The sequence below is a fragment of the Bubalus kerabau genome, unplaced genomic scaffold (assembly GCF_029407905.1).
Source record: "Bubalus kerabau isolate K-KA32 ecotype Philippines breed swamp buffalo unplaced genomic scaffold, PCC_UOA_SB_1v2 scaffold_25, whole genome shotgun sequence".
Lineage (NCBI taxonomy): Eukaryota > Metazoa > Chordata > Mammalia > Artiodactyla > Bovidae > Bubalus > Bubalus kerabau.
In genome coordinates, this window is record NW_026577879.1 from 1156333 (window position 1) to 1228421 (window position 72089).

Sequence of the window (72089 nt, forward strand, 5' to 3'; positions counted from 1 at the left end):
ACACCTTATTAGCTTCACTCTCAGTATTTCCTGAGCCATGCGATCATGGCCTCAGCTGCATGATCTGTGCCTACTCAGCCCCGCGATCAGTGCCTACTCAGCCGTGCGATATGTGCCTGACAGCCGATTGAGAAGTACTGTCACTCGCTTGATCAGTGATAATCAGCCGCTAGATCAGCGATCATCAACCGCTAGATCAGCATCTGTCAACTAATTTATCAGCACCTTTCAGACGCTTGATCAGCGCCTATCAGCTGCTTAATTAACACTTCTCAGCCAGTTGATCAGCACCTGAGAGCCGCTTGATCAGCGCCTATCAGCTGCTTGATTAGCACCTGTCAGCCAGTTGATTAGCACCTGTCAGCCGCTTAATCAGCACCTGTCAGCAGCTTGATCAGCATCTGTCAGCAGCTTTATCAGCACCTATCAGCTGCTTGATTAGCACCTGTCAGCATGTTGATCAACACCTGTCAGCCGCTTCATTAGCAACTCTCAGCCAGTTGATCAGCACCTGTCAGCTGCTTGATCAGCACCTGTAAGCCGCTTAAACAGTGCTGCCAGCCGCTTCATCAGTGCCTTCTCAGCTGCGCCATCAATTCCTACTTAGCCGAGAAACAGCCCCTACACTGCCGGGTGATCATAGTCTGTCGGCCGCTTGATCAGAGACTGTCAGACGCTTGATCAGCGCCTAATCACCCCCTCGATCAGCGCCTATTCAGCAGCGTGATCAGCACCTGTCAGCCGCTTGACAAGCTCCTATACACCACTTGATCAACACCTAATTAGCTTCGCTATCAGTATTTACTGAGCCATGCGATGCTCGCCTCAGCCGCATGATCTGTGCCTACTCAACCCCGCGATCACTGCCTACTCAGCCGTGCGATATGTGCCTGACAGCCGATTGAGAATTACTGTCAGCCGCTTGATCAGCGATTATCAGCCGCCAGATCAGCATCTGTCAAAGATTTAACAGCACCTGTCAGCCCCTTGATCAGCGATTATTAGCCGCTAGATCAACATCTGTCAACGACTTTATCAGCACCTGTCAGCCACTTCATCAGCGCCTGTCAGCCGCTTTATCATCGCCTAATCAGCTGCGCGATCAGCGCCTACTCAACGGCTTGATCAGTACCTGTCAGCCACTTTATCAGCACCTGTCAGCCACTCTATCAGCACCTGTCAACTGCTTGAACAGCGACCACTTTGCTGCGTGATCAGGTCCTACTCAGCCACGTGATCCGTGACCCTCAGCCGGTTGATCAGCGCCTGTCAGCCGCTTGATCATTTCCTGCTCTGCTGGTCATTCAGCGCCTGGTCAACCACTTCATCAGTGCCTGTCAGCCACTTGACCAGTGCCCAATCAGCTGATTGAAAAGCACCTACACAGCCGTGCGATAAGTGCCTCTCAGCCGCTTGACCAGCACCTGTCAGAAGTTTGATCAGGGCCTATCAGCCACTTGATCAGCACCTGCCAGCTGCTTGATGAGTGCCTATCAGCCGCTTGATTAGCAACTGTCAGCCAGTTGATCAGCACCTGTCAGCCCCTTGATCAGCGCCTATCAGCCGCTTGATCAGCACCTGTCAGCCGCTTGATGAGTGCCTATCAGCCGCTTGATTAGCACCTGTCAGCCAGTTGACCAGCACCTGTCAGCCGCTTGATAAGCGCCTACCAGTGGCTTGATTAGCCCCTGTCAGCCAGTTGATCAGCAATTGTTAGATGCTTGTTAAACACCTGTCAGCAGCTTGATCAGCACCTGTCAGCAGCTTTATCAGCACCTGTCAGCCGCTTAATCAGCACCTGTCAGCATGTTGATCAAAACCTTTCAGCCGCTTCATTAGCAACTGTCAGCCAGTTGATCAGCGGATGTCAGCCGCTTCATTAGCCACTGTCAGCCAGTTGATCAGCACCTGTCAGCTGCTTGATCAGCCCCTGAAAGCCGCTTAAACAGCACCTGACAGCCTCTTGATCATTGCCTTCTCAGCTGCGGGATCAATGCCTACTCATCTGCGAATCAGCCCCTAAACAGCCGCGTGATCATAGTCTGTAAACCGCTTGATCAGAGACTGTCAGACACTTGATCACCGCCTAATCACCCCCTCGATCAGCGCATATTCAGCGGCGTGATCAGCACCTGTCAGCCGCTTGACAAGCTCCTATACACCACTTGATCAACACCTAATTAGCTTCGCTGTCAGTATTTACTGAGCCATGCGATCATCGCCTCAGCCGCATGATCTGTGCCTACTCAGCCCCGCGATCAATGTCTACTCAGCCATGCGATATGTGCCTGAAAGCCGATTGAGAAGTACTGTCAGTCGCTTGATCAGCGATTATCAGCCGCTAGATCAGCATCTATTAACGACTTTATCAGCACCTTTCAGCCGCTTGATCAGCGCCTGTCAGCTGCTTGATCAGCGATTATCAGCCGCTAGATCAAGATCTGTCAACGACTTGATCAGCACCTGTCAGCCACTTGATCAGCGCCTGTCAGCCACTTTATCATTGCCTAATCAGCTGCGTGATCAGCGCCTACTCAGCCGCTTGATCAGAATCTGTCAGCCAGTTGATCAGCACCTGTCAGCCACTTGATCAGCACCTGTCAGCAGCTTTATCAGCACCTATCAGCTGCTTGATTAGCACCTGTCAGCATGTTGATCAACACCTGTCAGCCGCTTCATTAGCACCTCTCAGCCAGTTGATCAGCACCTGTCAGCTGCTTGATCAGCACATATAACCGGCTTCATCAGTGCCCGTCAGCTGCTTGATCATTGCCTTCTCAGCTGGGCTATCAGCGCCTACTCAGCCGCGAATCAGCCCCTACACAGACGCGTGATCATAGTCTGCCAGCCGCTTGAGCAGAGACTGTCAGGCGCTTGATCAGCGCCTAATCACCCCCTCCATCAGCGCCTATTGAGCAGGGCGATCAGCACCTGTCAGGCGCTTGACAAGAACTTATACACCACTTGATCAACACCTTATTAGCTTCACTCTCAGTATTTCCTGAGCCATGCGATCATGGCCTCAGCTGCATGATCTGTGCCTACTCAGCCCCGCGATCAGTGCCTACTCAGCCGTGCGATATGTGCCTGACATCCGATTGAGAAGTACTGTCACTCGCTTGATCAGTGATAATCAGCCGCTAGATCAGCGATCATCAACCGCTAGATCAGCATCTGTCAACTACTTTATCAGCACCTTTCAGACGCTTGATCAGCGCCTATCAGCTGCTTAATTAACACTTCTCAGCCAGTTGATCAGCACCTGAGAGCCGCTTGATCAGCGCCTATCAGCTGCTTGATTAGCACCTGTCAGCCAGTTGATTAGCACCTGTCAGCCGCTTAATCAGCACCTGTCAGCAGCTTGATCAGCATCTGTCAGCAGCTTTATCAGCACCTATCAGCTGCTTGATTAGCACCTGTCAGCATGTTGATCAACACCTGTCAGCCGCTTCATTAGCAACTGTCAGCCAGTTGATCAGCACCTGTCAGCTGCTTGATCAGCACCTGTAAGCCGCTTAAACAGTGCTGCCAGCCGCTTGATCAGTGCCTTCTCAGCTGCGCCATCAATGCCTACTTAGCCGAGAAACAGCCCCTACACTGCCGGGTGATCATAGTCTGTCGGCCGCTTGATCAGAGACTGTCAGACGCTTGATCAGCGCCTAATCACCCCCTCGATCAGCGCCTATTCAGCAGCGTGATCAGCACCTGTCAGCCGCTTGACAAGCTCCTATACACCACTTGATCAACACCTAATTAGCTTCGCTATCAGTATTTACTGAGCCATGCGATGCTCGCCTCAGCCGCATGATCTGTGCCTACTCAACCCCGCGATCACTGCCTACTCAGCCGTGCGATATGTGCCTGACAGCCGATTGAGAATTACTGTCAGCCGCTTGATCAGCGATTATCAGCCGCCAGATCAGCATCTGTCAAAGATTTAACAGCACCTGTCAGCCCCTTGATCAGCGATTATTAGCCGCTAGATCAACATCTGTCAACGACTTTATCAGCACCTGTCAGCCACTTCATCAGCGCCTGTCAGCCGCTTTATCATCGCCTAATCAGCTGCGCGATCAGCGCCTACTCAACGGCTTGATCAGTACCTGTCAGCCACTTTATCAGCACCTGTCAGCCACTCTATCAGCACCTGTCAACTGCTTGATCAGCGACCACTTTGCTGCGTGATCAGTTCCTACTCAGCCACGTGATCCGTGACCCTCAGCCGGTTGATCAGCGCCTGTCAGCCGCTTGATCATTTCCTGCTCTGCTGGTCATTCAGCGCCTGGTCAACCACTTCATCAGTGCCTGTCAGCCACTTGACCAGTGCCCAATCAGCTGATTGAAAAGCGCCTACACAGCCGCGCGATAAGTGCCTCTCAGCCGCTTGACCAGCACCTGTCAGAAGTTTGATCAGGGCCTATCAGCCACTTGATCAGCACCTGCCAGCTGCTTGATGAGTGCCTATCAGCCGCTTGATTAGCACCTGTCAGCCAGGTGATCAGCACCTGTCAGCCCCTTGATCAGCGCCTATCAGCCGCTTGATCAGCACCTGTCAGCCGCTTGATGAGTGCCTATCAGCTGCTTGATTAGCACCTGTCAGCCAGTTGACCAGCACCTGTCAGCCGCTTGATAAGCGCCTACCAGTGGCTTGATTAGCCCCTGTCAGCCAGTTGATCAGCAATTGTTAGATGCTTGTTAAACACCTGTCAGCAGCTTGATCAGCACCTGTCAGCAGCTTTATCAGCACCTGTCAGCCGCTTAATCAGCACCTGTCAGCATGTTGATCAAAACCTTTCAGCCGCTTCATTAGCCACTCTCAGCCAGTTGATCAGCGGCTGTCAGCTGCTTGATCAGCACCTGAAAGCCGCTTAAACAGCACCTGACAGCCTCTTGATCATTGCCTTCTCAGCTGCGTGATCAATGCCTACTCATCTGCGAATCAGCCCCTAAACAGCCGCGTGATCATAGTCTGTAAGCCGCTTGATCAGAGACTGTCAGACACTTGATCAGCGCCTAATCACCCCCTCGATCAGCGCATATTCAGCGGCGTGATCAGCACCTGTCAGCCGCTTGACAAGCTCCTATACACCACTTGATCAACACCTAATTAGCTTTGCTATCAGTATTTACTGAGCCATGCGATGCTCGCCTCAGCCGCATGATCTGTGCCTACTCAGCCCCGCGATCAATGTCTACTCAGCCATGCGATATGTGCCTGAAAGCCGATTGAGAAGTACTGTCAGCCGCTTGATCAGCGATTATCAGCCGCTAGATCAGCATCTATTAACGACTTTATCAGCACCTTTCAGCCGCTTGATCAGCGCCTGTCAGCTGCTTGATCAGTGATTATCAGCCGCTAGATCAAGATCTGTCAACGACTTGATCAGCACCTGTCAGCCACTTGATCAGCGCCTGTCAGCCACTTTATCATTGCCTAATCAGCTGCGCGATCAGCGCCTACTCAGCCGCTTGATCAGAATCTGTCAGCCAGTTGATCAGCACCTGTCAGCCGCTTGATCAGCACCTGTCAGCAGCTTTATCAGCACCTATCAGTTGCTTGATTAGCACCTGTCAGCATGTTGATCAACACCTGTCAGCCGCTTCATTAGCACCTCTCAGCCAGTTGATCAGCACCTGTCAGCTGCTTGATCAGCACATATAACCGGCTTCATCAGTGCCCGTCAGCTGCTTGATCATTGCCTTCTCAGCTGGGCTATCAGCGCCTACTCAGCCGCGAATCAGCCCCTAAACAGCCGCGTGATCATAGTCTGTAAGCCGCTTGATCAGAGACTGTCAGACACTTGATCAGCGCCTAATCACCCCCTCGATCAGCGCATATTCAGCGGCGTGATCAGCACCTGTCAGCCGCTTGACAAGCTCCTATACACCACTTGATCAACACCTAATTAGCTTCGCTATCAGTATTTACTGAGCCATGCGATCATCGCCTCAGCCGCATGATCTGTGCCTACTCAGCCCCGCGATCAATGTCTACTCAGCCATGCGATATGTGCCTGAAAGCCGATTGAGAAGTACTGTCAGTCGCTTGATCAGCGATTATCAGCCGCTAGATCAGCATCTATTAACGACTTTATCAGCACCTTTCAGCCGCTTGATCAGCACCTGTCAGCTGCTTGATCAGAGATTATCAGCCGCTAGATCAAGATCTGTCAACGACTTGATCAGCACCTGTCAGCCACTTGTTCAGCGCCTGTCAGCCACTTTATCATTGCCTAATCAGCTGCGCGATCAGCGCCTACTCAGCCGCTTGATCAGAATCTGTCAGCCAGTTGATCAGCACCTGTCAGCCAGTTGATCAGCACCTGTCAGCCACTTGATCAGCACCTGTCAGCAGCTTTATCAGCACCTATCAGCTGCTTGATTAGCACCTGTCAGCATGTTGATCAACACCTGTCAGCCGCTTCATTAGCACCTCTCAGCCAGTTGATCAGCACCTGTCAGCTGCTTGATCAGCACATATAACCGGCTTCATCAGTGCCCGTCAGCTGCTTGATCATTGCCTTCTCAGCTGGGCTATCAGCGCCTACTCAGCCGCGAATCAGCCCCTACACAGACGCGTGATCATAGTCTGCCAGCCGCTTGAGCAGAGACTGTCAGGCGCTTGATCAGCGCCTAATCACCCCCTCCATCAGCGCCTATTGAGCAGGGCGATCAGCACCTGTCAGGCGCTTGACAAGAACTTATACACCACTTGATCAACACCTTATTAGCTTCACTCTCAGTATTTCCTGAGCCATGCGATCATGGCCTCAGCTGCATGATCTGTGCCTACTCAGCCCCGCGATCAGTGCCTACTCAGCCGTGCGATATGTGCCTGACATCCGATTGAGAAGTACTGTCACTCGCTTGATCAGTGATAATCAGCCGCTAGATCAGCGATCATCAACCGCTAGATCAGCATCTGTCAACTACTTTATCAGCACCTTTCAGACGCTTGATCAGCGCCTATCAGCTGCTTAATTAACACTTCTCAGCCAGTTGATCAGCACCTGTCAGCCGCTTAATCAGCACCTGTCAGCAGCTTGATCAGCATCTGTCAGCAGCTTTATCAGCACCTATCATCTGCTTGATTAGCACCTGTCAGCATGTTGATCAACACCTGTCAGCCGCTTCATTAGCAACTGTCAGCCAGTTGATCAGCACCTGTAAGCCGCTTAAACAGTGCTGCCAGCCGCTTGATCAGTGCCTTCTCAGCTGCACCATCAATGCCTACTTAGCCGAGAAACAGCCCCTACACTGCCGGGTGATCATAGTCTGTCGGCCGCTTGATCAGAGACTGTCAGACGCTTGATCAGCGCCTAATCACCCCCTCGATCAGCGCCTATTCAGCAGCGTGATCAGCACCTGTCAGCCGCTTGACAAGCTCCTATACACCACTTGATCAACACCTAATTAGCTTCGCTATCAGTATTTACTGAGCCATGCGATGCTCGCCTCAGCCGCATGATCTGTGCCTACTCAACCCCGCGATCACTGCCTACTCAGCCGTGCGATATGTGCCTGACAGCCGATTGAGAATTACTGTCAGCCGCTTGATCAGCGATTATCAGCCGCCAGATCAGCATCTGTCAAAGATTTAACAGCACCTGTCAGCCCCTTGATCAGCGATTATTAGCCGCTAGATCAACATCTGTCAACGACTTTATCAGCACCTGTCAGCCATTTCATCAGCGCCTGTCAGCCGCTTTATCATCGCCTAATCAGCTGCGCGATCAGTGCCTACTCAACGGCTTGATCAGTACCTGTCAGCCACTTTATCAGCACCTGTCAGCCACTCTATCAGCACCTGTCAACTGCTTGATCAGCGACCACTTTGCTGCGTGATCAGGTCCTACTCAGTCACGTGATCCGTGACCCTCAGCCGGTTGATCAGCGCCTGTCAGCCGCTTGATCATTTCCTGCTCTGCTGGTCATTCAGCGCCTGGTCAACCACTTCATCAGTGCCTGTCAGCCACTTGACCAGTGCCCAATCAGCTGATTGAAAAGCGCCTACACAGCCGCGCGATAAGTGCCTCTCAGCCGCTTGACCAGCACCTGTCAGAAGTTTGATCAGGGCCTATCAGCCACTTGATCAGCACCTGCCAGCTGCTTGATGAGTGCCTATCAGCCGCTTGATTAGCACCTGTCAGCCAGTTGATCAGCACCTGTCAGCCCCTTGATCAGCGCCTATCAGCCGCTTGATCAGCACCTGTCAGCCGCTTGATGAGTGCCTATCAGCCGCTTGATTAGCACCTGTCAGCCAGTTGACCAGCACCTGTCAGCCACTTGATAAGCGCCTATCAGTGGCTTGATTAGCCCCTGTCAGCCAGTTGATCAGCAATTTTTAGATGCTTGTTAAACACCTGTCAGCAGCTTGATCAGCACCTGTCAGCAGCTTTATCAGCACCTGTCAGCCGCTTAATCAGCACCTGTCAGCATGTTGATCAAAACCTTTCAGCCGCTTCATTAGCAACTGTCAGCCAGTTGATCAGCGGCTGTCAGCCGCTTCATTATCCACTGTCAGCCAGTTGATCAGCACCTGTCAGCTGCTTGATCAGCACCTGAAAGCCGCTTAAACAGCACCTGACAGCCTCTTGATCATTGCCTTCTCAGCTGCGTGATCAATGCCTACTCATCTGCGAATCAGCCCCTAAACAGCCGCGTGATCATAGTCTGCAAGCCGCTTGATCAGAGACTGTCAGACACTTGATCAGCGCCTAATCACCCCCTCGATCAGCGCATATTCAGCGGCGTGATCAGCACCTGTCAGCCGCTTGACAAGCTCCTATACACCACTTGATCAACACCTAATTAGCTTCGCTATCAGTATTTACTGAGCCATGCGATCATCGCCTCAGCCGCATGATCTGTGCCTACTCAGCCCCGCGATCAATGTCTACTCAGCCATGCGATATGTGCCTGAAAGCCGATTGAGAAGTACTGTCAGCTGCTTGATCAGCGATTATCAGCTGCTAGATCAAGATCTGTCAACGACTTGATCAGCACCTGTCAGCCACTTGATCAGCGCCTGTCAGCCACTTTATCATTGCCTAATCAGCTGCGCGATCAGCGCCTACTCAGCCGCTTGATCAGAATCTGTCAGCCAGTTGATCAGCACCTGTCAGCCGCTTGATCAGCACCTGTCAGCAGCTTTATCAGCACCTATCAGCTGCTTGATTAGCACCTGTCAGCATGTTGATCAACACCTGTCAGCCGCTTCATTAGCACCTCTCAGCCAGTTGATCAGCACCTGTCAGCTGCTTGATCAGCACATATAACCGGCTTCATCAGTGCCCATCAGCTGCTTGATCATTGCCTTCTCAGCTGGGCTATCAGCGCCTACTCAGCCGCGAATCAGCCCCTACACAGACGCGTGATCATAGTCTGCCAGCCGCTTGAGCAGAGACTGTCAGGCGCTTGATCAGCGCCTAATCACCCCCTCCATCAGCGCCTATTGAGCAGGGCGATCAGCACCTGTCAGGCGCTCGACAAGAACTCATACACCACTTGATCAACACCTTATTAGCTTCACTCTCAGTATTTCCTGAGCCATGCGATCATGGCCTCAGCTGCATGATCTGTGCCTACTCAGCCCCGCGATCAGTGCCTACTCAGCCGTGCGATATGTGCCTGACATCCGATTGAGAAGTACTGTCACTCGCTTGATCAGTGATAATCAGCCGCTAGATCAGCGATCATCAACCGCTAGATCAGCATCTGTCAACTACTTTATCAGCACCTTTCAGACGCTTGATCAGCGCCTATCAGCTGCTTAATTAACACTTCTCAGCCAGTTGATCAGCACCTGAGAGCCGCTTGATCAGCGCCTATCAGCTGCTTGATTAGCACCTGTCAGCCAGTTGATTAGCACCTGTCAGCCGCTTAATCAGCACCTGTCAGCAGCTTGATCAGCATCTGTCAGCAGCTTTATCAGCACCTATCAGCTGCTTGATTAGCACCTGTCAGCATGTTGATCAACACCTGTCAGCCGCTTCATTAGCAACTGTCAGCCAGTTGATCAGCACCTGTCAGCTGCTTGATCAGCACCTGTAAGCCGCTTAAACAGTGCTGCCAGCCGCTTGATCAGTGCCTTCTCAGCTGCGCCATCAATGCCTACTTAGCCGAGAAACAGCCCCTACACTGCCGGGTGATCATAGTCTGTCGGCCGCTTGATCAGAGACTGTCAGACGCTTGATCAGCGCCTAATCACCCCCTCGATCAGCGCCTATTCAGCAGCGTGATCAGCACCTGTCAGCCGCTTGACAAGCTCCTATACACCACTTGATCAACACCTAATTAGCTTCGCTATCAGTATTTACTGAGCCATGCGATGCTCGCCTCAGCCGCATGATCTGTGCCTACTCAACCCCGCGATCACTGCCTACTCAGCCGTGCGATATGTGCCTGACAGCCGATTGAGAATTACTGTCAGCCGCTTGATCAGCGATTATCAGCCGCCAGATCAGCATCTGTCAAAGATTTAACAGCACCTGTCAGCCCCTTGATCAGCGATTATTAGCCGCTAGATCAACATCTGTCAACGACTTTATCAGCACCTGTCAGCCATTTCATCAGCGCCTGTCAGCCGCTTTATCATCGCCTAATCAGCTGCGCGATCAGTGCCTACTCAACGGCTTGATCAGTACCTGTCAGCCACTTTATCAGCACCTGTCAGCCACTCTATCAGCACCTGTCAACTGCTTGATCAGCGACCACTTTGCTGCGTGATCAGGTCCTACTCAGTCACGTGATCCGTGACCCTCAGCCGGTTGATCAGCGCCTGTCAGCCGCTTGATCATTTCCTGCTCTGCTGGTCATTCAGCGCCTGGTCAACCACTTCATCAGTGCCTGTCAGCCACTTGACCAGTGCCCAATCAGCTGATTGAAAAGCGCCTACACAGCCGTGCGATAAGTGCCTCACAGCCGCTTGACAAGCACCTGTCAGAAGTTTGATCAGGGCCTATCAGCCACTTGATCAGCACCTGCCAGCTGCTTGATGAGTGCCTATCAGCCGCTTGATTAGCACCTGTCAGCCAGTTGATCAGCACCTGTCAGCCCCTTGATCAGCGCCTATCAGCCGCTTGATCAGCACCTGTCAGCCGCTTGATGAGTGCCTATCAGCCGCTTGATTAGCACCTGTCAGCCAGTTGACCAGCACCTGTCAGCCACTTGATAAGCGCCTATCAGTGGCTTGATTAGCCCCTGTCAGCCAGTTGATCAGCAATTGTTAGATGCTTGTTAAACACCTGTCAGCAGCTTGATCAGCACCTGTCAGCAGCTTTATCAGCACCTGTCAGCCGCTTAATCAGCACCTGTCAGCATGTTGATCAAAACCTTTCAGCCGCTTCATTAGCAACTGTCAGCCAGTTGATCAGCGGCTGTCAGCCGCTTCATTATCCACTGTCAGCCAGTTGATCAGCACCTGTCAGCTGCTTGATCAGCACCTGAAAGCCGCTTAAACAGCACCTGACAGCCTCTTGATCATTGCCTTCTCAGCTGCGGGATCAATGCCTACTCATCTGCGAATCAGCCCCTAAACAGCCGCATGATCATAGTCTGCAAGCCGCTTGATCAGAGACTGTCAGACACTTGATCAGCGCCTAATCACCCCCTCGATCAGCGCATATTCAGCGGCGTGATCAGCACCTGTCAGCCGCTTGACAAGCTCCTATACACCACTTGATCAACACCTAATTAGCTTCGCTATCAGTATTTACTGAGCCATGCGATCATCGCCTCAGCCGCATGATCTGTGCCTACTCAGCCCCGCGATCAATGTCTACTCAGCCATGCGATATGTGCCTGAAAGCCGATTGAGAAGTACTGTCAGCTGCTTGATCAGCGATTATCAGCTGCTAGATCAAGATCTGTCAACGACTTGATCAGCACCTGTCAGCCACTTGATCAGCGCCTGTCAGCCACTTTATCATTGCCTAATCAGCTGCGCGATCAGCGCCTACTCAGCCGCTTGATCAGAATCTGTCAGCCAGTTGATCAGCACCTGTCAGCCGCTTGATCAGCACCTGTCAGCAGCTTTATCAGCACCTATCAGCTGCTTGATTAGCACCTGTCAGCATGTTGATCAACACCTGTCAGCCGCTTCATTAGCACCTCTCAGCCAGTTGATCAGCACCTGTCAGCTGCTTGATCAGCACATATAACCGGCTTCATCAGTGCCCATCAGCTGCTTGATCATTGCCTTCTCAGCTGGGCTATCAGCGCCTACTCAGCCGCGAATCAGCCCCTACACAGACGCGTGATCATAGTCTGCCAGCCGCTTGAGCAGAGACTGTCAGGCGCTTGATCAGCGCCTAATCACCCCCTCCATCAGCGCCTATTGAGCAGGGCGATCAGCACCTGTCAGGCGCTCGACAAGAACTCATACACCACTTGATCAACACCTTATTAGCTTCACTCTCAGTATTTCCTGAGCCATGCGATCATGGCCTCAGCTGCATGATCTGTGCCTACTCAGCCCCGCGATCAGTGCCTACTCAGCCGTGCGATATGTGCCTGACATCCGATTGAGAAGTACTGTCACTCGCTTGATCAGTGATAATCAGCCGCTAGATCAGCGATCATCAACCGCTAGATCAGCATCTGTCAACTACTTTATCAGCACCTTTCAGACGCTTGATCAGCGCCTATCAGCTGCTTAATTAACACTTCTCAGCCAGTTGATCAGCACCTGAGAGCCGCTTGATCAGCGCCTATCAGCTGCTTGATTAGCACCTGTCAGCCAGTTGATTAGCACCTGTCAGCCGCTTAATCAGCACCTGTCAGCAGCTTGATCAGCATCTGTCAGCAGCTTTATCAGCACCTATCAGCTGCTTGATTAGCACCTGTCAGCATGTTGATCAACACCTGTCAGCCGCTTCATTAGCAACTGTCAGCCAGTTGATCAGCACCTGTCAGCTGCTTGATCAGCACCTGTAAGCCGCTTAAACAGTGCTGCCAGCCGCTTGATCAGTGCCTTCTCAGCTGCGCCATCAATGCCTACTTAGCCGAGAAACAGCCCCTACACTGCCGGGTGATCATAGTCTGTCGGCCGCTTGATCAGAGACTGTCAGACGCTTGATCAGTGCCTAATCACCCCCTCGATCAGCGCCTATTCAGCAGCGTGATCAGCACCTGTCAGCCGCTTGACAAGCTCCTATACACCACTTGATCAACACCTAATTAGCTTCGCTATCAGTATTTACTGAGCCATGCGATGCTCGCCTCAGCCGCATGATCTGTGCCTACTCAACCCCGCGATCACTGCCTACTCAGCCGTGCGATATGTGCCTGACAGCCGATTGAGAATTACTGTCAGCCGCTTGATCAGCGATTATCAGCCGCCAGATCAGCATCTGTCAAAGATTTAACAGCACCTGTCAGCCCCTTGATCAGCGATTATTAGCCGCTAGATCAACATCTGTCAACGACTTTATCAGCACCTGTCAGCCACTTCATCAGCGCCTGTCAGCCGCTTTATCATCGCCTAATCAGCTGCGCGATCAGCGCCTACTCAACGGCTTGATCAGTACCTGTCAGCCACTTTATCAGCACCTGTCAGCCACTCTATCAGCACCTGTCAACTGCTTGATCAGCGACCACTTTGCTGCGTGATCAGTTCCTACTCAGCCACGTGATCCGTGACCCTCAGCCGGTTGATCAGCGCCTGTCAGCCGCTTGATCATTTCCTGCTCTGCTGGTCATTCAGCGCCTGGTCAACCACTTCATCAGTGCCTGTCAGCCACTTGACCAGTGCCCAATCAGCTGATTGAAAAGCGCCTACACAGCCGCGCGATAAGTGCCTCTCAGCCGCTTGACCAGCACCTGTCAGAAGTTTGATCAGGGCCTATCAGCCACTTGATCAGCACCTGCCAGCTGCTTGATGAGTGCCTATCAGCCGCTTGATTAGCACCTGTCATCCAGGTGATCAGCACCTGTCAGCCCCTTGATCAGCGCCTATCAGCCGCTTGATCAGCACCTGTCAGCCGCTTGATGAGTGCCTATCAGCCGCTTGATTAGCACCTGTCAGCCAGTTGACCAGCACCTGTCAGCCGCTTGATAAGCGCCTATCAGTGGCTTGATTAGCCCCTGTCAGCCAGTTGATCAGCAATTGTTAGATGCTTGTTAAACACCTGTCAGCAGCTTGATCAGCACCTGTCAGCAGCTTTATCAGCACCTGTCAGCCGCTTAATCAGCACCTGTCAGCATGTTGATCAAAACCTTTCAGCCGCTTCATTAGCAACTGTCAGCCAGTTGATCAGCGGCTGTCAGCCGCTTCATTAGCCACTGTCAGCCAGTTGATCAGCACCTGTCAGCTGCTTGATCAGCACCTGAAAGCCGCTTAAACAGCACCTGACAGCCTCTTGATCATTGCTTTCTCAGCTGCGGGATCAATGCCTACTCATCTTTGAATCAGCCCCTAAACAGCCGCGTGATCATAGTCTGTAAGCCGCTTGATCAGAGACTGTCAGACACTTGATCAGCGCCTAATCACCCCCTCGATCAGCGCATATTCAGCGGCGTGATCAGCACCTGTCAGCCGCTTGACAAGCTCCTATACACCACTAGATCAACACCTAATTAGCTTCGCTATCAGTATTTACTGAGCCATGCGATCATCGCCTCAGCCGCATGATCTGTGCCTACTCAGCCCCGCGATCAATGTCTACTCAGCCATGTGATATGTGCCTGAAAGCCGATTGAGAAGTACTGTCAGTCGCTTGATCAGCAATTATCAGCCGCTAGATCAGCATCTATTAACGACTTTATCAGCACCTTTCAGCCGCTTGATCAGCGCCTGTCAGCTGCTTGATCAACGATTATCAACCGCTAGATCAAGATCTGTCAACGACTTGATCAGCACCTGTCAGCTACTTGATCAGCGCCTGTCAGCCACTTTATCATTGCCTAATCAGCTGCGCGATCAGCGCCTACTCAGCCGCTTGATCAGAATCTGTCAGCCAGTTGATCAGCACCTGTCAGCTGCTTGATCAGCACCTGTAAGCCGCTTAAACAGTGTTGCCAGCCGCTTGATCAGTGCCTTCTCAGCTGCGCCATCAATGCCTACTTAGCCGAGAAACAGCCCCTACACTGCCGGGTGATCATAGTCTGTCGGCCGCTTGATCAGAGACTGTCAGACGCTTGATCAGCGCCTAATCACCCCCTCGATCAGCGCCTATTCAGCAGCGTGATCAGCACCTGTCAGCCGCTTGACAAGCTCCTATACACCACTTGATCAACACCTAATTAGCTTCGCTATCAGTATTTACTGAGCCATGCGATGCTCGCCTCAGCCGCATGATCTGTGCCTACTCAACCCCGCGATCACTGCCTACTCAGCCGTGCGATATGTGCCTGACAGCCGACTGAGAATTACTGTCAGCCGCTTGATCAGCGATTATCAGCCGCCAGATCAGCATCTGTCAAAGATTTAACAGCACCTGTCAGCCCCTTGATCAGCGATTATTAGCCGCTAGATCAACATCTGTCAACGACTTTATCAGCACCTGTCAGCCACTTCATCAGCGCCTGTCAGCCGCTTTATCATCGCCTAATCAGCTGCGCGATCAGCGCCTACTCAACGGCTTGATCAGTACCTGTCAGCCACTTTATCAGCACCTGTCAGCCACTCTATCAGCACCTGTCAACTGCTTGATCAGTGACCACTTTGCTGCGTGATCAGTTCCTACTCAGCCACGTGATCCGTGACCCTCAGCCGGTTGATCAGCGCCTGTCAGCCGCTTGATCATTTCTTGCTCTGCTGGTCATTCAGCGCCTGGTCAACCACTTCATCAGTGCCTGTCAGCCACTTGACCAGTGCCCAATCAGCTGATTGAAAAGCGCCTACACAGCCGCGCGATAAGTGCCTCTCAGCCGCTTGACCAGCACCTGTCAGAAGTTTGATCAGGGCCTATCAGCCACTTGATCAGCACCTGCCAGCTGCTTGATGAGTGCCTATCAGCCGCTTGATTAGCACCTGTCAGCCAGTTGATCAGCACCTGTCAGCCCCTTGATCAGCGCCTATCAGCCGCTTGATTAGCCCCTGTCAGCCAGTTGATCAGCAATTGTTAGATGCTTGTTAAACACCTGTCAGCAGCTTGATCAGCACCTGTCAGCAGCTTTATCAGCACCTGTCAGCCGCTTAATCAGCACCTGTCAGCATGTTGATCAAAACCTTTCAGCCGCTTCATTAGCAACTGTCAGCCAGTTGATCAGCGGCTGTCAGCCGCTTCATTAGCCACTGTCAGCCAGTTGATCAGCACCTGTCAGCTGCTTGATCAGCACCTGAAAGCCGCTTAAACAGCACCTGACAGCCTCTTGATCATTGCCTTCTCAGCTGCGGGATCAATGCCTACTCATCTGCGAATCAGCCCCTAAACAGCCGCGTGATCATAGTCTGTAAGCCGCTTGATCAGACACTGTCAGACACTTGATCAGCCCCTAATCACCCCCTCGATCAGCGCATATTCAGCGGCGTGATCAGCACCTGTCAGCCGCTTGACAAGCTCCTATACACCACTTGATCAACACCTAATTAGCTTCGCTATCAGTATTTACTGAGCCATGCGATCATCGCCTCAGCCGCATGATCTGTGCCTACTCAGCCCCGCGATCAATGTCTACTCAGCCATGCGATATGTGCCTGAAAGCCGATTGAGAAGTACTGTCAGTCGCTTGATCAGCGATTATCAGCCGCTAGATCAGCATCTATTAACGACTTTATCAGCACCTTTCAGCCGCTTGATCAGCGCCTGTCAGCTGCTTGATCAGCGATTATCAGCCGCTAGATCAAGATCTGTCAACGACTTGATCAGCACCTGTCAGCCACTTGATCAGCGACTGTCAGCCACTTTATCAGCGCCTGTCAGCCATTTTATCATTGCCTAATCAGCTGCGCGATCAGCGCCTACTCAGCCGCTTGATCAGAATCTGTCAGCCAGTTGATCAGCACCTGTCAGCCGCTTGATCAGCACCTGTCAGCAGCTTTATCAGCACCTATCTGTTGCTTGATTAGCACCTGTCAGCATGTTGATCAACACCTGTCAGCCGCTTCATTAGCACCTCTCAGCCAGTTGATCAGCACCTGTCAGCTGCTTGATCAGCACATATAACCGGCTTCATCAGTGCCCATCAGCTGCTTGATCATTGCCTTCTCAGCTGGGCTATCAGCGCCTACTCAGCCGCGAATCAGCCCCTACACAGACGCGTGATCATAGTCTGCCAGCCGCTTGAGCAGAGACTGTCAGGCGCTTGATCAGCGCCTAATCACCCCCTCCATCAGCGCCTATTGAGCAGGGCGATCAGCACCTGTCAGGCGCTTGACAAGAACTTATACACCACTTGATCAACACCTTATTAGCTTCACTCTCAGTATTTCCTGAGCCATGCGATCATGGCCTCAGCTGCATGATCTGTGCCTACTCAGCCCCGCGATCAGTGCCTACTCAGCCGTGCGATATGTGCCTGACATCCGATTGAGAAGTACTGTCACTCGCTTGATCAGTGATAATCAGCCGCTAGATCAGCGATCATCAACCGCTAGATCAGCATCTGTCAACTACTTTATCAGCACCTTTCAGACGCTTGATCAGCGCCTATCAGCTGCTTAATTAACACTTCTCAGCCAGTTGATCAGCACCTGAGAGCCGCTTGATCAGCGCCTATCAGCTGCTTGATTAGCACCTGTCAGCCAGTTGATTAGCACCTGTCAGCCGCTTAATCAGCACCTGTCAGCAGCTTGATCAGCATCTGTCAGCAGCTTTATCAGCACCTATCAGCTGCTTGATTAGCACCTGTAAGCATGTTGATCAACACCTGTCAGCCGCTTCATTAGCAACTGTCAGCCAGTTGATCAGCACCTGTCAGCTGCTTGATCAGCACCTGTAAGCCGCTTAAACAGTGCTGCCAGCCGCTTGATCAGTGCCTTCTCAGCTGCGCCATCAATGCCTACTTAGCCGAGAAACAGCCCCTACACTGCCGGGTGATCATAGTCTGTCGGCCGCTTGATCAGAGACTGTCAGACGCTTGATCAGCGCCTAATCACCCCCTCGATCAGCGCCTATTCAGCAGCGTGATCAGCACCTGTCAGCCGCTTGACAAGCTCCTATACACCACTTGATCAACACCTAATTAGCTTCGCTATCAGTATTTACTGAGCCATGCGATGCTCGCCTCAGCCGCATGATCTGTGCCTACTCAACCCCGCGATCACTGCCTACTCAGCCGTGCGATATGTGCCTGACAGCCGATTGAGAATTACTGTCAGCCGCTTGATCAGCGATTATCAGCCGCCAGATCAGCATCTGTCAAAGATTTAACAGCACCTGTCAGCCCCTTGATCAGCGATTATTAGCCGCTAGATCAACATCTGTCAACGACTTTATCAGCACCTGTCAGCCACTTCATCAGCGCCTGTCAGCCGCTTTATCATCGCCTAATCAGCTGCGCGATCAGCGCCTACTCAACGGCTTGATCAGTACCTGTCAGCCACTTTATCAGCACCTGTCAGCCACTCTATCAGCACCTGTCAACTGCTTGATCAGCGACCACTTTGCTGCGTGATCAGTTCCTACTCAGCCACGTGATCCGTGACACTCAGCCGGTTGATCAGCGCCTGTCAGCCGCTTGATCATTTCCTGCTCTGCTGGTCATTCAGCGCCTGGTCAACCACTTCATCAGTGCCTGTCAGCCACTTGACCAGTGCCCAATCAGCTGATTGAAAAGCGCCTACACAGCCGCGCGATAAGTGCCTCTCAGCCGCTTGACCAGCACCTGTCAGAAGTTTGATCAGGGCCTATCAGCCACTTGATCAGCACCTGCCAGCTGCTTGATGAGTGCCTATCAGCCGCTTGATTAGCACCTGTCAGCCAGTTGATCAGCACCTGTCAGCCCCTTGATCAGCGCCTATCAGCCGCTTGATCAGCACCTGTCAGCCGCTTGATGAGTGCCTATCAGCCGCTTGATTAGCACCTGTCAGCCACTTGACCAGCACCTGTCAGCCGCTTGATAAGCGCCTACCAGTGGCTTGATTAGCCCCTGTCAGCCAGTTGATCAGCAATTGTTAGATGCTTGTTAAACACCTGTCAGCAGCTTGATCAGCACCTGTCAGCAGCTTTATCAGCACCTGTCAGCCGCTTAATCAGCACCTGTCAGCATGTTGATCAAAACCTTTCAGCCGCTTCATTAGCAACTGTCAGCCAGTTGATCAGCGGCTGTCAGCCGCTTCATTAGCCACTGTCAGCCAGTTGATCAGCACCTGTCAGCTGCTTGATCAGCACCTGAAAGCCGCTTAAACAGCACCTGACAGCCTCTTGATCATTGCCTTCTCAGCTGCGGGATCAATGCCTACTCATCTGCGAATCAGCCCCTAAACAGCCGCGTGATCATAGTCTGTAAGCCGCTTGATCAGAGACTGTCAGACACTTGATCAGCGCCTAATCACCCCCTCGATCAGCGCATATTCAGCGGCGTGATCAGCACCTGTCAGCCGCTTGACAAGCTCCTATACACCACTTGATCAACACCTAATTAGCTTCGCTATCAGTATTTACTGAGCCATGCGATGCTCGCCTCAGCCGCATGATCTGTGCCTACTCAACCCCGCGATCACTGCCTACTCAGCCGTGCGATATGTGCCTGACAGCCGACTGAGAATTACTGTCAGCCGCTTGATCAGCGATTATCAGCCGCCAGATGAGCATCTGTCAAAGATTTAACAGCACCTGTCAGCCCCTTGATCAGCGATTATTAGCCGCTAGATCAACATCTGTCAACGACTTTATCAGCACCTGTCAGCCACTTCATCAGCGCCTGTCAGCCGCTTTATCATCGCCTAATCAGCTGCGCGATCAGCGCCTACTCAACGGCTTGATCAGTACCTGTCAGCCACTTTATCAGCACCTGTCAGCCACTCTATCAGCACCTGTCAACTGCTTGATCAGTGACCACTTTGCTGCGTGATCAGTTCCTACTCAGCCACGTGATCCGTGACCCTCAGCCGGTTGATCAGCGCCTGTCAGCCGCTTGATCATTTCTTGCTCTGCTGGTCATTCAGCGCCTGGTCAACCACTTCATCAGTGCCTGTCAGCCACTTGACCAGTGCCCAATCAGCTGATTGAAAAGCGCCTACACAGCCGCGCGATAAGTGCCTCTCAGCCGCTTGACCAGCACCTGTCAGAAGTTTGATCAGGGCCTATCAGCCACTTGATCAGCACCTGCCAGCTGCTTGATGAGTGCCTATCAGCCGCTTGATTAGCACCTGTCAGCCAGTTGATCAGCACCTGTCAGCCCCTTGATCAGCGCCTATCAGCCGCTTGATTAGCCCCTGTCAGCCAGTTGATCAGCAATTGTTAGATGCTTGTTAAACACCTGTCAGCAGCTTGATCAGCACCTGTCAGCAGCTTTATCAGCACCTGTCAGCCGCTTAATCAGCACCTGTCAGCATGTTGATCAAAACCTTTCAGCCGCTTCATTAGCAACTGTCAGCCAGTTGATCAGCGGCTGTCAGCCGCTTCATTAGCCACTGTCAGCCAGTTGATCAGCACCTGTCAGCTGCTTGATCAGCACCTGAAAGCCGCTTAAACAGCACCTGACAGCCTCTTGATCATTGCCTTCTCAGCTGCGGGATCAATGCCTACTCATCTGCGAATCAGCCCCTAAACAGCCGCGTGATCATAGTCTGTAAGCCGCTTGATCAGAGACTGTCAGACACTTGATCAGCGCCTAATCACCCCCTCGATCAGCGCATATTCAGCGGCGTGATCAGCACCTGTCAGCCTCTTGACAAGCTCCTATACACCACTTGATCAACACCTAATTAGCTTCGCTATCAGTATTTACTGAGCCATGCGATCATCGCCTCAGCCGCATGATCTGTGCCTACTCAGCCCCGCGATCAATGTCTACTCAGCCATGCGATATGTGCCTGAAAGCCGATTGAGAAGTACTGTCAGTCGCTTGATCAGCGATTATCAGCCGCTAGATCAGCATCTATTAACGACTTTATCAGCACCTTTCAGCCGCTTGATCAGCGCCTGTCAGCTGCTTGATCAGCGATTATCAGCCGCTAGATCAAGATCTGTCAACGACTTGATCAGCACCTGTCAGCCACTTGATCAGCGACTGTCAGCCACTTTATCAGCGCCTGTCAGCCATTTTATCATTGCCTAATCAGCTGCGCGATCAGCGCCTACTCAGCCGCTTGATCAGAATCTGTCAGCCAGTTGATCAGCACCTGTCAGCCGCTTGATCAGCACCTGTCAGCAGCTTTATCAGCACCTATCAGTTGCTTGATTAGCACCTGTCAGCATGTTGATCAACACCTGTCAGCCGCTTCATTAGCACCTCTCAGCCAGTTGATCAGCACCTGTCAGCTGCTTGATCAGCACATATAACCGGCTTCATCAGTGCCCATCAGCTGCTTGATCATTGCCTTCTCAGCTGGGCTATCAGCGCCTACTCAGCCGCGAATCAGCCCCTACACAGACGCGTGATCATAGTCTGCCAGCCGCTTGAGCAGAGACTGTCAGGCGCTTGATCAGCGCCTAATCACCCGCTCCATCAGCGCCTATTGAGCAGGGCGATCAGCACCTGTCAGGCGCTTGACAAGAACTTATACACCACTTGATCAACACCTTATTAGCTTCACTCTCAGTATTTCCTGAGCCATGCGATCATGGCCTCAGCTGCATGATCTGTGCCTACTCAGCCCCGCGATCAGTGCCTACTCAGCCGTGCGATATGTGCCTGACATCCGATTGAGAAGTACTGTCACTCGCTTGATCAGTGATAATCAGCCGCTAGATCAGCGATCATCAACCGCTAGATCAGCATCTGTCAACTACTTTATCAGCACCTTTCAGACGCTTGATCAGCGCCTATCAGCTGCTTAATTAACACTTCTCAGCCAGTTGATCAGCACCTGAGAGCCGCTTGATCAGCGCCTATCAGCTGCTTGATTAGCACCTGTCAGCCAGTTGATTAGCACCTGTCAGCCGCTTAATCAGCACCTGTCAGCAGCTTGATCAGCATCTGTCAGCAGCTTTATCAGCACCTATCAGCTGCTTGATTAGCACCTGTCAGCATGTTGATCAACACCTGTCAGCCGCTTCATTAGCAACTGTCAGCCAGTTGATCAGCACCTGTCAGCTGCTTGATCAGCACCTGTAAGCCGCTTAAACAGTGCTGCCAGCCGCTTGATCAGTGCCTTCTCAGCTGCGCCATCAATGCCTACTTAGCCGAGAAACAGCCCCTACACTGCCGGGTGATCATAGTCTGTCGGCCGCTTGATCAGAGACTGTCAGACGCTTGATCAGCGCCTAATCACCCCCTCGATCAGCGCCTATTCAGCAGCGTGATCAGCACCTGTCAGCCGCTTGACAAGCTCCTATACACCACTTGATCAACACCTAATTAGCTTCGCTATCAGTATTTACTGAGCCATGCGATGCTCGCCTCAGCCGCATGATCTGTGCCTACTCAACCCCGCGATCACTGCCTACTCAGCCGTGCGATATGTGCCTGACAGCCGATTGAGAATTACTGTCAGCCGCTTGATCAGCGATTATCAGCCGCCAGATCAGCATCTGTCAAAGATTTAACAGCACCTGTCAGCCCCTTGATCAGCGATTATTAGCCGCTAGATCAACATCTGTCAACGACTTTATCAGCACCTGTCAGCCACTTCATCAGCGCCTGTCAGCCGCTTTATCATCGCCTAATCAGCTGCGCGATCAGCGCCTACTCAACGGCTTGATCAGTACCTGTCAGCCACTTTATCAGCACCTGTCAGCCACTCTATCAGCACCTGTCAACTGCTTGATCAGCGACCACTTTGCTGCGTGATCAGTTCCTACTCAGCCACGTGATCCGTGACCCTCAGCCGGTTGATCAGCGCCTGTCAGCCGCTTGATCATTTCCTGCTCTGCTGGTCATTCAGCGCCTGGTCAACCACTTCATCAGTGCCTGTCAGCCACTTGACCAGTGCCCAATCAGCTGATTGAAAAGCGCCTACACAGCCGCGCGATAAGTGCCTCTCAGCCGCTTGACCAGCACCTGTCAGAAGTTTGATCAGGGCCTATCAGCCACTTGATCAGCACCTGCCAGCTGCTTGATGAGTGCCTATCAGCCGCTTGATTAGCACCTGTCAGCCAGTTGATCAGCACCTGTCAGCCCCTTGATCAGCGCCTATCAGCCGCTTGATCAGCACCTGTCAGCCGCTTGATGAGTGCCTATCAGCCGCTTGATTAGCACCTGTCAGCCAGTTGACCAGCACCTGTCAGCCGCTTGATAAGCGCCTATCAGTGGCTTGATTAGCCCCTGTCAGCCAGTTGATCAGCAATTGTTAGATGCTTGTTAAACACCTGTCAGCAGCTTGATCAGCACCTGTCAGCAGCTTTATCAGCACCTGTCAGCCGCTTAATCAGCACCTGTCAGCATGTTGATCAAAACCTTTCAGCCGCTTCATTAGCAACTGTCAGCCAGTTGATCAGCGGCTGTCAGCCGCTTCATTAGCCACTGTCAGCCAGTTGATCAGCACCTGTCAGCTGCTTGATCAGCACCTGAAAGCCGCTTAAACAGCACCTGACAGCCTCTTGATCATTGCCTTCTCAGCTGCGGGATCAATGCCTACTCATCTGCGAATCAGCCCCTAAACAGCCGCGTGATCATAGTCTGTAAGCCGCTTGATCAGAGACTGTCAGACACTTGATCAGCGCCTAATCACCCCCTCGATCAGCGCATATTCAGCGGCGTGATCAGCACCTGTCAGCCGCTTGACAAGCTCCTATACACCACTTGATCAACACCTAATTAGCTTCGCTATCAGTATTTACTGAGCCATGCGATCATCGCCTCAGCCGCATGATCTGTGCCTACTCAGCCCCGCGATCAATGTCTACTCAGCCATGCGATATGTGCCTGAAAGCCGATTGAGAAGTACTGTCAGTCGCTTGATCAGCGATTATCAGCCGCTAGATCAAGATCTGTCGACGACTTGATCAGCACCTGTCAGCCACTTGACCAGCGCCTGTCAGCCACTTTATCATTGCCTAATCAGCTGCGTGATCAGCGCCTACTCAGCCGCTTGATCAGAATCTGTCAGCCAGTTGATCAGCACCTGTCAGCCGCTTGATCAGCACCTGTCAGCAGCTTTATCAGCACCTATCAGCTGCTTGATTAGCACCTGTCAGCATGTTGATCAACACCTGTCAGCCGCTTCATTAGCACCTCTCAGCCAGTTGATCAGCACCTGTCAGCTGCTTGATCAGCACATATAACCGGCTTCATCAGTGCCCGTCAGCTGCTTGATCATTGCCTTCTCATCTGGGCTATCAGCGCCTACTCAGCCGCGAATCAGCCCCTACACAGACGCGTGATCATAGTCTGCCAGCCGCTTGAGCAGAGACTGTCAGGCGCTTGATCAGCGCCTAATCACCCCCTCCATCAGCGCCTATTGAGCAGGGCGATCAGCACCTGTCAGGCGCTTGACAAGAACTTATACACCACTTGATCAACACCTTATTAGCTTCACTCTCAGTATTTCCTGAGCCATGCGATCATGGCCTCAGCTGCATGATCTGTGCCTACTCAGCCCCGCGATCAGTGCCTACTCAGCCGTGCGATATGTGCCTGACATCCGATTGAGAAGTACTGTCACTCGCTTGATCAGTGATAATCAGCCGCTAGATCAGCGATCATCAACCGCTAGATCAGCATCTGTCAACTACTTTATCAGCACCTTTCAGACGCTTGATCAGCGCCTATCAGCTGCTTAATTAACACTTCTCAGCCAGTTGATCAGCACCTGAGAGCCGCTTGATCAGCGCCTATCAGCTGCTTGATTAGCACCTGTCAGCCAGTTGATTAGCACCTGTCAGCCGCTTAATCAGCACCTGTCAGCCGCTTGATCAGCACCTGTCAGCAGCTTTATCAGCACCTATCAGCTGCTTGATTAGCACCTGTCAGCATGTTGATCAACACCTGTCAGCCGCTTCATTAGCAACTGTCAGCCAGTTGATCAGCACCTGTCAGCTGCTTGATCAGCACCTGTAAGCCGCTTAAACAGTGCTGCCAGCCGCTTGATCAGTGCCTTCTCAGCTGCGCCATCAATGCCTACTTAGCCGAGAAACAGCCCCTACACTGCCGGGTGATCATAGTCTGTCGGCCGCTTGATCAGAGACTGTCAGACGCTTGATCAGCGCCTAATCACCCCCTCGATCAGCGCCTATTCAGCAGCGTGATCAGCACCTGTCAGCCGCTTGACAAGCTCCTATACACCACTTGATCAACACCTAATTAGCTTCGCTATCAGTATTTACTGAGCCATGCGATGCTCGCCTCAGCCGCATGATCTGTGCCTACTCAACCCCGCGATCACTGCCTACTCAGCCGTGCGATATGTGCCTGACAGCCGATTGAGAATTACTGTCAGCCGCTTGATCAGCGATTATCAGCCGCCAGATCAGCATCTGTCAAAGATTTAACAGCACCTGTCAGCCCCTTGATCAGCGATTATTAGCCGCTAGATCAACATCTGTCAACGACTTTATCAGCACCTGTCAGCCACTTCATCAGCGCCTGTCAGCCACTTTATCATCGCCTAATCAGCTGCGCGATCAGCGCCTACTCAACGGCTTGATCAGTACCTGTCAGCCACTTTATCAGCACCTGTCAGCCACTCTATCAGCACCTGTCAACTGCTTGATCAGCGACCACTTTGCTGCGTGATCAGTTCCTACTCAGCCACGTGATCCGTGACCCTCAGCCGGTTGATCAGCGCCTGTCAGCCGCTTGATCATTTCCTGCTCTGCTCGTCATTCAGCGCCTGGTCAACCACTTCATCAGTGCCTGTCAGCCACTTGACCAGTGCCCAATCAGCTGATTGAAAAGCGCCTACACAGCCGCGCGATAAGTGCCTCTCAGCCGCTTGACCAGCACCTGTCAGAAGTTTGATCAGGGCCTATCAGCCACTTGATCAGCACCTGCCAGCTGCTTGATGAGTGCCTATCAGCCGCTTGATTAGCACCTGTCAGCCAGTTGATCAGCACCTGTCAGCCCCTTGATCAGCGCCTATCAGCCGCTTGATCAGCACCTGTCAGCCGCTTGATGAGTGCCTATCAGCCGCTTGATTAGCACCTGTCAGCCAGTTGACCAGCACCTGTCAGCCGCTTGATAAGCGCCTATCAGTGGCTTGATTAGCCCCTGTCAGCCAGTTGATCAGCAATTGTTAGATGCTTGTTAAACACCTGTCAGCAGCTTGATCAGCACCTGTCAGCAGCTTTATCAGCACCTGTCAGCCGCTTAATCAGCACCTGTCAGCATGTTGATCAAAACCTTTCAGCCGCTTCATTAGCAACTGTCAGCCGGTTGATCAGCGGCTGTCAGCCGCTTCATTAGCCACTGTCAGCCAGTTGATCAGCACCTGTCAGCTGCTTGATCAGCACCTGAAAGCCGCTTAAACAGCACCTGACAGCCTCTTGATCATTGCCTTCTCAGCTGCGGGATCAATGCCTACTCATCTGCGAATCAGCCCCTAAACAGCCGCGTGATCATAGTCTGTAAGCCGCTTGATCAGAGACTGTCAGACACTTGATCAGCGCCTAATCACCCCCTCGATCAGCGCCTATTCAGCGGCGTGATCAGCACCTGTCAGCCGCTTGACAAGCTCCTATACACCACTTGATCAACACCTAATTAGCTTCGCTATCAGTATTTACTGAGCCATGCGATCATCGCCTCAGCCGCATGATCTGTGCCTACTCAGCCCCGCGATCAATGTCTACTCAGCCATGCGATATGTGCCTGAAATCCGATTGAGAAGTACTGTCAGTCGCTTGATCAGCGATTATCAGCCGCTAGATCAGCATCTATTAACGACTTTATAGCACCTTTCAGCCGCTTGATCAGCGCCTGTCAGCTGCTTGATCAGCGATTATCAGCCGCTAGATCAAGACCTGTCACGACTTGATCAGCACCTGTCAGCCACTTGATCAGCGCCTGTCAGCCACTTTATCATTGCCTAATCAGCTGCGCGATCAGCGCCTACTCAGCCGCTTGATCAGAATCTGTCAGCCAGTTGATCAGCACCTGTCAGCCGCTTGATCAGCACCTGTCAGCAGCTTTATCAGCACCTATCAGCTGCTTGATTAGCACCTGTCAGCATGTTGATCAACACCTGTCAGCCGCTTCATTAGCACCTCTCAGCCAGTTGATCAGCACCTGTCAGCTGCTTGATCAGCACATATAACCGGCTTCATCAGTGCCCGTCAGCTGCTTGATCATTGCCTTCTCAGCTGGGCTATCAGCGCCTACTCAGCCGCGAATCAGCCCCTACACAGACGCGTGATCATAGTCTGCCAGCCGCTTGAGCAGAGACTGTCAGGCGCTTGATCAGCGCCTAATCACCCCCTCCATCAGCGCCTATTGAGCAGGGCGATCAGCACCTGTCAGGCGCTTGACAAGAACTTATACACCACTTGATCAACACCTTATTAGCTTCACTCTCAGTATTTCCTGAGCCATGCGATCATGGCCTCAGCTGCATGATCTGTGCCTACTCAGCCCCGCGATCAGTGCCTACTCAGCCGTGCGATATGTGCCTGACATCCGATTGAGAAGTACTGTCACTCGCTTGATCAGCGATAATCAGCCGCTAGATCAGCGATCATCAACCGCTAGATCAGCATCTGTCAACTTCTTTATCAGCACCTTTCAGACGCTTGATCAGCGCCTATCAGCTGCTTAATTAACACTTCTCAGCCAGTTGATCAGCACCTGAGAGCCACTTGATCAGCGCCTATCAGCTGCTTGATTAGCACCTGTCAGCCAGTTGATTAGCACCTGTCAGCCGCTTAATCAGCACCTGTCAGCAGCTTGATCAGCACCTGTCAGCAGCTTTATCAGCACCTATCAGCTGCTTGATTAGCACCTGTCAGCATGTTGATCAACACCTGTCAGCCGCTTCATTAGCAACTGTCAGCCAATTGATCAGCACCTGTCAGCTGCTTGATCAGCACCTGTAAGCCGCTTAAACAGTGCTGCCAGCCGCTTGATCAGTGCCTTCTCAGCTGCGCCATCAATGCCTACTTAGCCGAGAAACAGCCCCTACACTGCCGGGTGATCATAGTCTGTCGGCCGCTTGATCAGAGACTGTCAGACGCTTGATCAGCGCCTAATCACCCCCTCGATCAGCGCCTATTCAGCAGCGTGATCAGCACCTGTCAGCCGCTTGACAAGCTCCTATACACCACTTGATCAACACCTAATTAGCTTCGCTATCAGTATTTACTGAGCCATGCGATGCTCGCCTCAGCCGCATGATCTGTGCCTACTCAACCCCGCGATCACTGCCTACTCAGCCGTGCGATATGTGCCTGACAGCCGATTGAGAATTACTGTCAGCCGCTTGATCAGCGATTATCAGCCGCCAGATCAGCATCTGTCAAAGATTTAACAGCACCTGTCAGCCCCTTGATCAGCGATTATTAGCCGCTAGATCAACATCTGTCAACGACTTTATCAGCACCTGTCAGCCACTTCATCAGCGCCTGTCAGCCGCTTTATCATCGCCTAATCAGCTGCGCGATCAGCGCCTACTCAACGGCTTGATCAGTACCTGTCAGCCACTTTATCAGCATCTGTCAGCCACTCTATCAGCACCTGTCAACTGCTTGATCAGCGACCACTTTGCTGCGTGATCAGTTCCTACTCAGCCACGTGATCCGTGACCCTCAGCCGGTTGATCAGCGCCTGTCAGCCGCTTGATCATTTCCTGCTCTGCTGGTCATTCAGCGCCTGGTCAACCACTTCATCAGTGCCTGTCAGCCACTTGACCAGTGCCCAATCAGCTGATTGAAAAGCGCCTACACAGCCGCGCAATAAGTGCCTCTCAGCCGCTTGACCAGCACCTGTCAGAAGTTTGATCAGGGCCTATCAGCCACTTGATCAGCACCTGCCAGCTGCTTGATGAGTGCCTATCAGCCGCTTGATTAGCACCTGTCAGCCAGTTGATCAGCACCTGTCAGCCCCTTGATCAGCGCCTATCAGCCGCTTGATCAGCACCTGTCAGCCGCTTGATGAGTGCCTATCAGCCGCTTGATTAGCACCTGTCAGCCAGTTGACCAGCACCTGTCAGCCGCTTGATAAGCGCCTATCAGTGGCTTGATTAGCCCCTGTCAGCCAGTTGATCAGCAATTGTTAGATGCTTGTTAAACACCTGTCAGCAGCTTGATCAGCACATGTCAGCAGCTTTATCAGCACCTGTCAGCCGCTTAATCAGCACCTGTCAGCATGTTGATCAAAACCTTTCAGCCGCTTCATTAGCAACTGTCAGCCAGTTGATCAGCGGCTGTCAGCCGCTTCATTAGCCACTGTCAGCCAGTTGATCAGCACCTGTCAGCTGCTTGATCAGCACCTGAAAGCCGCTTAAACAGCACCTGACAGCCTCTTGATCATTGCCTTCTCAGCTGCGGGATCAATGCCTACTCATCTGCGAATCAGCCCCTAAACAGCCGCGTGATCATAGTCTGTAAGCCGCTTGATCAGAGACTGTCAGACACTTGATCAGCGCCTAATCACCCCCTCGATCAGCGCATATTCAGCGGCGTGATCAGCACCTGTCAGCCTCTTGACAAGCTCCTATACACCACTTGATCAACACCTAATTAGCTTCGCTATCAGTATTTACTGAGCCATGCGATCATCGCCTCAGCCGCATGATCTGTGCCTACTCAGCCCCGCGATCAATGTCTACTCAGCCATGCGATATGTGCCTGAAAGCCGATTGAGAAGTACTGTCAGTCGCTTGATCAGCGATTATCAGCCGCTAGATCAGCATCTATTAACGACTTTATCAGCACCTTTCAGCCGCTTGATCAGCGCCTGTCAGCTGCTTGATCAGCGATTATCAGCCGCTAGATCAAGATCTGTCAACGACTTGATCAGCACCTGTCAGCCACTTGATCAGCACATATAACCGGCTTCATCAGTGCCCGTCAGCTGCTTGATCATTGCCTTCTCAGCTGGGCTATCAGCGCCTACTCAGCCGCGAATCAGCCCCTACACAGACGCGTGATCATAGTCTGCCAGCCGCATGAGCAGAGACTGTCAGGCGCTTGATCAGCGCCTAATCACCCCCTCCATCAGCGCCTATTCAGCAGCGTGATCAGCACCTGTCAGCCGCTTGACAAGCTCCTATACACCACTTGATCAACACCTAATTAGCTTCGCTATCAGTATTTACTGAGCCATGCGATGCTCGCCTCAGCCGCATGATCTGTGCCTACTCAACCCCGCGATCACTGCCTACTCAGCCGTGCGATATGTGCCTGACAGCCGATTGAGAATTACTGTCAGCCGCTTGATCAGCGATGATCAGCCGCCAGATCAGCATCTGTCAAAGATTTAACAGCACCTGTCAGCCCCTTGATCAGCGATTATTAGCCGCTAGATCAACATCTGTCAACGACTTTATCAGCACCTGTCAGCCACTTCATCAGCGCCTGTCAGCCGCTTTATCATCGCCTAATCAGCTGCGCGATCAGTGCCTACTCAACGGCTTGATCAGTACCTGTCAGCCACTTTATCAGCACCTGTCAGCCACTCTATCAGCACCTGTCAACTGCTTGATCAGCGACCACTTTGCTGCGTGATCAGTTCCTACTCAGCCACGTGATCCGTGACCCTCAGCCGGTTGATCAGCGCCTGTCAGCCGCTTGATCATTTCCTGCTCTGCTGGTCATTCAGCGCCTGGTCAACCACTTCATCAGTGCCTGTCAGCCACTTGACCAGTGCCCAATCAGCTGATTGAAAAGCGCCTACACAGCCGCGCGATAAGTGCCTCTCAGCCGCTTGACCAGCACCTGTCAGAAGTTTGATCAGGGCCTATCAGCCACTTGATCAGCACCTGCCAGCTGCTTGATGAGTGCCTATCAGCCGCTTGATTAGCACCTGTCAGCCAGTTGATCAGCACCTGTCAGCCCCTTGATCAGCGCCTATCAGCCGCTTGATCAGCACCTGTCAGCCGCTTGATGAGTGCCTATCAGCCGCTTGATTAGCACCTGTCAGCCAGTTGACCAGCACCTGTCAGCCGCTTGATAAGCGCCTATCAGTGGCTTGATTAGCCCCTGTCAGCCAGTTGATCAGCAATTGTTAGATGCTTGTTAAACACCTGTCAGCAGCTTGATCAGCACCTGTCAGCCGCTTGATCAGCACCTGTCAGCATGTTGATCAAAACCTTTCAGCCGCTTCATTAGCAACTGTCAGCCAGTTGATCAGCGGCTGTCAGCCGATTCATTAGCCACTGTCAGCCAGTTGATCAGCACCTGTCGGCTGCTTGATCAGCACCTGAAAGCCGCTTAAACAGCACCTGACAGCCTCTTGATCATTGCCTTCTCAGCTGCGGGATCAATGCCTACTCATCTGCGAATCAGCCCCTAAACAGCCGCGTGATCATAGTCTGTAAGCCGCTTGATCAGAGACTGTCAGACACTTGATCAGCGCCTAATCACCCCCTCGATCAGCGCATATTCAGCGGCGTGATCAGCACCTGTCAGCCGCTTGACAAGCTCCTATACACCACTTGATCAACACCTAATTAGCTTCGCTATCAGTATTTACTGAGCCATGCGATCATCGCCTCAGCCGCATGATCTGTGCCTACTCAGCCCCGCGATCAATGTCTACTCAGCCATGCGATATGTGCCTGAAAGCTGATTGAGAAGTACTGTCAGTCGCTTGATCAGCGATTATCAGCCGCTAGATCAGCATCTATTAACGACCTTATCAGCACCTTTCAGCCGCTTGATCAGCGCCTGTCAGCTGCTTGATCAGCGATTATCAGCCGCTAGATCAAGATCTGTCAACGACTTGATCAGCACCTGTCAGCCACTTGATCAGCGCCTGTCAGCCACTTTATCATTGCCTAATCAGCAGCGCGATCAGCGCCTACTCAGCCGCTTGATCAGAATCTGTCAGCCAGTTGATCAGCACCTGTCAGCAGCTTTATCAGCACCTATCAGCTGCTTGATTAGCACCTGTCAGCATGTTGATCAACACCTGTCAGCCGCTTCATTAGCACCTCTCAGCCAGTTGATCAGCACCTGTCAGCTGCTTGATCAGCACATATAACCGGCTTCATCAGTGCCCGTCAGCTGCTTGATCATTGCCTTCTCAGCTGGGCTATCAGCGCCTACTCAGCCGCGAATCAGCCCCTACACAGATGCGTGATCATAGTCTGCCAGCCGCTTGAGCAGAGACTGTCAGGCGCTTGATCAGCGCCTAATCACCCCCTCCATCAGCGCCTATTGAGCAGGGCGATCAGCACCTGTCAGGCGCTTGACAAGAACTTATACACCACTTGATCAACACCTTATTAGCTTCACTCTCAGTATTTCCTGAGCCATGCGATCATGGCCTCAGCTGCATGATCTGTGCCTACTCAGCCCCGCGATCAGTGCCTACTCAGCCGTGCGATATGTGCCTGACATCCGATTGAGAAGTACTGTCACTCGCTTGATCAGTGATAATCAGCCGCTAGATCAGCGATCATCAACCGCTAGATCAGCATCTGTCAACTACTTTATCAGCACCTTTCAGACGCTTGATCAGCGCCTATCAGCTGCTTAATTAACACTTCTCAGCCAGTTGATCAGCACCTGAGAGCCGCTTGTTCAGCACCTATCAGCTGCTTGATTAGCACCTGTCAGCCAGTTGATTAGCACCTGTCAGCCGCTTAATCAGCACCTGTCAGCCGCTTGATCAGCACCTGTCAGCAGCTTTATCAGCACCTATCAGCTGCTTGATTAGCACCTGTCAGCATGTTGATCAACACCTGTCAGCCGCTTCATTAGCAACTGTCAGCCAGTTGATCAGCACCTGTCAGCTGCTTGATCAGCACCTGTAAGCCGCTTAAACAGTGCTGCCAGCCGCTTGATCAGTGCCTTCTCAGCTGCGCCATCAATGCCTACTTAGCCGAGAAACAGCCCCTACACTGCCGGGTGATCATAGTCTGTCGGCCGCTTGATCAGAGACTGTCAGACGCTTGATCAGCGCCTAATCACCCCCTCGATCAGCGCCTATTCAGCAGCGTGATCAGCACCTGTCAGCCGCTTGACAAGCTCCTATACACCACTTGATCAACACCTAATTAGCTTCGCTATCAGTATTTACTGAGCCATGCGATGCTCGCCTCAGCCTCATGATCTGTGCCTACTCAACCCCGCGATCACTGCCTACTCAGCCGTGCGATATGTGCCTGACAGCCGATTGAGAATTACTGTCAGCCGCTTGATCAGCGATTATCAGCCGCCAGATCAGCATCTGTCAAAGATTTAACAGCACCTGTCAGCCCCTTGATCAGCGATTATTAGCCGCTAGATCAACATCTGTCAACGACTTTATCAGCACCTGTCAGCCACTTCATCAGCGCCTGTCAGCCACTTTATCATCGCCTAATCAGCTGCGCGATCAGCGCCTACTCAACGGCTTGATCAGTACCTGTCAGCCACTTTATCAGCACCTGTCAGCCACTCTATCAGCACCTGTCAACTGCTTGATCAGCGACCACTTTGCTGCGTGATCAGTTCCTACTCAGCCACGTGATCCGTGACCCTCAGCCGGTTGATCAGCGCCTGTCAGCCGCTTGATCATTTCCTGCTCTGCTGGTCATTCAGCGCCTGGTCAACCACTTCATCAGTGCCTGTCAGCCACTTGACCAGTGCCCAATCAGCTGATTGAAAAGCGCCTACACAGCCGCGCAATAAGTGCCTCTCAGCCGCTTGACCAGCACCTGTCAGAAGTTTGATCAGGGCCTATCAGCCACTTGATCAGCACCTGCCAGCTGCTTGATGAGTGCCTATCAGCCGCTTGATTAGCACCTGTCAGCCAGTTGATCAGCACCTGTCAGCCCCTTGATCAGCGCCTATCAGCCGCTTGATCAGCACCTGTCAGCCGCTTGATGAGTGCCTATCAGCCGCTTGATTAGCACCTGTTAGCCAGTTGACCAGCACCTGTCAGCCGCTTGATAAGCGCCTATCAGTGGCTTGATTAGCCCCTGTCAGCCAGTTGATCAGCAATTGTTAGATGCTTGTTAAACACCTGTCAGCAGCTTGATCAGCACATGTCAGCAGCTTTATCAGCACCTGTCAGCCGCTTAATCAGCACCTGTCAGCATGTTGATCAAAACCTTTCAGCCGCTTCATTAGCAACTGTCAGCCAGTTGATCAGCGGCTGTCAGCCGCTTCATTAGCCACTGTCAGCCAGTTGATCAGCACCTGTCAGCTGCTTGATCAGCACCTGAAAGCCGCTTAAACAGCACCTGACAGCCTCTTGATCATTGCCTTCTCAGCTGCGGGATCAATGCCTACTCATCTGCGAATCAGCCCCTAAACAGCCGCGTGATCATAGTCTGTAAGCCGCTTGATCAGAGACTGTCAGACACTTGATCAGCGCCTAATCACCCCCTCGATCAGCGCATATTCAGCGGCGTGATCAGCACCTGTCAGCCTCTTGACAAGCTCCTATACACCACTTGATCAACACCTAATTAGCTTCGCTATCAGTATTTACTGAGCCATGCGATCATCGCCTCAGCCGCATGATCTGTGCCTACTCAGCCCCGCGATCAATGTCTACTCAGCCATGCGATATGTGCCTGAAAGCCGATTGAGAAGTACTGTCAGTCGCTTGATCAGCGATTATCAGCCGCTAGATCAGCATCTATTAACGACTTTATCAGCACCTTTCAGCCGCTTGATCAGCGCCTGTCAGCTGCTTGATCAGCGATTATCAGCCGCTAGATCAAGATCTGTCAACGACTTGATCAGCACCTGTCAGCCACTTGATCAGCGCCTGTCAGCCACTTTATCATTGCCTAATCAGCTGCGCGATCAGCGCCTACTCAGCCGCTTGATCAGAATCTGTCAGCCAGTTGATCAGCACCTGTCAGCCGCTTGATCAGCACCTGTCAGCAGCTTTATCAGCACCTATCAGCTGCTTGATTAGCACCTGTCAGCATGTTGATCAACACCTGTCAGCCGCTTCATTAGCACCTCTCAGCCAGTTGATCAGCACCTGTCAGCTGCTTGATCAGCACATGTAACCGGCTTCATCAGTGCCCGTCAGCTGCTTGATCATTGCCTTCTCAGCTGGGCTATCAGCGCCTACTCAGCCGCGAATCAGCCCCTACACAGACGCGTGATCATAGTCTGCCAGCCGCTTGAGCAGAGACTGTCAGGCGCTTGATCAGCGCCTAATCACCCACTCCATCAGCGCCTATTGAGCAGGGTGATCAGCACCTCTCAGGGGCTTGACAAGAACTTATACACCACTTGATCAACACCTTATTAGCTTCACTCTCAGTATTTCCTGAGCCATGCGATCATGGCCTCAGCTGCATGATCTGTGCCTACTCAGCCCCGCGATCAGTGCCTACTCAGCCGTGCGATATGTGCCTGACATCCGATTGAGAAGTACTGTCACTCGCTTGATCAGTGATAATCAGCCGCTAGATCAGCGATCATCAACCGCTAGATCAGCATCTGTCAACTACTTTATCAGCACCTTTCAGACGCTTGATCAGCGCCTATCAGCTGCTTAATTAACACTTCTCAGCCAGTTGATCAGCACCTGAGAGCCGCTTGATCAGCGCCTATCAGCTGCTTGATTAGCACCTGTCAGCCAGTTGATTAGCACCTGTCAGCCGCTTAATCAGCACCTGTCAGCAGCTTGATCAGCATCTGTCAGCAGCTTTATCAGCACCTATCAGCTGCTTGATTAGCACCTGTCAGCATGTTGATCAACACCTGTCAGCCGCTTCATTAGCACCTCTCAGCCAGTTGATCAGCACCTGTCAGCTGCTTGATCAGCACCTGTAAGCCGCTTAAACAGTGCTGCCAGCCGCTTGATCAGTGCCTTCTCAGCTGCGCCATCAATGCCTACTTAGCCGAGAAACAGCCCCTACACTGCCGGGTGATCATAGTCTGTCGGCCGCTTGATCAGAGACTGTCAGACGCTTGATCAGCGCCTAATCACCCCCTCGATCAGCGCCTATTCAGCAGCGTGATCAGCACCTGTCAGCCGCTTGACAAGCTCCTATACACCACTTGATCAACACCTAATTAGCTTCGCTATCAGTATTTACTGAGCCATGCGATGCTCGCCTCAGCCGCATGATCTGTGCCTACTCAACCCCGCGATCACTGCCTACTCAGCCGTGCGATATGTGCCTGACAGCCGATTGAGAATTACTGTCAGCCGCTTGATCAGCGATTATCAGCCGCCAGATCAGCATCTGTCAAAGATTTAACAGCACCTGTCAGCCCCTTGATCAGCGATTATTAGCCGCTAGATCAACATCTGTCAACGACTTTATCAGCACCTGTCAGCCACTTCATCAGCGCCTGTCAGCCGCTTTATCATCGCCTAATCAGCTGCGCGATCAGCGCCTACTCAACGGCTTGATCAGTACCTGTCAGCCACTTTATCAGCACCTGTCAGCCACTCTATCAGCACCTGTCAACTGCTTGATCAGCGACCACTTTGCTGCGTGATCAGTTCCTACTCAGCCACGTGATCCGTGACCCTCAGCCGGTTGATCAGCGCCTGTCAGCCGCTTGATCATTTCCTGCTCTGCTGGTCATTCAGCGCCTGGTCAACCACTTCATCAGTGCCTGTCAGCCACTTGACCAGTGCCCAATCAGCTGATTGAAAAGCGCCTACACAGCCGCGCAATAAGTGCCTCTCAGCCGCTTGACCAGCACCTGTCAGAAGTTTGATCAGGGCCTATCAGCCACTTGATCAGCACCTGCCAGCTGCTTGATGAGTGCCTATCAGCCGCTTGATTAGCACCTGTCAGCCACTTGATCAGCACCTGTCAGCCGCTTGATGAGTGCCTATCAGCCGATTGATTAGCACCTGTCAGCCAGTTGACCAGCACCTGTCAGCCGCTTGATAAGCGCCTATCAGTGGCTTGATTAGCCCCTGTCAGCCAGTTGATCAGCGATTGTTAGATGCTTGTTAAACACCTGTCAGCAGCTTCATCAGCACCTGTCAGCAGCTTTATCAGCACCTGTCAGCCGCTTAATCAGCACCTGTCAGCATGTTGATCAAAACCTTTCAGCTGCTTCATTAGCAACTGTCAGCCAGTTGATCAGCGGCTGTCAGCCGCTTCATTAGCCACTGTCAGCCAGTTGATCAGCACCTGTCAGCTGCTTGATCAGCACCTGAAAGCCGCTTAAACAGCACCTGACAGCCTCTTGATCATTGCCTTCTCAGCTGCGGGATCAATGCCTACTCATCTGCGAATCAGCCCCTAAACAGCCGCGTGATCATAGTCTGTAAGCCGCTTGATCAGAGACTGTCAGACACTTGATCAGCGCCTAATCATCCCCTCGATCAGCGCATATTCAGCGGCGTGATCAGCACCTGTCAGCCGCTTGCCAAGCTCCTATACACCACTTGATCAACACCTAATTAGCTTCGCTATCAGTATTTACTGAGCCATGCGATCATCGCCTCAGCCGCATGATCTGTGCCTACTCAGCCCCGCGATCAATGTCTACTCAGCCATGCGATATGTGCCTGAAAGCCGATTGAGAAGTACTGTCAGTCGCTTGATCAGCGATTATCAGCCGCTAGATCAGCATCTATTAACGACTTTATCAGCACCTTTCAGCCGCTTGATCAGCACCTGTCAGCTGCTTGATCAGCGATTATTAGCCGCTAGATCAACATCTGTCAACGACTTTATCAGCACCTGTCAGCCACTTTATCAGCACCTGTCAGCCACTATATCAGCACCTGTCAACTGCTTGAGCAGCGACCAATTTTCTGCGTGATCAGATCCTACTCAGCCACGTGATCAGTGACCCTCAGCCGGTTGATCAGCGCCTGTCAGCCGCTTGATCATTTCCTGCACTGCTGGTCATTCAGCGCCTGGTCAACCACTTCATCAGTGCCTGTCAGCCACTTGACCAGTGCCCACTCAGCTGATTGAAAAGTGCCTACGCAACCGCGCAATAAGTGCCTCTCAGCCGCTTGACAAGAACCTGTCAGAAGCTTGATCAGGGCCTATCAGCCACTTGAATAGTACCTATCAGCCAGTTGATCAGCACCTGTCAGCCGCTTGATCAGCGCCTATCAGTGGCTTGATTAGCCCCTGTCAGCCAGTTGATCAGCAATTGTCAGCCGCTTGTTAAGCACCTGTCAGCAGCTTGATCAGCGCTTGACCACTTTCCACTCAGCCGATTGAAAAGCACGGACTGCGCCACGTGAAGAGCATCTTTCGTCCAGTTGGTCTGTGCCTACTGAGCCCCGCAATCAGCGCCTATTCAGCCGCCCGATCAGTGTCTGTCAGCCGCTTGAGAAGTACCTGTCAGCCAGTTGATCAGCACCTGTCAGCCCCTTGATCAGCGCCTATCAGCCTCTTGATCAGCACCTGCCAGCCACTTGATCAGCACCTGTCAGCAGCTTGATAAACGCGTGTCAGCCTCTTGATCAGCACCTAATCAGCCAAGCGATGATCATTTACTCAGCCTCGCGACCATCGCCTCAGCCTCTTGATCTGTGCCTACTCAGCCCCTCGAGCAGCGCCTACTCAGCCGTGCGATTTGTGCCTGAGAGCCACTTGATCAATGACTATCAGCCGCTTGATCAGCACCTGTCAACCACTTTATCATCACCTGTCAGCCGCTTGATCAGCGCCTGTCAGCAGCTTTATCAGCACCTATCAGCTGCTTGATTAGCCCCTGTCAGCCAGTTGATCAGCAATTGTCAGCCGCTTGTTAAGCACCTGTCAGCAGCTTGATCAGCGCTTGACCACTTTCCACTCAGCCGATTGAAAAGCACTGACTCAGCCGCGCGAATAGCATCTTTCAGCCAGTTGATCTGTGCCTACTGAGCCCCGCAGTCAGTGCCTACACAGCCGCCTGATCAGTGCTTGTCAGCCGCTTGACAAGTAACTGTCAGCCTCTTGATCAGCACCTAATCAGCCACACAATGATCATTTACTCAGCCGCGCGATCATCGCCTCAGCCTCTTGATCTGTGCCTACTCAGCCCCATGACCAGCGCCTACTCAGCCATGCGATCTGTGCCTGAGAGCCACTTGATCAACGACTATCAGCCGCTTGATCAGCACCTGTCAACCACTTTATCATCACCTGTCAGCCTCTTGATCAGCGCCTGTTAGCCGCTTTATCATCACATAATCAGCTGCATGATCAGCGCCTACTCAGCCGCTTGATCAGTACCAGTCAGCCAGTTGATCAGCACCTGTCAGCACCTTGATCAGCGCCTATAAGCTGCTTGATTAGCACCTGTCAGCCAGTTGATCAGAACCTGTAAGCCACTGGATAAGCGCCTGTTAGCCACTTGATCATCGCCTTACCAGCTGCACGATCAGCGCCTACTCAGCCGCTTGACCAGGACTTGTCAGCCTGTTGATCAGCGCCTATCAGCCGCTTGATTAGCACCTGTCTAGCCAGTTGATTAGCACCTGTCAGCTGCTTAATCAGCACCTGTCAGCCGCTTGATCAGCACCTGTCGGCAGCTTTATCAGCACCTATCAGCTGCTTGATTGTCACCTGTCAGCATGTTGATCAACACCTTTCAGCCGCTGGATTAGCACCTGTCAGCCAGTTGATAAGCACCTGTCAGCTACTTGATCAGCACCTGTAAGCCGCTTAAACAGCACCTGCCAGCCGCTTCATCAGTGCCTGTCAGGTGCTTGATCATTGCCTTCTCAGCTGCGCGATCAGAACCTACTCAGCCGCGAATCAGCCCCTCCACAGCCGCGTGATCATAGTCTGTCAGCCTCTTTATCAGAGTCGGTCATCCGCTTGATCAGCACCTGTCAGCAAGTTGAAGAGTGCCTACTCAGCCGCGCAAATTGCATCTCTCAGCCAGTTCATCTGCACCTACTGAGCCCAGCAATCAACGCCTACTCAGCCGCACGATCCGTGCCTGTCAGCCGCTTGAGAAGTACCTGTCATTCAGTTGATCAGCACCTCTCAGCCAGTTGATCACCACCTGTAAGCCACTGGATCAGGACCTGTCAGCCGCTTGATCAGCGCGTATCAGCTACTTAATTAACACTTCTCAGCCAGTTGATCAGCACCTGTTAGCCGCTTGATCATCACCTATCAGCCAGTTGATCATCACTTGTAAACCACTGAATCAGCACCTGTCAGCGTCTTGATCTACACCTTTCAGCAGCTTGAATCAGCCCCTATCAGCTGCTTAATTAACACTTCTCAGCCAGTTGTTCAGCACCTGTTAGCCTCTTGATCAGGGCCTATCAGCCGCTTGATTACCACCTGTCAGCCAGTTGATGAGCACCTGTCAGCCGCTAATCAGCACCTGTCAGCAGCTTGATCAGCACCTGTCAGCATCTTTATCAGCACCTATCAGCTGCTTGATTAGCACCTGTCAGCATGTTGATTAACACCTGTCAGCCGCTTCATTAGCAACTGTCAGCCAGTTGATCAGCACCTGTCAGCTGCTTGATCAGCACCTGTAAGCCGCTTAAACAGCGCCTACCAGCCATTTGATCAGTGCCTTCTCAGCTGCGCGATCAATGCCTACTCAGCCGTGAAACAGCCCCTACACAGCCGCGTGATCATAGTCTGTCGGCCGCTTGATCAGAGAGTGTCAGACGCTTGACCAGCGCCTAAACACCCCCTCGATCAGCGCCTATTGAGCGGCGCGATCAGCACCTGTCAGCCGCTTGACAAGCTCCTATAATCCACTTGATCAACACCTAATTAGCTTCGCTATCAGTATTTACTGAGCCATGCGATCATCACCTCAGCCGGTGATCTGTTCCTATTCAACCCCGCGATCAGTGCCTACTCAGCCATGCAATATGTGCCTGACAGCCGATTGAGAATTACTGTCAGCCGCTTGATCAGCGATTATCAGCCGCTAGATAAACATCTGTCAACGACTTTATCAGCACCTGTCAGCCGCTTGATCAGCACATATCAGCTGCTTTATCATCGCCTAATCAGCAACGCGATCAGCGCCTATTAAACGGCTTGATCAGTACCTGTCAGCCACTCTATCAGCACCTGTCAGCCACTCTATCAGCAACTGTCAACTGCTTGATCAGCGACCACTTTGCTACGTGATCAGATCCTACTCGGCCACGTGATACGTGACCCTCAGCCGGTTGATCAGCGCCTGTCAGCCGCTTGATCATTTCCTGCTCTGCTGGTCATTCAGCGCCTGGTCAACCACTTCATCAGTGCCTGTCAGCCACTTGACCAGTGCCCACTCAGCTGATTGAAAATCGCCTACGCAGCCACGGGATAAGTGCCTCTCAGCCGCTTGACAAGCACCTCTCAGAAGCTTGATCAGGGCCTATCAGCCACATGAATAGTACCTATCAGCCAGTTGATCAGCATCTGTCAGCCGCTTGATGAGCGCCTATCAGCCGCTTGATCAGTGCCTTCTCAGCTGTGCGATCAATGCCTACTCAGCCACGAATCAGCCCCTACACAACCGCGTGATCATAGTCTGTCAGCCGCTTGATCAGAGACTCTCAGACGCTTGATCAGCGCCTAATCACCCCCTCGATCAGCGCCTATTGAGCGGCGCGATCAGCACCTGTCAGCGGCTTGATTAGCACCTGTCATCATTTTGATCAACACCTGTCAGATGCTTCATTAGCAACTGTCAGCCAGTTGATCAGCACGTGTCAGCTGCTTGATCAGCACCTGTAAGCCGCTTAAAAAGCACCTGCCGGCCGCTTCATCAGTGCCTGTCAGCTGCTTGATCAGCGACCACTTTGCTGCATGATCAGATCTAACAGACACGTGATCAGATCCTATTCAGCCACGTGATTAGTGACCCTCAGCCTGTTGATCCTCGCCTGTCAGCCGCTTGATCAGCACCTGTCAGCAGCTTTATCAGCACTTATCAGCTGCTTGATTAGCACCTGTCAGCCAGTTGATCAGCACCTCTCAACAGTTGAACAGCGCCTGTAAGCCACTGGATCAGCGCCTGTTAGCCACTTGATCATCGCATTATCACCTGCATGATCAGCACCTACTTAGCCGCTTAATCAGAACCTCTCAGCCAGTTGATCGGCACCTGTCAGCATCTTTATCAGCACCTATCAGCTGCTTGATTAGCGCCTGTCAGCCAGTTGACCAGCACCTGTCAGCCGCTTGATCAGGACCTTTCAGCAGCTTTATCAGCACCTATCAGCTGCTTGTTTAGCACCTGTCAGCATGTTGATCAACACCTGACAGCCCCTTCATTAGCAACTGTAAGCCAGTTGATCAGCAACTGTCAGCCGCTTGATTACCACCTGTCAGCTAGTTGATCAGCACTTGTCAGCTGCTTGATCAGCACCTGTAAGCCGCTTAAACAGCGCCTGCCAGCCGTTTCATCAGTGCCTGTTAGCTGCTGGATCATTGCCTTTTCAGCTGCGGGATCAGCGCCTACTCAGCCGCGAATCAGCCCCTACACAGCCGCGTGATTTTAGACTGTCAGCCTCTTTATCAGAGTCGTTCATCCGCTTGATCAGCACCTGTCAGCAGGTTGAAGAGTGCCTACTCAGCCGTGCGAATTGCATCTCTCAGCCAGTTGATCTGCACCTACTGAGACGTGCAATCAACGCCTACTCAGCCGCCCGATCAGTGCCTGTCAGCTGCTTGAGAAGTACCTGGCAGCCACTTGACCAGCACCTAATCAGCCACGCGATCATCATTTAATCAGCCGCACGATCATCGCCTCAGCCGCTTGATCTGTGTCTACTCAGCCCCGCGATCAGCGCCTACTCAGCCGTGTGATGTGCGCCTGACAGACACTTGAGAAGTACTGTCAGCCACTTTATCAGCGACTATCAGTCTCTTGATCAGCACCTGTCAACGACTTTATCAGCAACTGTCAGCCGCTTGATTAGTGCCTGTCAGCTGCTTGACCACTGCCCACTCAGCCGATTGAAAAGCGCCAATGCAGCCGCGCGATAAGCACCAGTCAGCCGCCTGAAAATCACCTGTCAGCAGCTTGATCAGGGCCTATTAGCCACTTGATTAGCACCTGTCAGCTAGTTGATCAGCACCTGTCAGCCAGTTGATCAGCACCTGTCAGCCTCTTGATCAGAACCTGTCAGCAGCTTGATCATCGCCTATCAGCTACTTGATTAGCACTTGTCAGCCAGTTGATCAGCACCTGCCTACCGATTGATCAGTGCCTGTCAGCTGCTTGATCATTGCATTCTCAGCTGAGCAATCAGCACCTATCAGCTGCTTGTTTAACACCAGTCAGCCACATTATCAGCACCTGTTAGCCGCTGTATCAAAACCTGCCAACCGCTTGATCAGCACTTGTCAGCAGCTTTATCAGCACCTATCAGCTGCTTGATTAGCACCTGTCAGCATGTTGATCAACACCTGTCAGCCGCTTCATTAGGAACTGTCAGCCAGTTGATCAGCAACTGTCAGCCACTTGATTAGCACCTGTCAGCCAGTTGATCAGCACCTGTCAGCCGCTTGATCAGCACCTGTAAGCCGATTAAACAGCACCTGCCAGCCGCTTCATCAGTGCCTGTCAGCGGCTGGATCATTGCCTTCTCAGCTGCGCGATCAGCGCCTACTCAGCCGCGAATCAGCCCCTCCACACCACGTGATCATAGTCTGTTAGCCTCTTTATCAGAGTCAGTCATCCGCTTGATCAGCAACTGTCTGCAGGTTGAAGAGTGCCTACTCAGCCGCGCGAATTGCATCTCTCACCCAGTTGATCTGCGCCTACTGAGCCCCGCAATGAACGCCTACTCAGCCGCCCGGTCCGTGCCTGTCAGCCGCTTGAGAAGTACCTGTCAGCCAGTTGATCAGCACCTCTAATCCAGTTGATCAGCACCTGTAAGCCACTGGATCAGCACCTGTCAGCCGCTTGATCAGCAACTTTCAGCAGCTTGATCAGCACTTATCAGCTGCTTAATTAACACTTCTCATCCAGTTGATCAGCACCTGTTAGCCGCTTGATCAGCGCCTATCAGCCGCTTGATTAGCACCTGTCAGCCAGTTGATTAGCACCTGTCAGCCGCTTAATCAGCACCTGTCAGCAGCTTGATCAGTACCTGTCAGCCACTTTATCAGCACCTGTCAGCCAATATATCAGCAACTCTCAACAGCTTGATCAGTGCCCGCTTAGCTGCGTAATCAGAGCCTACTCCGCCACACGATCAGTGACCATCAGCGGGCTGATCAGCGCCTGTCAGCGGCTTGATCATTTCCTGCTCTGATGGTCATTCAGCGCCTGGTCCACCACTAGATCAGTGCCTGTCAGCCCCTTGACCAGTGCCCACTCAGCTGATTGGTAAACGCATACGCATCCACGCGATAAGCGCCTGTCAGCAAGTTGATCAGTACCTGTCAGCCAGTTGATCAGCACCTGTCAGCCACTTCATTTGCACCTGTCAGCCCCTTTATCAGCAACTGTCAGGCGCTAGGGCAGCCCCTATAAGCAGCTTGATCATTAACTCTCAGCCACATTATCAGCCCGTGTTAGCCGCTGTATCAGAACCTGTCAACCGCTTGATCAGCACCTGTCAGCAGCTTTATCAGCACCTATCAGCTGCTTGATTAGCCCCTGTCAGCCACTTGATCAGCAATTGTCAGCGGCTTGTTATGCACCTGTCAGCAGCTTGATCAGCGCTTGACCACTTTCCACTCAGCCGATTGCAAAGCAAAGACACAACCGCGTGAATATCATCTTTCAGCCAGTTGATCTGTGCCTACTGAGCCCCGCAGTCAGTGTCTACACAGCTGCCCGATCAGTGCTTGTCAGCCGCTTGACAAGTACCTGTCAGCCACTTGATCAGCACCTGTCAGCCGCTTGATTAGTGCCTGTCACCTGCTTGACCACTGCCCACTCAGCCGATTGAAAAGCGCCAATGCAGCCAAGCGATAAGCACCAGTCAGCCGCATGAAAATCACCTGTCAGCAGCTTGATCAGGGCCTATTAGCCACTTGATTAGCACCTGTCAGCTAGTTGATCAGCACCTGTCAGCCAATTGATCAGCACCTGTCAGCCGCTTCATTAGCACCTGTCAGCCAGTTGAACAGCACCTGTCAGCCCCTTCATCATCGCCTATCAGCCGTGTGATTAGCACCTGTCAGCCAGTTGATCAGCACCTGTCAGCCTCTTGATCAGAACCTGTCAGCAGCTTGATCATCGCCTATCAGCTGCTTGATTAGCACTTGTCCGCCAGTTGATCAGCACCTGCCTACCGATTGATCAGTGCCTGTCAGCTGCTTGAGCATTGCATTCTCAGCTGCGCAATCAGCACCTATCAGCTGCTTGTTTAGCACCTGTCAGCCAGTTGATCAGCACCTGTCAGCACCTTGAACATCGCCTATCAGCCGCTTGATTAGCACCTGTCAGCCAGATGATCAGCACATGTCAGGAGCTTGAGCAGCGAGTATCAGCTGCTTGATCAGCACCTGTCAGCCAGTTGATCAGCACCTGTCAGCAGATTGATCAGGGCCTATCAGCCACTTGATTAGCACCTGTCAGCCAGTTGATCAGCACCTGAGAGTCGCTTCATTAGCACCTGACAGCCAGTTGATCAGCACCTGTCATCCGCTTGATCAGCACCTGTCAGCAGGTTGATCAGTGCGTATCAGCTGCTTGATTAACACCTGTCAGTCTATTGATCATCACCTGTCAACCGCTAGATCAGCACCCACTTTGCTGCATGAACAGAGCCTACTCAGCCACGCGGTCAGTGACGCTCAGCCGGTTGATCTTCTCCTGTCAGGCGCTTGATCATTTCCTGCTCTGCTGGTCATTCAGCGCCTGGTCAACCACTGGATCAGTGTCAGTCAGCCGCTTGACCACTGCCCACTCAGCAGACTGAAAAGCGCCTACGCAGCCGAGCGTTAAGCGCCTGTCAGCCGCTTTACAAGCACCTGTAAACCGCTTGATCAACACTTACTGAGCTGCGCTATCAGTGCTTAATCAGCCGCGAGATCAGTGTCTGTCAGCTGCTTGATCAGCACCTGTCAGCCGGTTGAACAGTGCCTATTCAGCCGTGCAAATAGCATCTCTAAGCCAGTTGATCTGCTCCTACTGTGCCCCATGATCAGCGCCTACTCAGCCGCCCGATCAGTGACTGTCAGCCTCTTGAGAAGTACCTGTCAGCCACTTGATCAGCACCTGTCAGCCGCTTGATAAACGCATGTCAGCAGCTTGATCAGTACCTGTCAGCCACTTTATCAGCACCTGTCAGCCAATATATCAGCAACTCTCAACAGCTTGATCAGTGCCCGCTTAGCTGCGTAATCAGAGCCTACTCCGCCACAGGATCAGTGACCCCCAGCGGGCTGATCAGCGCCTGTCAGCGGCTTGATCATTTCCTGCTCTGATGGTCATTCAGCGCCTGGTCCACCACTAGATTAGTGCCTGTCAGCCCCTTGACCAGTGCCCACTCAGCTGATTGATAAACGCATACGCATCCAGGCGATAAGCGCCTGCCAGCCACTTGAGAAGCATCTGTCAGTACCTTGATCAGTACCTGTCAGCCAGTTGATCAGCACCTGTCAGCCACTTCATTTGCACCTGTCAGCCACTTTATCAGCAACTGTCAGGCGCTAGGGCAGCCCTTAGAAGCAGCTTGATCATTATCTGTCAGCCACATTATCAGCACGTGTTAGCCGCTGTATCAGAACCTGTCAACCGCTTGATCAGCACCTGTCAGCAGCTTTATCAGCACCTATCAGCTGCTTGATTAGCCCCTGTCAGCCACTTGATCAGCACTTGTCAGCCGCTTGTTATGCACCTGTCAGCAGCTTGATCAGCGCTTGACCACTTTCCACTCAGCCGATTGAAAAGCAAAGACTCAACCGCGTGAAGAGCATCTTTCAGCCAGTTGATCTGTGCCTACTGAGCCCCGCAGTCAGTGCCTACACAGCTGCCCGATCAGTGCTTGTCAGCCGCTTGACAAGTACCTGTCAGCCACTTGATCAGCACCTGTCAGCAGCTTGATGTGCACCTATCAGCCGCTTGATTAGCACCTGTCAGCCAGTTGACCAGCACCTGTCAGCCGCTTGGTCAGCGCCTATCAGTGGCTTGATTAGCCCCTGTCAGCCAGTTGATCAGCAATTGTCAGCCGCTTGTTAAGCACCTGTCAGCAGCTTGATCAGCGCTTGACCACTTTCCACTCAGCCGATTGAAAAGCACTGACTCAGCCGCGTGAATAGCATCTTTCAGACAGTTGATCTGTGCCTACTGAGCCCTGCAGTCAGTGCCTACACAGCCGCCTGATCAGTGCTTGTCAGCCGCTTGACAAGTACCTGTCAGCCTCTTGATCAGCACCTAATCAGCCACACGATGATCATTTACTCAGCCGCGCGATCATCGCCTCAGCCTCTTGATCTGTGCCTACTCAGCCCCATGACCAGCGCCTACTCAGCCATGCGATCTGCGCCTGACAGCCACTTGATCAACGACTATCAGCCGCTTGATCATCGCCTTATCAGTTTCACGATCAGCACCTAGTCAGCCGCTTGATCAGAACCTGTCAGGCAGTTGATCAGCACCAGTCAGCCGCTTGATCATTTCCAGCTCTGCTGGTCATTCAGCTACTGGTCATCCACTTGATCAGTGCCTGTCAGCCGCATGAGAATTACCTGGCAGCCACTTGAGCAGCACCTAATCAGCCACGCGATCATCATTTACTCAGCCGCACGATCATCACCTCAGCCGCTTGATCTGTGTCTACTCAGCCCCGCGATCAGCGCCTACTCAGCCGTGCGAGGTGCGCCTGACAGACACTTGAGAAGTACTGTCAGCCACGTTATCAGCGACTATCAGTCGCTTGATCAGCACCTGTCAAAGACTTTATCAGCACCTGTCAGCCGCTTGATTAGTGCCTGTCAGCTGCTTGACCACTGCCCACTCAGCCGATTGAAAACGGCCAATGCAGCCGCGCGATAAGCACCAGTCAGCCGCCTGAAAATAACCTGTCAGCAGCTTGATCAGGGCCTATTAGCCACTTGATTAGCACCTGTCAGCTAGTTGATCAGCACCTGTCAGCCAATTGATCAGCACCTGTCAGCCGCTTCATTAGCACCTGCCAGCCAGTTGAACAGCACCTGTCAGCCCCTTGATCATCGCCTATCAGCCGTGTGATTAGCACCTGTCAGCCAGTTGATCAGCACCTGTCAGCCTCTTGATCAGAACCTGTCAGCAGCTTGATCATCGCCTATCAGCTACTTGATTAGCACTTGTCAACCAGTTGATCAGCACCTGCCTACCGATTGATCAGTGCCTGTCAGCTACTTGTTCATTGCATTCTCAGGTGCGCAAATAGCGCCTATCAGCTGCTTGTTTAGCACCTGTCAGCCAGTAGATCAGCACCTGTCAGCACCTTGATCATCGCCTACTCAGCCGCTTGATCAGAACCTGTCAGGCAGTTGATCAGCACCAGTCAGCCGCTTGATCATTTCCTGCTCTGCTGGTCATTCAGCTCCTGGTCATCCACTTGATCAGTGGCTGTCAGCCGCTTGAGAAGTACCTGGCAGCCACTTGACCAGCACCTAATCAGCCACTCGATCATCATTTACTCAGCCGCACGATCATCGCCTCAGCCGCTTGATCTGTGTCTACTCAGCCACGCGATCAGCGCCTGACAGACACTTGAGAAGTACTGTCAGCCACTTTATCAGCGACTATCAGTCGCTTGATCAGCACCTGTCAACGACTTTATCAGCACCTGTCAGCCGCTTGATTAGTGCCTCTCAGCTGCTTGACCACTGCCCACTCAGCCGATTGAAAAGCGCCAATGCAGCCGCGTGATAAGCACCAGTCAGCCGCCTGAAAATCACCTGTCAGCAGCTTGATCAGGGCCTATTAGCCACTTGATTAGCACCTGTCAGCTAGTTGATCAGCACCTGTCAGCCAATTGATCAGCACCTGCCAGCCGCTTCATTAGCACCTGTCAGCCAGTGAACAGCACCTGTCAGCCTCTTGATCAGAACCTGTGAGCAGCTTGATCATCGCCTATCAGCTACTTGATTAGCACTTGTCAGCCAGTTGATCAGCACCTGCCTACCGATTGATCAGTGCCTGTCAGCTGCTTGATCATTGCATTCTCAGCTGCGCAATCAGCACCTATCAGCTGCTTGTTTAGCACCTGCAGCATGTTGATCAACACCTGTCAGCCGCTTCATTAGCAACTCTCAGCCAGTTGATCAGCAACTGTCAGCCGCTTGATTACCACCTGTCAGCTAGTTGATCAGCACCTGTAAGCCGCTTAAACAGCGCCTGCCAGCCGCTTCATCAGTGCCTGTCAGCTGCTGGATCATTGCCTTCTCAGCTGCGCGATCAGCGCCTACTCAGCCGCGAATCAGCCCCCACACAGCCGCGTGATCCTAGTCTGTCAGCCTCTTTATCAGAGTCGTTCATCCGCTTGATCAGCACCTGTCAGCAGGTTGAAGAGTGCCTACTCAGCCGCGCGAATTGCATCTCTCAGCCAGTTGATCTGCTCCTACTGAGCACCGCAATCAGCGCCTACTCAGCCGCCCAATAAGTGCCTGTCAGCCGCTTGAGAAGTACCTGTCAGCCAGTTGATCAGCACCTCTCAGCCAGCTGATCACCACCTGTAAGCCACTGGATCAGCACCTTTCAGCCGCGTGATCAGCACCTATCAGAAGCTTGATTAGCGCCTATCAGCTGCTTATTTAACACTTCTCAGCCAATTGATCAGCTCCTGTTAGCCGCTTGATCAGCACCTATCAGCCAGTAAATCATCACCTGTAAGCCACTGAATCAGCACTTGTCAGCGGCTTGATCAGCACCTTTCAGCAGCTTGATCAGCGCCTATCAGCTGCTTAATTAACACTTCTCAGCCAGTTGATCAGCACCTGTTAGCCGCTTGATCAGCGCCTATCAGCCGCTTGATTAGCACCTGTCAGCCAGTTGATTAGCACCTGTCAGCCGCTTAATCAGCTCCTGTCAGCAGCTTGATCAGCACCTGTCAGCGGCTTGATCAGCACCTATCAGCTGCTTGATTAACACCTGTCAGCATGTTAATCAACACCTGTCAGCCGCTTAATTAGCAACTGTCAGCCAGTTGATCAGCACCTGTCAGCTGCTTGATCAGCACCTCTAAGCCGCTTAAACAAGGCTTGCCAGCCGCTTGATCAGTGCCTTCTCAGCTGTGCGTTCAATGCCTACTCAGCCGCGAAACAGCCCCTACACAGCCGCGTGATCATAGTCTATCGGTCGCTTGATCAGAGAGTGTCAGACGCTTGAGAAGCGCCTAATCACCCCCTCGATCAGCGCCTATTGAGCGGCGTGATCAGCACCTGTCAGCCGCTTGACAAGCTCCTATAATCCACTTGATCAACACCAAATTATCTTCGCTATCAGTATTTACTGAGCCATGCGTTCATCGCTTCAGCCGCATGATGTGTGCCTACTCAACCCCTCGATCAGTGCCTACTCAGCCGTGCGATATGTGCCTGACAGCCGATTGAGTTTTACTGTCATCCGCTTGATCAGCGATTATCAGCCGCTAGATCAACATCTGTCAACGACTTTATCAGCACCTGTCAGCCACTTCATCAGCGCCTGTGAGCCGCTTTATCATCACCTAAGCAGCTGCGTGATCAGCGCCTGCTCAACCGCTTGATCAGTACCTGTCAGCCACTTTATCAGCACCTGTCAGACACTCTATCAGCACCTGTCAACTGCTTGATCAGCGACCTATTTGCTGCGTGATCAGGTCCTACTCAGCCACGTGATCAGTGACCCTCAGCCTGTTGTTCAGCGCCTGTCAGCCGCTTGATCATTTCCTGCTCTGCTGGTCATTCTCCGCCTGGTCAACCACTTCATCAGTGCCTGTCAGCCACTTGACCAGTGCCCACTCAGCTGATGGAAAAGCCCCTACGCAGCCGCGCGATAAGTGCCTCTCAGCAGCTTGACAAGCACCTGTCCCAAGCTTGATCAGGGCCTATCAGCCACTTGAATAGTACCTATCAGCCAGTTGATCAGCACATGTCAGCCCCTACATCAGAGCCTATCATCCGCTTGATCAGCACCTGTCAGGCGCTTGATGAGCGCCTATCAGCCACTTGATTATCCCCTGTCAGCCAGTTGACCAGCACCTGGCAGCCTCTTGATCCGCGCCTATCAGTGGCTTGATTAGCCCCTATCAGCCAGTTGATCAGCAATTGTCAGCCGCTTGTTAAGCACCTGTCAGCAGCTTGATCAGCGCTTGACCACTTTCCGCTCAGCCGATTGAAAAGCACCGACTCAGCCACGCGAATAGCATCTTTCAGCCACTTAATCTGTGCCTACTGAGCCCCGCAGTCAGTGCCTACACAGCCGCCTGATCAGTGCTTGTCAGCCGCTTGACAAGTACCTGTCAGCCACTTGATCAGCACCTGTCAGCAGCTTGATAAACGCGTGTCAGCCTCTTGATCAGCACCTAATCAGCCACGCGATGATCATTTACTTAGATCTGTGATCATCGCTTCAGCCTCTTGATCTGTGCCTACTCAGCCCCACGACCAGCGCCTACTCGGCCATGTGATATGTGCCTGACAGCCGATTCCGAAGTACTGTCAGCCGCTTGATCAGCGATTATCAGCCGCTAGATCAACATCTGTCGACGACTTTTTCAGCACCTGTAAGCTGCTTGATCAGCGCCTGTCAGCCGCTTGATCATTTCCTGCTCTGCTGGTCATTCAGCGCCTGGTCAACCACTTCATCAGTGCCTGTCAGCCTCTTGACCAGTGCCCACTCAGCTGATTGAAAAGCACCTACGCAGCCGCGCGTTAAGTGCCTCTCAGCCGCTTGACAAGCAAATGTCAGAAGCTTGATCAGGGCCTATCAGCCACTTGAACTGTACCTATCAGCCAGTTCATTAGCTCCTGTCAGCCGCTTGATGAGCGCCTATCAGCTGCTTGAATAGCACCAGTCAGCCAGTTGACCAGCACCTGTCAGCCGCTTGATCAGTGCCTATCAGTGGCTTGATTAGCCTCTGTCAGCCAGTTCATCAGCAATTGTCAGCCGCTTGTTAAACACCTGTCAGCAGCTTGATCACCGCTTGACCACTTTCCTCTCAGCGATTGAAAAGCACCGACTCAGCCGCGCGAATAGCATCTTTCAGCCAGTTGATCTGTGCCTACTGAGCCCCGCAGTCAGTGCCTACACAGCCTCATGATCAGTACCTGTCAGCCGCTTGACAAGTACCTGTCAGCCACTTGATCAGCACCTGTCAGCAGCTTGATAAACGCATGTCAGCCTATTGATCAGCACCTAATCAGCCACAGGATGATCATTTACTCAGCCGCGCGATCATCGCCTTAGCCTCTTGATCTGTGCCTACTCAGCCCCACGACAAGCGCGTACTCAGCCATGCTATATGCACCTGACAGCCACGTGATCAACGACTATCAGCCCCTTGATCAGCACCTGTCAACCACTTTATCATCACCTTTCAGCCGCTTGATCAGCGCCTGTTAGCCGCTTTATCATCGCCTAATCAGCTGCATGATCAGCACCTACTCAGCCGCTTGATCAGTACCAGTCAGCCAGTTGATCAGCACCTGTCAGCAGCTTGATCAGCGCCTATCAGCTGATTGATTAGCACCTGTCAGCATGTTGATCAACACCTGTCAACCGCTTTTTTAGCAACTGTCAGCCAGTTGATCAGCCAATGTCAGCCGCTGGATAAGCACCTGTCAGCCAGTTGATCAGCACCTGTCAGCTGCTTGATCAGCACCTGTAAGCCGCTTAAACTCCGCCAGCCAGCCGCTTCATCAGTGCCCGTCAGCTGCTTGATCATTGCCTTCTCAGCTGCACGATCAGCGCCTACTCAGCCGCTCGATCAGTGCCTGTCAGCCGCTTGAGAAGTACCTGTCAGCCAGTTGATCAGCACCTCTCAGCTTTTTGATCACCACCTGTAAGCCACTGGATCACCACCTGTCAGCCGTTTGATCAGCATCTTTCAGCAGCTTGATCAGCGCCTATCAGCTGCTTAATTAACACTTCTCAGCCAGTTGATCAGCAGTTGTTAGCCGCTTAATCAGCGCCTATCAGCAGCTTGAGTAGCACCTGTCAGCCAGTTGATTAGCACCTGTCAGCCGCTTAATCAGCACTTGTCAGCAGCTTGATCAGCACCTGTCAGCAGCTTTATCACTACCTATCAGCTGCTTGATTAGCGACTGGAAACATGTTGATCAACACCTGTCAGCCGCTTCATTAGCAACTGTCAGCCAGTTGATCAGCACCTGTCAGCTTCTTGAACAGCACCTGTAAGCCCCTTAAACAGCGCCTGCCAGCCGCTTGATCACTGCCTTCTCAGCTGCGCGATCAATGCCTACTCAGCCGCGTGATCATAGTCTGTCAGCCGCTTGATCAGAGACTGTCAGACCCTTGATCAGCGCCTAATCACCCCCTCCATCAGCGCCTATTGAGCGACGTGATCAGCACCTGTCAGCCGCTTGACAAGCACCTATAAACCACTTGATCAACACCTAATTAGATTCACTATCAGTATTTACTGAGCCATGCGATCAACGCCTCAGCCGCATGAACTGTGCCTACTCAGCCCTGCGATCAGTGCCTACTCAGCCGTGCGATATGTGCCTGACAGCCAATTGAGAAGTAGTGTCAGCCGCTTGATCAGCGATTATCAGCCGCTAGATCAGCATCTGTGAACGACTTTATCAGCACCTTTCAGCCGCTAGATCAGCGCCTATCAGCCGCTTGATCAGCGATTATCAGCCGCTAGATCAACATCTGTCAACGACTTTATCAGCACCTGTCAGCCGCTTGATCAGCGCCTGTCAGCCGCTTTATCATCGCCTAATCAGCTGCGTGATCAGCGCCTTCTAAACCGCTTGACCAGTACCTGTCAGCCCCTTTATCAGCACCTGTCAGCCACTCTATCAGCACCTGTCAACTGCTTGATCAGCGACCACATTGCTGCCTGATCAGATCCTACTCAGCCATGTGATCCGTGACCCTCAGCCGGTTGATCTTCTCCTGTCAGGCGCTTGATCATTTCCTGCTCTGCTGGTCATTCAGCGCCTGGTCAACCACTTGATCAGTGTCAGTCAGCCGCTTGACCACTGCCCACTCAGCAGATTGAAAAGCGCCTACGCGGCCGAGCGTTAAGCGCCTGTCAGCCGCTTTACAAGCACCTGTAAACCGCTTGATCAACACTTACTGAGCTGCGCTATCAGTGCTTAATCAGCTGCGAGATCAGTGTCTGTCAGCTGCTTGATCAGCACCTGTCAGCCGTTTGTACAGTGCCTATTCAGCTGCGCAAATAGCATCTCTCAGCCAGTTGATCTGCTCTAACTGAGCCCCACGATCAGCACCTACTCAGCCGCCCGATCAGTGACTGTCAGCCTCTTGAGAAGTACTTGTCAGCCACTTGATCAGCACCTGTCAGCCGCTTGATAAACGCGTGACAGCAGCTTGATCAGTACCTGTCAGCCACATTATCAGCACCTGTCAGCCAATATATCAGCAACTCTCAACAGCTTGATCAGTGCCCGCTTAGCTGCGTAATCATAGCCTACTCAGCCACAGGATCAGACACCCTCAGGCGGCTGATCAGCGCCTGTCAGCGGCTTGATCATTTCCTGCTCTGATGGTCATTCAGCGCCTGGACAACCACTAGATCAGTGCCTGTCAGCCCCTTGACCAGTGCCCACTCAGCTGATTGATAAATGCATACGCATCCACGCGATAAGCGCCTGTCAGCCACTTGAGAAGCATCTGTCAGCAACTTGATCAGGGCCTATCAGCCACTTGATCAGTACCTGTCAGCAAGTTGATCAGCACCTGTCAGCCACTTCATTTGCACCTTTCAGCCACTTTATCAGCAACTGTCAGGCGCTAGGGCAGCCCCTATAAGCAGCTTGATCATTAACTGTCAGCCACATTATCAGCACTTGTTAGCCGCTGTATCAGAACCTGCCAACCGCTTGATCAGCACCTGTCAGCCGCTTAATCAGCACCTGTCAGCAGCTTGATCAGGGCCTATCAGCCACTTGAACAGTACCTGTCAGCCAGTTGATCAGCACCTGTCAGCCACATCATTTGCACCTCTCAGCCACTTTATCAGCAACTGTCAGGCGCTAGGGCAGCCCCTATAATCAGCTTGATCATTAACTGTCAGCCACATTATCAGCACCTGTTAGCCGCTGTATCAGAACCTGTCAACCGCTTGATCAGCACCTGTCAGCAGCTTTATCAGCACCTATCAGCTGCCTGATTAGCACCTGTCAGCATGTTGATCAACACCTGGAAGCTGCTTCATTAGCAATTGTCAGCCAGTTGATCAGCAACTGTCAGCCGCTTGATCAGCACCTGTAAGCCGATTAAACAGCACCTGCCAGCCGCTTCATCAGTGCCTGTCAGCTGCTGGATCATTGCCTTCTCAGCTGCGCGATCAGCGCCTACTCAGCCGCGAATCAGGCCCTCCACAGCCACGTGATCATAGTCTGTCAGCCTCTTTATCAGAGTCAGTCATCCGCTTGATCAGCAACTGTCTGCAGGTTGAAGAGTGCCTACTCAGCCGCGCGAATTGCATCTCTCACCCAGTTGATCTGCGCCTACTGAGCCCCGCAATGAACGCCTACTCAGCCGCCCGGTCCGTGCCTGTCAGCCGCTTGAGAAGTACCTGTCAGCCAGTTGATCAGCACCTCTAAGCCAGTTGATCAGCACCTGTAAGCCACTGGATCAGCACCTGTCAGCCGCTTGATCAGCGACTTTCAGCAGCTTGATGAGCACCTATCAGCTGCTTAATTAACACTTCTCAGCCAGTTGATCAGCACCTGTTAGCCGCTTGATCAGCGCCTATCAGCCGCTTGATTAGCACCTGTCAGCCAGTTGATTAGCCCCTGTCAGCCGCTTAATCAGCACCTGTCAGCAGCTTGATCAGGGCCTATCAGCCACTTGATCAGTACCTGTCAGCCAGTTGATCAGCACCTGTCAGCCACTTCATTTGCACCTGTCAGCCACTTTATCAGCAACTGTCAGGCGCTAGGGCAGCCCCTATAAGCAGCTTGATCATTAACTCTCAGCCACATTATCAGCCCGTGTTAGCCGCTGTATCAGAACCTGTCAACCGCTTGATCAGCACCTGTCAGCAGCTTTATCAGCACCTATCAGCTGCTTGATTAGCCCCTGTCAGCCACTTGATCAGCAATTGTCAGCAGCTTGTTATGCACCTGTCAGCAGCTTGATCAGCGCTTGACCACTTTCCACTCAGCCGATTGAAAAGCAAAGACTCAACCGCGTGAATATCATCTTTCAGCCAGTTGATCTGTGCCTACTGAGCCCCGCAGTCAGTGCCTACGCAGCTGCCCGATCAGTGCTTGTCAGCCGCTTGACAAGTACCTGTCAGCCACTTGATCAGCACCTGTCAGCAGCTTTATGTGCACCTATCAGCCGCTTGATTAGCACCTGTCAGCCAGTTGACCAGCACCTGTGGGCCGCTTGACCAACCATATCAGTGGCTTGATTAGCCCCTGTCAGCCACTTGATCAGCAATTGTCAGCCGCTTGTTAAGCACCTGTCAGCAGCTTGATCAGCGCTTGACCACTTTCCACTCAGCCGATTGAAAAGCACCGACTCAGCCGCGCGAATAGCATCTTTCGGCCAGTTGATCTCTGCCTACTGAGCCCCGCAGTCAGCGCCTACTCAGCTGCCCGATCAGTGTCTGTCAGCCGCTTGAGAAGTACTGTCAGCCAGTTGATCAGCACCTGTCAGCCCCTTAATCAGCGCCTATCAGCCGCTTGATCAGCACCTGTCAGCCACTTGATCAGCACCTGTCAGCAGCTTGATAAACGCGTGTCAGCCTCTTGATCAGCACCTAATCTGCCAAGCGATGGTCATTTACTCAGCCCCGCGTTCATCGCCTCAACCTCTTGATCTGTGCCTACTCAGCCCCACGACCAGCGCCTACTTAGCCACGTGATCTACGCCTGACAGCTACTTAATCAACGACTATCAGTCGCTTGATCAGCACCTGTCAACCACTTTATCATCACCTGTCAGCCGCTTGATCAGCGCCTGTTAGCCGCTTTATCATCACATAATCAGCTGCATGATCAGCGCCTAATCAGCTGCTTGATCAGTTCCAGTCAGCCAGTTGATCAGCACCTGTCTGCACCATGATAAGCGCCTGTAAGCTGCTTGATTAGCACCTGTCAGCCAGTTGATCAGAAACTCTCAGCCAGTTGATCAGAACCTGTAAGACACTGGATCAGCGCAAGTTAGCTGCTTGATCATCGCCTTATCAGCTGCACGATCAGCACCTACTCAGCCGCTTGATCAGAACCTGTCAGCCAGTTGGTCAGCACCTGTCAGCCCCTTATTCAGCACCTGTCAGCAGCTTTATCAGCACCTATCAGCTGCTTGATTAGCACCTGTCAGCATGTTGATCAACACCTGTCAGCCGCTTCATTAGCAACTCTCAGCCAGTTGATCAGCCACTGTCAGCCGCTGGATTAGCACCTGTCAGCCAGTTGATCAACACCTGTCAGCTGCTTGATCAGCACCTGTAAGCCGCTTAAACAGCGCCTGCCAGCCGCTTAATCAATGCCTGTCAGCGCTTGACCAGTGCCTTCTCAGCTGTGCGATCAATGCCTACTGAGCCTCGAATCAGCCCCTACACAGCCACGTGATCATAGTCTGTCTGCCGCTTGATCAGAGACTGTCAGACGCTTGTTCAGCACATAATCACCCCCTCGATCAGTGCCTACTGAGCGGCGCAATCAGCACCTGTCAGCTGCTTGACAAGCACCTATAAACCACTTGATCAACACCTAATTAGCTTCGCTATCAGTATTTACTGAGCCATGCGATCATCGTCTCAGCCGCATGATCTGTGCCTACTGAGCCCCGCGATCAGTGCCTACTCAGCCGTGCGATATGTGCCTGACAGCCGAATGGGAAGTACTGTCAGCCGCTTGATCAGCGATCATCAGACGCTAGATCAGCATCTGCCAACGACTTTATCAGCACCTTTCAGCCGCTTGATTAATGCCTGTTAGCCGCTTGATCAGCGATTATCAGCCGCTAGATCAACATCTGTCAACGACATTATCAGCACCTGTCAGCCGCATGATCAGCGCCTGTCAGCCTCTTTATCATCGCCTAATCAGCTGCGTGATCAGCGCCTACTCAACCGCATGATCAGTACCTGTCAGCCACATTATCAGCACCTGTCAGCCACTCTATCAGAACTGTCAACTGCTTGATAGCGACCAATTTTCTGCGTGATCAGATCCTACTCAGCCACGTGATGCGCGACCCTCAGCTGGCTGATCAGCGCCTGTCAGCTGCTTGATCAGTTGCTGCTCTGATAGTCATTCAGCACCTGGTCGACCACTAGATCAGTGCCTGTCAGCCCCTTGACCAGTGCCCACTCAGCGGATTGAAAAGCGCCAATGCAGCCGCACGATAAGCACCAGTCAGCCGCCTGAAAATCGCCTGTCAGCAGCTTGATCATGGCCTATAGGCCACTTGATTAGCACCTGTCAGCTAGTTGATCAGCACCTGTCATCCGCTTGATCAGCACCTGTCAGCAGGTTGATCAGTGCGTATCAGCTGCTTGATTAACACCTGTCAGTCTATTGATCATCACCTGTCAACCGCGTGATCAGCGCCCACTTTGCTGCAAGATCAGAGCCTACTCAGCCACGCGGTCAGTGACGCTCAGCCGGTTGATCTTCTCCTGTCAGGCGCTTGATCATTTCCTGCTCTGATGGTCATTCAGCGCCTGGACAACCACTAGATCAGTGCCTGTCAGCCCCTTGACCAGTGCCCACTCAGCTGATTGATAAACGCTTACGCATCCACGCGATAAGCGCCTGTCAGCCGCTTGAGAAGCATCTGTCAGCAACTTGATCAGGGCCTATCAGCCACTTGATCAGTACCTGTCAGCCAGTTGATCAGCACCTGTCAGCCACTTCATTTGCACCTGTTATCCACTTTATCAGCAACAGTCAGGCGCTAGGGCAACCCCTATAAGCAGCTTGATCATTAACTGTCAGCCACTTTATCAGCACTTGTTAGCCGCAGTATCAGAACCTGTCAACCGCTTGATCAGCACCTGTCAGCCTCTTGATCAGAACCTGTCAGCAGCTTGATCATCGCCTATCAGCTACTTGATTAGCACTTGTCAGCCAGTTGATCAGCACCTGCCTACCGATTGATCAGTGCCTGTAAGCTGCTTGATCATTGCATTCTCAGCTGCGCAATCAGCACCTATCAGCTGCTTGTTTAGCACCTGTCAGCCAGTTGATCAGCACCTGTCAGCACCTTGAGCAGTGAGTATCAGCTGCTTCATCAGCACCTGTCACCCAGTTGATCAGCACCTGTCAGCAGATTGATCAGGGCCTACCAGCCACTTGATTAGCACCTGTCAGTCAATTGATCAGCACCTGAGAGTCGCTTCATTAGCACCTGTCAGCCAGTTGATCAGCACCTGTCATCCGCTTGATCAGCACCTGTCAGCAGGTTGATCAGTGCGTATCAGCTGCTTGATTAACACCTGTCAGTCTATTGATCATCACCTGCCAACCGCTAGATCAGCGCCCACTTTGCTGCATGAACAGAGCCTACTCAGCCACGCGGTCAGTGACGCTCAGCCGGTTGATCTTCTCCTGTCAGGCGCTTGATCATTTCCTGCTCTGCTGGTCATTCAGCGCCTGGTCAACCACTTGATCAGTGTCAGTCAGCCGCTTTACCAATGCCCACTCAGCAGATTGAAAAGCGCCTATGCAGCCGAGCGATAAGCGCCTGTCAGCCGCTTTACAAGCACCTGTAAACCGCTTGATCAACACTTACTGAGCTGCGCTATCAGTGCTTAATCAGCTGCGAGATCAGTGTCTGTCAGCTGCTTGATCAGCACCTGTCAGCCGTTTGTACAGTGCCTATTCAGCTGCGCAAATAGCATCTCTCAGCCAGTTGATCTGCTCTAACTGAGCCCCACGATCAGCACCTACTCAGCCGCCCGATCAGTGACTGTCAGCCTCTTGAGAAGTACTTGTCAGCCACTTGATCAGCACCTGTCAGCCGCTTGATAAACGCGTGACAGCAGCTTGATCAGTACCTGTCAGCCACATTATCAGCACCTGTCAGCCAATATATCAGCAACTCTCATCAGCTTGATCAGTGCCCGCTTAGCTGCGTAATCATAGCCTACTCAGCCACAGGATCAGACACCCTCAGGCGGCTGATCAGCGCCTGTCAGCGGCTTGATCATTTCCTGCTCTGATGGTCATTCAGCGCCTGGACAACCACTAGATCAGTGCCTGTCAGCCCCTTGACCAGTGCCCACTCAGCTGATTGATAAACACATACGCATCCACGCGATAAGCGCCTGTCAGCCACTTGAGAAGCATCTGTCAGCAACTTGATCAGGGCCTATCAGCCACTTGATCAGTACCTGTCAGCAAGTTGATCAGCACCTGTCAGCCACTTCATTTGCACCTTTCAGCCACTTTATCAGCAACTGTCAGGCGCTAGGGCAGCCCCTATAAGCAGCTTGATCATTAACTGTCAGCCACATTATCAGCACTTGTTAGCCGCTGTATCAGAACCTGCCAACCGCTTTATCAGCACCTGTCAGCCGCTTAATCAGCACCTGTCAGCAGCTTGATCAGGACCTATCAGCCACTTGAACAGTACCTGTCAGCCAGTTGATCAGCACCTGTCAGCCACTTCATTTGCACCTCTCAGCCACTTTATCAGCAACTGTCAGGCGCTAGGGCAGCCCCTATAATCAGCTTGATCATTAACTGTCAGCCACATTATCAGCACCTGTTAGCCGCTGTATCAGAACCTGTCAACCGCTTGATCAGCACCTGTCAGCAGCTTTATCAGCACCTATCAGCTGCCTGATTAGCACCTGTCAGCATGTTGATCAACACCTGGAAGCTGCTTCATTAGCAATTGTCAGCCAGTTGATCAGCAACTGTCAGCCGCTTGATCAGCACCTGTAAGCCGATTAAACAGCACCTGCCAGCCGCTTCATCAGTGCCTGTCAGCTGCTGGATCATTGCCTTCTCAGCTGCGCGATCAGCGCCTACTCAGCCGCGAATCAGGCCCTCCACAGCCACGTGATCATAGTCTGTCAGCCTCTTTATCAGAGTCAGTCATCCGCTTGATCAGCAACTGTCTGCAGGTTGAAGAGTGCCTACTCAGCCGCGCGAATTGCATCTCTCACCCAGTTGATCTGCGCCTACTGAGCCCCGCAATGAACGCCTACTCAGCCGCCCGGTCCGTGCCTGTCAGCCGCTTGAGAAGTACCTGTCAGCCAGTTGATCAGCACCTCTAAGCCAGTTGATCAGCACCTGTAAGCCACTGGATCAGCACCTGTCAGCCGCTTGATCAGCGACTTTCAGCAGCTTGATGAGCACCTATCAGCTGCTTAATTAACACTTCTCAGCCAGTTGATCAGCACCTGTTAGCCGCTTGATCAGCGCCTATCAGCCGCTTGATTAGCACCTGTCAGCCAGTTGATTAGCCCCTGTCAGCCGCTTAATCAGCACCTGTCAGCAGCTTGATCAGGGCCTATCAGCCACTTGATCAGTACCTGTCAGCCAGTTGATCAGCACCTGTCAGCCACTTCATTTGCACCTGTCAGCCACTTTATCAGCAACTGTCAGGCGCTAGGGCAGCCCCTATAAGCAGCTTGATCATGAACTGTCAGCCACATTATCAGCACCTGTTAGCCGCTGTATCAGAACCTGTCAACCGCTTGATCAGCACCTGTCAGCAGCTTTATCAGCACCTATCAGCTGCTTGATTAGCCCCTGTCAGCCACTTGATCAGCAATTGTCAGCCGCTTGTTATGCACCTGTCAGCAGCTTGATCAGCGCTTGACCACTTTCCACTCAGCCGATTGAAAAGCAAAGACTCAACCGCGTGAATAGCATCTTTCAGCCAGTTGATCTGTGCCTACTGAGCCCCGCAGTCAGTGCCTACACAGCCGCCCGATCAGTGCTTGTCAGCCGCTTGACAAGTACCTGTCAGCCCCTTGATCAGCACCTGTCAGCAGCTTGATGTGCGCCTATCAGCAGCTTGATTAGCACCTGTCAGCCAGTTGACCAGCACCTGTGGGCCGCTTGACCAACGCATATCAGTGGCTTGATTAGCCCCTGTCAGCCAGTTGATCAGCAATTGTCAGCCGCTTGTTAAGCACCTGTCAGCAGCTTGATCAGGGCTTGACCACTTTCCACTCAGCCGATTGAAAAGCACCGACTCAGCCGCACGAATAGCATGTTTCGGCCAGTTGATCTCTGCCTACTGAGCCCCGCAGTCAGTGCCTACTCAGCTGCCCGATCAGTGTCTGTCAGCCGCTTGAGAAGTACTGTCAGCCAGTTGATCAGCACCTGTCAGCCCCTTAATCAGCGCCTATCAGCCGCTTGATCAGCACCTGTCAGCTGCTTGATTAGCCCCTGTCAGCCGCTTGATCAGCAATTGTCAGCCGCTTGATCAGCGCTTGACCACTTTCCACTCAGCCGATTGAAAAGCAAAGACTCAACCGCGTGAAGAGCATTTTTCAGCCAGTTGATCTCTGCCTACTGAGCCCCGCAGTCAGCGCCTACTCAGCTGCCCGATCAGTGTCTGTCAGCCGCTTGAGAAGTACTGTCAGCCAGTTGATCAGCACCTGTCAGCCCCTTAATCAGCGCCTATCAGCCGCTTGATCAGCACCTGTCAGCCACTTGATCAGCACCTGTCAGCAGCTTGATAAACGCGTGTCAGCCTCTTGATCAGCACCTAATCTGCCAAGCGATGATCATTTACTCAGCCCCGCGTTCATCGCCTCAACCTCTTGATCTGTGCCTACTCAGCCCCACGACCAGCGCCTACTTAGCCACGTGATCTACGCCTGACAGCTACTTAATCAACGACTATCAGTCGCTTGATCAGCACCTGTCAACCACTTTATCATCACCTGTCAGCCGCTTGATCAGTGCCTGTTAGCCGCTTTATCATCATATAATCAGCTGCATGATCAGCACCTAATCAGCTGCTTGATCAGTTCCAGTCAGCCAGTTGATCAGCACCTGTCTGCACCATGATCAGCGCCTGTAAGCTGCTTGATTAGCACCTGTCAGCCAGTTGATCAGCACCTCTCAGCCAGTTGATCAGAACCTGTAAGACACTGGATCAGCGCAAGTTAGCTGCTTGATCATCGCCTTATCAGCTGCACGATCAGCACCTACTCAGCCGCTTGATCAGAACCTGTCAGCCCGTTGATCAGCACCTGTCAGCCCCTTATTCAGCACCTTTCAGCAGCTTTATCAGCACCTATCAGCTGCTTGATTAGCACCTGTCAGCATGTTGATCAACACCTGTCAGCCGCTTCATTAGCAACTCTCAGCCAGTTGATCAGCCACTGTCAGCCGCTGGATTAGCACCTGTCAGCCAGTTGATCAACACCTGTCAGCTGCTTGATCAGCACCTGTAAGCCGCTTAAACAGTGCTGCCAGCCGCTTGATCAGTGCCTTCTCAGCTGCGCCATCAATGCCTACTTAGCCGAGAAACAGCCCCTACACTGCCGGGTGATCATAGTCTGTCGGCCGCTTGATCAGAGACTGTCAGACGCTTGATCAGCGCCTAATCACCCCCTCGATCAGCGCCTATTCAGCAGCGTGATCAGCACCTGTCAGCCGCTTGACAAGCTCCTATACACCACTTGATCAACACCTAATTAGCTTCGCTATCAGTATTTACTGAGCCATGCGATGCTCGCCTCAGCCGCATGATCTGTGCCTACTCAACCCCGCGATCACTGCCTACTCAGCCGTGCGATATGTGCCTGACAGCTGATTGAGAATTACTGTCAGCCGCTTGATCAGCGATTATCAGCCGCCAGATGAGCATCTGTCAAAGATTTAACAGCACCTGTCAGCCCCTTGATCAGCGATTATTAGCCGCTAGATCAACATCTGTCAACGACTTTATCAGCACCTGTCAGCCACTTCATCAACGCCTGTCAGCCGCTTTATCATCGCCTAATCAGCTGCGCGATCAGCGCCTACTCAACGGCTTGATCAGTACCTGTCAACCACTTTATCAGCACCTGTCAGCCACTCTATCAGCACCTGTCAACTGCTTGATCAGCGACCACTTTGCTGCGTGATCAGTTCCTACTCAGCCACGTGATCCGTGACCCTCAGCCAGTTGATCAGCGCCTGTCAGCCGCTTGATCATTTCCTGCTCTGCTGGTCATTCAGCGCCTGGTCAACCACTTCATCAGTGCCTGTCAGCCACTTGACCAGTGCCCAATCAGCTGATTGAAAAGCGCCTACACAGCCGCGCGATAAGTGCCTCTCAGCCGCTTGACCAGCACCTGTCAGAAGTTTGATCAGGGCCTATCAGCCACTTGATCAGCACCTGCCAGCTGCTTGATGAGTGCCTATCAGCCGCTTGATTAGCACCTGTCAGCCAGTTGATCAGCACCTGTCAGCCGCTTGATGAGTGCCTATCAGCCGCTTGATTAGCACCTGTCAGCCAGTTGACCAGCACCTGTCAGCCGCTTGATAAGCGCCTATCAGTGGCTTGATTAGCCCCTGTCAGCCAGTTGATCAACGATTGTTAGATGCTTGTTAAACACCTGTCAGCAGCTTCATCAGCACCTGTCAGCAGCTTTATCAGCACCTGTCAGCCGCTTAATCAGCACCTGTCAGCATGTTGATCAAAACCTTTCAGCCGCTTCATTAGCAACTGTCAGCCAGTTGATCAGCGGCTGTCAGCCGCTTCATTAGCCACTGTCAGCCAGTTGATCAGCACCTGTCAGCTGCTTGATCAGCACCTGAAAGCCGCTTAAACAGCACCTGACAGCCTCTTGATCATTGCCTTCTCAGCTGCGGGATCAATGCCTACTCATCTGCGAATCAGCCCCTAAACAGCCGCGTGATCATAGTCTGTAAGCCGCTTGATCAGAGACTGTCAGACACTTGATCAGCGCCTAATCACCCCCTCGATCAGCGCATATTCAGCGGCGTGATCAGCACCTGTCAGCCGCTTGACAAGCTCCTATACACCACTTGATCAACACCTAATTAGCTTCGCTATCAGTATTTACTGAGCCATGCGATCATCGCCTCAGCCGCATGATCTGTGCCTACTCAGCCCCGCGATCAATGTCTACTCAGCCATGCGATATGTGCCTGAAAGCCGATTGAGAAGTACTGTCAGTCGCTTGATCAGCGATTATCAGCCGCTAGATCAGCATCTATTAACGACTTTATCAGCACCTTTCAGCCGCTTGATCAGCGCCTGTCAGCTGCTTGATCAGCGATTATCAGCCGCTAGATCAAGATCTGTCAACGACTTGATCAGCACCTGTCAGCCACTTGATCAGCGCCTGTCAGCCACTCTATCATTGCCTAATCAGCTGCGCGATCAGCGCCTACTCAGCCGCTTGATCAGAATCTGTCAGCCAGTTGATCAGCACCTGTCAGCCGCTTGATCAGCACCTGACAGCAGCTTTATCAGCACCTATCAGCTGCTTGATTAGCACCTGTCAGCATGTTGATCAACACCTGTCAGCCGCTTCATTAGCACCTCTCAGCCAGTTGATCAGCACCTGTCAGCTGCTTGATCAGCACATATAACCGGCTTCATCAGTGCCCGTCAGCTGCTTGATCATTGCCTTCTCAGCTGGGCTATCAGCGCCTACTCAGCCGCGAATCAGCCCCTACACAGACGCGTGATCATAGTCTGCCAGCCGCTTGAGCAGAGACTGTCAGGCGCTTGATCAGCGCCTAATCACCCCCTCCATCAGCGCCTACTGAGCAGGGCGATCAGCACCTGTCAGGCGCTTGACAAGAACTTATACACCACTTGATCAACACGTTATTAGCTTCACTCTCAGTATTTCCTGAGCCATGCGATCATGGCCTCAGCTGCATGATCTGTGCCTACTCAGCCCCGCGATCAGTGCCTACTCAGCCGTGCGATATGTGCCTGACATCCGATTGAGAAGTACTGTCACTCGCTTGATCAGTGATAATCAGCCGCTAGATCAGCGATCATCAACCGCTAGATCAGCATCTGTCAACTACTTTATCAGCACATTTCAGACGCTTGATCAGCGCCTATCAGCTGCTTAATTAACACTTCTCAGCCAGTTGATCAGCACCTGAGAGCCGCTTGATCAGCGCCTATCAGCTGCTTGATTAGCACCTGTCAGCCAGTTGATTAGCACCTGTCAGCCGCTTAATCAGCACCTGTCAGCAGCTTGATCAGCATCTGTCAGCAGCTTTATCAGCACCTATCAGCTGCTTGATTAGCACCTGTCAGCATGTTGATCAACACCTGTCAGCCGCTTCATTAGTAACTGTCAGCCAGTTGATCAGCACCTGTCAGCTGCTTGATCAGCACCTGTAAGCCGCTTAAACAGTGCTGCCAGCCGCTTGATCAGTGCCTTCTCAGCTGCGCCATCAATGCCTACTTAGCCGAGAATCAGCCCCTACACTGCCGGGTGATCATAGTCTGTCGGCCGCTTGATCAGAGACTGTCAGACGCTTGATCAGCGCCTAATCACCCCCTCGATCAGCGCCTATTCAGCAGCGTGATCAGCACCTGTCAGCCGCTTGACAAGCTCCTATACACCACTTGATCAACACCTAATTAGCTTCGCTATCAGTATTTACTGAGCCATGCGATGCTCGCCTCAGCCGCATGATCTGTGCCTACTCCACCCCGCGATCACTGCCTACTCAGCCGTGCGATATGTGCCTGAGAGCCGATTGAGAATTACTGTCAGCCGCTTGATCAGCGATTATCAGCCGCCAGATGAGCATCTGTCAAAGATTTAACAGCACCTGTCAGCCCCTTGATCAGCGATTATTAGCCGCTAGATCAACATCTGTCAACGACTTTATCAGCACCTGTCAGCCACTTCATCAGCGCCTGTCAGCCGCTTTATCATCGCCTAATCAGCTGCGCGATCAGTGCCTACTCAACGGCTTGATCAGTACCTGTCAGCCACTTTATCAGCACCTGTCAGCCACTCTATCAGCACCTGTCAACTGCTTGATCAGCGACCACTTTGCTGCGTGATCAGTTCCTACTCAGCCACGTGATCCGTGACCCTCAGCCGGTTGATCAGCGCCTGTCAGCCGCTTGATCATTTCCTGCTCTGCTGGTCATTCAGCGCCTGGTCAACCACTTCATCAGTGCCTGTCAGCCACTTGACCAGTGCCCAATCAGCTGATTGAAAAGCGCCTACACAGCCGCGCGATAAGTGCCTCTCAGCCGCTTGACCAGCACCTGTCAGAAGTTTGATCAGGGCCTATCAGCCACTTGATCAGCACCTGCCAGCTGCTTGATGAGTGCCTATCAGCCGCTTGATTAGCACCTGTCAGCCAGGTGATCAGCACCTGTCAGCCCCTTGATCAGCGCCTATCAGCCGCTTGATCAGCACCTGTCAGCCGCTTGATGAGTGCCTATCAGCCGCTTGATTAGCACCTGTCAGCCAGTTGACCAGCACCTGTCAGCCGCTTGATAAGCGCCTATCAGTGGCTTGATTAGCCCCTGTCAGCCAGTTGATCAGCAATTGTTAGATGCTTGTTAAACACCTGTCAGCAGCTTGATCAGCACCTGTCAGCCGCTTAATCAGCACCTGTCAGCATGTTGATCAAAACCTTTCAGCCGCTTCATTAGCAACTGTCAGCCAGTTGATCAGTGGCTGTCAGCCGCTTCATTAGCCACTGTCAGCCAGTTGATCAGCACCTGTCAGCTGCTTGATCAGCACCTGAAAGCCGCTTAAACAGCACCTGACAGCCTCTTGATCATTGCCTTCTCAGCTGCGGGATCAATGCCTACTCATCTGCGAATCAGCCCCTAAACAGCCGCTTGATCATAGTCTGTAAGCCGCTTGATCAGAGACTGTCAGACACTTGATCAGCGCCTAATCACCCCCTCGATCAGCGCCTATTCAGCGGCGTGATCAGCACCTGTCAGCCGCTTGACAAGCTCCTATACACCACTTGATCAACACCTAATTAGCTTCGCTATCAGTATTTACTGAGCCATGCGATCATCGCCTCAGCCGCATGATCTGTGCCTACTCAGCCCCGCGATCAATGTCTACTCAGCCATGCGATATGTGCCTGAAAGCCGATTGAGAAGTACTGTCAGTCGCTTGATCAGCGATTATCAGCCGCTAGATCAGCATCTATTAACGACTTTATCAGCACCTTTCAGCCGCTTGATCAGCGCCTGTCAGCTGCTTGATCAGCGATTATCAGCCGCTAGATCAAGATCTGTCAACGACTTGATCAGCACCTGTCAGCCACTTGATCAGCGCCTGTCAGCCACTTTATCATTGCCTAAAGAGCTGCGCGATCAGCGCCTACTCAGCCGCTTGATCAGAATCTGTCAGCCAGTTGATCAGCACCTGTCAGGCGCTTGATCAGCACCTGTCAGCAGCTTTATCAGCATCTGTCAGCAGCTTTATCAGCACCTATCAGCTGCTTGATTAGCACCTGTCAGCATGTTGATCAACACCTGTCAGCCGCTTCATTAGCACCTCTCAGCCAGTTGATCAGCACCTGTCAGCTGCTTGATCAGCACATATAACCGGCTTCATCAGTGCCCGTCAGCTGCTTGATCATTGCCTTCTCAGCTGGGCTATCAGCGCCTACTCAGCCGCGAATCAGCCCCTACACAGACGCGTGATCATAGTCTGCCAGCCGCTTGAGCAGAGACTGTCAGGCGCTTGATCAGCGCCTAATCACCCCCTCCATCAGCGCCTACTGAGCAGGGCGATCAGCACCTGTCAGGCGCTTGACAAGAACTTATACACCACTTGATCAACACCTTATTAGCTTCACTCTCAGTATTTCCTGAGCCATGCGATCATGGCCTCAGCTGCATGATCCGTGCCTACTCAGCCCCGCGATCAGTGCCTACTCAGCCGTGCGATATGTGCCTGACATCCGATTGAGAAGTACTGTCACTCGCTTGATCAGTGATAATCAGCCGCTAGATCAGCGATCATCAACCGCTAGATCAGCATCTGTCAACTACTTTATCAGCACCTTTCAGACGCTTGATCAGCGCCTATCAGCTGCTTAATTAACACTTCTCAGCCAGTTGATCAGCACCTGAGAGCCGCTTGATCAGCGCCTATCAGCTGCTTGATTAGCACCTGTCAGCCAGTTGATTAGCACCTGTCAGCCGCTTAATCAGCACCTGTCAGCAGCTTGATCAGCACCTGTCAGCAGCTTTATCAGCACCTATCAGCTGCTTGATTAGCACCTGTCAGCATGTTGATCAACACCTGTCAGCCGCTTCATTAGCAACTGTCAGCCAATTGATCAGCACCTGTCAGCTGCTTGATCAGCACCTGTAAGCCGCTTAAACAGTGCTGCCAGCCGCTTGATCAGTGCCTTCTCAGCTGCGCCATCAATGCCTACTTAGCCGAGAAACAGCCCCTACACTGCCGGGTGATCATAGTCTGTCGGCCGCTTGATCAGAGACTGTCAGACGCTTGATCAGCGCCTAATCACCCCCTCGATCAGCGCCTATTCAGCAGCGTGATCAGCACCTGTCAGCCGCTTGACAAGCTCCTATACACCACTTGATCAACACCTAATTAGCTTCGCTATCAGTATTTACTGAGCCATGCGATGCTCGCCTCAGCCGCATGATCTGTGCCTACTCAACCCCGCGATCACTGCCTACTCAGCCGTGCGATATGTGCCTGACAGCCGATTGAGAATTACTGTCAGCCGCTTGATCAGCGATGATCAGCCGCCAGATCAGCATCTGTCAAAGATTTAACAGCACCTGTCAGCCCCTTGATCAGCGATTATTAGCCGCTAGATCAACATCTGTCAACGACTTTATCAGCACCTGTCAGCCACTTCATCAGCGCCTGTCAGCCGCTTTATCATCGCCTAATCAGCTGCGCGATCAGCGCCTACTCAACGGCTTGATCAGTACCTGTCAGCCACTTTATCAGCACCTGTCAGCCACTCTATCAGCACCTGTCAACTGCTTGATCAGCGACCACTTTGCTGCGTGATCAGTTCCTACTCAGCCACGTGATCCGTGACCCTCAGCCGGTTGATCAGCGCCTGTCAGCCGCTTGATCATTTCCTGCTCTGCTGGTCATTCAGCGCCTGGTCAACCACTTCATCAGTGCCTGTCAGCCACTTGACCAGTGCCCAATCAGCTGATTGAAAAGCGCCTACACAGCCGCGCGATAAGTGCCTCTCAGCCGCTTGACCAGCACCTGTCAGAAGTTTGATCAGGGCCTATCAGCCACTTGATCAGCGCCTGCCAGCTGCTTGATGAGTACCTATCAGCCGCTTGATTAGCACCTGTCAGCCAGTTGATCAGCACCTGTCAGCCCCTTGATCAGCGCCTATCAGCCGCTTGATCAGCACCTGTCAGCCGCTTGATGAGTGCCTATCAGCCGCTTGATTAGCACCTGTCAGCCAGTTGACCAGCACCTGTCAGCCGCTTGATAAGCGCCTATCAGTGGCTTGATTAGCCCCTGTCAGCCAGTTGATCAGCAATTGTTAGATGCTTGTTAAACACCTGTCAGCAGCTTGATCAGCACCTGTCAGCCGCTTAATCAGCACCTGTCAGCATGTTGATCAAAACCTTTCAGCCACTTCATTAGCAACTGTCAGGCAGTTGATCAGCGGCTGTCAGCCGCTTCATTAGCCACTGTCAGCCAGTTGATCAGCACCTGTCAGCTGCTTGATCAGCACCTGAAAGCCGCTTAAACAGCACCTGACAGCCTCTTGATCATTGCCTTCTCAGCTGTGGGATCAATGCCTACTCATCTGCGAATCAGCCCCTAAACAGCCGCGTGATCATAGTCTGTAAGCCGCTTGATCAGAGACTGTCAGACACTTGATCAGCGCCTAATCACCCCCTCGATCAGCGCATATTCAGCGGCGTGATCAGCACCTGTCAGCCGCTTGACAAGCTCCTATACACCACTTGATCAACACCTAATTAGCTTCGCTATCAGTATTTACTGAGCCATGCGATCATCGCCTCAGCCGCATGATCTGTGCCTACTCAGCCCCGCGATCAATGTCTACTCAGCCATGCGATATGTGCCTGAAAGCCGATTGAGAAGTACTGTCAGTCGCTTGATCAGCGATTATCAGCCGCTAGATCAGCATCTATTAACGACTTTATCAGCACCTTTCAGCCGCTTGATCAGCGCCTGTCAGCTGCTTGATCAGCGATTATCAGCCGCTAGATCAAGACCTGTCACGACTTGATCAGCACCTGTCAGCCACTTGATCAGCGCCTGTCAGCCACTTTATCATTACCTAATCAGCTGCGCGATCAGCGCCTACTCAGCCGCTTGATCAGAATCTGTCAGCCAGTTGATCAGCACCTGTCAGCCGCTTGATCAGCACCTGTCAGCAGCTTTATCAGCACCTATCAGCTGCTTGATTAGCACCTGTCAGCATGTTGATCAACACCTGTCAGCCGCTTCATTAGCACCTCTCAGCCAGTTGATCAGCACCTGTCAGCTGCTTGATCAGCACATATAACTGGCTTCATCAGTGCCCGTCAGCTGCTTGATCATTGCCTTCTCAGCTGGGCTATCAGCGCCTACTCAGCCGCAAATCAGCCCCTACACAGACGCGTGATCATAGTCTGCCAGCCGCTTGAGCAGAGACTGTCAGGCGCTTGATCAGCGCCTAATCACCCCCTCCATCAGCGCCTATTGAGCAGGGCAATCAGCACCTGTCAGGCGCTTGACAAGAACTTATACACCACTTGATCAACACCTTATTAGCTTCACTCTCAGTATTTCCTGAGCCATGCGATCATGGCCTCAGCTGCATGATCTGTGCCTACTCAGCCCCGCGATCAGTGCCTACTCAGCCGTGCGATATGTGCCTGACATCCGATTGAGAAGTACTGTCACTCGCTTGATCAGTGATAATCAGCCGCTAGATCAGCGATCATCAACCGCTAGATCAGCATCTGTCAACTACTTTATCAGCACCTTTCAGACGCTTAATCAGCGCCTATCAGCTGCTTAATTAACACTTCTCAGCCAGTTGATCAGCACCTGAGAGCCGCTTGATCAGCGCCTATCAGCTGCTTGATTAG